The sequence below is a fragment of the Ursus americanus genome, chromosome 33, assembly GCF_024610735.1.
Source record: "Ursus americanus isolate L20-20 chromosome 33, mUrsAme1.1.p, whole genome shotgun sequence".
Classification (NCBI taxonomy): domain Eukaryota; kingdom Metazoa; phylum Chordata; class Mammalia; order Carnivora; family Ursidae; genus Ursus; species Ursus americanus.
This window is the reverse complement of record NC_142159.1, coordinates 730,628-799,638: the sequence shown is the minus strand read 5'-3', so window position 1 is coordinate 799,638 and position 69,011 is coordinate 730,628. Positions and strand designations below refer to the sequence as shown.

Below are 69,011 nucleotides of genomic sequence, written 5' to 3'. Positions count from 1 at the left end.
TCTGTGTTGACCTCATTCTTGAAATCCACATAAAGGCAAGGCATCGGCCAGCATCACTAGGCCAACACCCTCTCAGGTTGGAGTGCCACAGAAGAGAGCTTCTCTTCCCCAGTGCAGGCAGCCAGTATCCTGGGCTGATTCTCACTGGCCTGGTTTGGGATCCATGCTAAGCTCAGGACCAGTCACTGAAAACAAGGGATACAGTGCTCGGATTGGCCAGGGCTGAGTCACTTACCTACCCCTAGATAAGGTCAACGCCTCCCAAAGATTGTGTCCCCAGAGTAGGGAAGGTGGGGGCTCTTACCAAGGACAGAAGTTCCTAAATGATAAAAACACATACAAATTATACTATCAGGGTGCCCGCAGGAAACAGATGACCCTCAAAGAGATGACTGAAGATAGGTCAGTGAGGGAACTATTTGCACAGTTATGGGTAGGGGGTGAGAGAAATCTACAAGGTATTATGAAGCTGTGGGGCCAGCGCCAGTGGAGAGCCATTACCACCTCCAGGCCTCAAGGGGCCAGAGGACGGAGCAGAGCTGTTGTCGTAGGAGAGAGTCTTCCCGCGGGAGTTGTGGCCTTTGGTAAGGGAACACAGCACTGCCAACACACGGCCTGGTAGGGAGAGACTGAGGGTGGGTAGAATAAATACCTTGACTTCCTTCTACTCTCATGTCCCATAAGTCTCCTACTTATGTCTCCCATTGGCCAAACCCAACTGGAAGCCGAAGGGCAAAGAAGCCCCAACTGATGCAGTCCCCACAGCAAGCTCGTGGAGCGGCACACGGAGGGGAGAGCGTGGAGACGAGCAGAAGACAAACCTAACGGCACTAGAGAATGTCTGCATATGTATTTGTATATAAAAGATCTATATCTGTATCCAAGTGCATAGGCTTCCAAGTTAGACAGCCCTTGGACAAGGTTCTTAACCTCTCTGCAATTCAGTTTCCTAGTCTGTAAATGGGAATAATAAAAAGAATTGTGTGAGGATGCAATGAAGACAGAGCGCTTAGGGAAGTGCCTGACATTCACATAAACATGTAAACCGTGGTTGTGGCAGTGCCGCATTAGTTGAGGCAAAGGCGAAGCTGCTCTAACAAACAGACCCCAACCTACAAGAACTCAAATGCAATAGAAGGGTGTTGCTCGTCTACCTACGGTCCAGGGTCGCTGTCAGGTGGATGGGCGGCTCTCCTTACAGGGATTTGAGACCCAGGTTCCATCTCCAGTGTGGTCCCACCATTCCCTGGGGTCTCCAGCCCGTGGAAAGAGAAAGAGAGAGAGGGGAGAAGGCAGACAGTGGGGTGACCCAGATATTTCGAATTGGAGGAAGCCACTACCATGCCTAGGCTGAGGGAACAAAGGGGGATTGATACTAGCCGGAGCCCTGCTCACTGCATGGCGAAGTCGAGTGGAGCGGAACCACCACGGGCTGCCTGCAGGAAGCCAGGAGCTCACACTCTGGCTGGTGCTACCGTCTGCAAGTCTGAGGTCACTTGCTGCTGTTGCTGGACGCTGAAAGCACAGCAACCAATGTGTGGTTCCTCGTGCAGGGGAATAGCGGTTATGACCCACAGGAAGAGGCCTGCCCCAACTCACTCCGGGCAGTCACATGAGGACCTGTTTTTTCCTTTCTCCCTCCACCCGAAAACCCACACCAGAGAAGCAATCACAAGGAAGGGAGTGAGTGTCTAAGAGCTCCCCCCTCCCCTGCCTCCCGCTGCTGGAGCCTTAAGTCTGCCCTTCATAAGGCAGAGCTGGGAAAAAGCTTTGAGTCAAATGTGAAACGGAAACTTTAATTGAATTTCAAGAATCAAAAGTGATTGAGATGATGGACTCAGGGCTGGGGTAGGGATGAGTGGCCCGGTGAAAGGAATCAACTCCCTTGATTCAATGCTGACCTCCTTCTCCCGTCTGCCATCGCCAATGCCTGGCACAGCTCCTCCCTTACCCTGGCCCTGGGACACTCGGCCACTGAGCCCAGGGAATGCCTGGTGCTTTGGCCACCTATGTACACACATCCCAGCAAGCTCATCCAGCTCTTATGACTTCCAAGGTCCTGTGGGAACCCAGGAGCAGATCAAGGCCTTCAGGGGCCAGCCTGGCCATTAGAGGAGGAGGAATCACTGCGGTGGCCCCATAACCTCAGTCTGCCCTTGTGGAAAATGCCTGGCTCAAGTTGGGCCAGTCACATGTTGTTTCCTGGGAATTTGGAATTTTGAACGGAGAGGCACAGAAACTTCAGTGTCATTAGAGCCTAAGTACGTTGACGGCAGTGCTCTAGGGAGAAAGTCCTATGGTCCCCTATGGGGGGATGTGGGTGGGGCTCTAGGCCTGGCCTTCTGTGAATTGTCTTGGTCCTTCAACCTTGTCTTGGAATCTATGAGCTACTCCGTGCTTCTTCTAATGTTCATCCTCTGCTCTCCTCACTCACCCCCACACCTTTTTCCCCTTAAGTTAGCCAGAGCTGGTTTCTGTGACTTTCAGTCAAATGACTCAACTAATAAAGGCCATTTAAGGTCGGAGACAGGAGGTGCAGTGAGAGGCAAATGCCAGAAGAGGGCACTGTGGGCTCATTTTGAAGGGGCTTTTGAGTGGCCCCAAAGGTTCCAGAGGCCTTTGAAGGCAAGATGGGTGGAGGAGCCAGGCAGTGGGGAGAAGGCTTTTCCTTGCAATATTTTATCCTAGCAAGTGTAGGGAGGGCACACAAGGAGATGGTGAGATGGAAAGTTGGGACCTTTGTTGCAATTGGATCTGTATTATTTCACTCACTGTGTGACCTTTGGCAAGTCATGTCACTTCTTTGGTTTCCTCATTTGTAAAACTGGGATAAGGCTAGAATCTACTTCACGAGGCTGTTGTGAGGATTAAATCCAACAATGCCTCTTGAGTGCTTAGAACATTGTCTGGCAAGGGGCACCTGGGTGGCTCAGGCAGTTAAGCATCAGGCTCTTGGTTTCAGCACAGCTCATGATCTCAGGGTTGTGAGATTGAGCCCCAGGCTGGGCTCCACGCTGGGCGTACAGCCTGCTTAAGATTCTCTCTCTCCCTCTCCCTTCGCCCCCCCACCCCTGCTTGTGTGCACTCTCTCTCTCTCTCAAAAACAACAGCAAAAAAACAAAAAAGAAAAACAGAACAACAAAACATTTTCTGGCAAATACACCATTAATGCATTTCAGTTATTATTATTACTCTCACTTCACTGAGCACATAATCAAAGAGCCAGAGATAGAACCATAAAATAACAAGGAACAACAACAAAAAGGTCATTGGACAGTGGTCACAGACTTCAGATGTTTCCAAAGAATGCCGATGTTATCAGGAGACCCTTGGTGCAGAGGAGGAAGAGGAGAACAAATGGAAGGAAGATTTTGAGGGCAAAGGTTGGTGGAATGATCTGGAAAAGGGAAATGGGGGACACTTTCTCCTTTGGGGTGAGAGGAAAGGAAATGAGGCAAACACTGGAAAAATTGAGGACAGATATGGAGGTCAAGAGGTTTCCTCCCCTTAGGCAGGCTTCTAGTCTTTGTGAAGCACGCCATGTGCTTAGCGGGGCTGGTGGGGGTGGCTGGGGAGGCTCAGCTTTCTCCACTTTCACCACCCTAGACCTTCTTTACATATGAGTCCTATGTCTGTCTTCTTTTCGTTTTCACCATTCATCCGCTGGATACATATTTATTGGATGCTTATTAAGTATTAAGCTCTGGGGATATAAATATAAAAGAGTCTATATTAGTCTGGGTTCTCAAGAGAAACAGAACCAAAAGGAGAAGATAGATAGATGATAGATAGATAGATAGATAGATAGATAGATAGATAGACAGATAGATGATAGATGATAGATAGAAGATGGATAATAAGGAATGGCTTATGCACTTCTAGAGGCTGAGAAATTCCAAGATCTGCGATCAGCCAGCCGGGGACTCAGGAGAGTTGATGCTGTAAGTTCCAGCTTTCATCCATAAGAAGGCAGGCGACCAGTGTCCTAACTCAGAGAGCAAATTCTCCCTCACCTTCTGTTCTGTTTGGGCCTGAATGGGTTGGATGCTGCCCGCCCTCACTGGGGAGGGCAGTCTGCTTCACTGAGTCCACTGATCCAAATGTTAATCTCATCCAGGAACAGCCCCACAGACACACCCCAGAGTAATGTCTGGACACCCCACGGCCCAGTCAAGTTGACACGTGAAATTAACCATTACAAAGACCAATACGGCAACTCCTCTCCTGCAGTTTATGGTCCAACAGGAGGAACAGACACAAAAAGTAAAACAACGACTATGTAATCCCACATTGTCACGATATACCGTGAGAGAAATGAATAGGGTCTGTGATCAAATAAGGGAGAGCTGAACTGAAGGCAGATTGGATATTTAGGGGAGCATCGCCAAGAAGATGACATGTCAAGGACTGGCAGTGGCCAGCCAGGGAAAAGAAGAGGAAGAATGTTCTGGTGAGGAAGGGTGGCTCGTCGCATGAGCTCAGAGAAGACCTCTGTAGCTGAAAGAGAAGGGAGTTCGCTGAGAGAAGACTGTAGCCGGGAGTTGGGATTTTTCCTAAGTGCCATCAGACTGTTTTGTAGCTGGTGGTGGGTTATGCGAGCCACCCAAATCACATTGTTTAGGGTTATTCAGGGTTCTAGGGAGAGACTAGGTTGGAGGGGGCTGCAAGTGGAGGTGGCTGAGCCTGAGTGGTTGAAGGCTAGGTCCTGGGCTAGAGCGCCAGCAGCCTGATGGAGAGGGGTGACAGATACAACTTGGGACAAGGGTCTCTACACCTGCTCCCATGGCCTCCCACACCAATACCGTGGAAGGTGACTGGGAGCCTAACTACCCATTCTGGATATTGGAGACATCTGGGTGCTCGGTGGTAGGTGCCTGTGCTTCAGGGTGCCGGGGAAGGGGAACCCCAATAGTAGCCAACCCATGGAGAGGGAAACACTAAACTTACTCCCTGTTCCTGGTAGACGATGGCTAGCTAGACTGAATTCAGGAGTCAATTCCAGATCTGAGTTCTAGCTCCTGCTCTTGGGTGAGCATGTAGGAAGGGAAAGAGCAGGCCTCGGGACAAGTCTGATTCCATCCCAGCTCTGCCCTATACTCCCTGCTGGGACTTCCCCTTCACTGATTACGTGGTGTAAGCAGGATTAATACTGGTCCTGGGCTCACAGGATGTGTGATCAGCATTAAGTGAGGCAATGCATGAAAAAATACATAGCACGGTGTCAGGCACATGGCAGGGAGTCAACAAATGGAAGCTGCTTCCCCACGCCTAGAGAAAGCTCTAGTTTCTGGCTGAGAGTAGAGGGCCATCTGGGGCCAGGTCATATGATCTGGGCTGGCTCTGCAGCCTCACTTACCCCTTATTTGCAGACAGAGCCTGGTTACATGGGGCTGGAGAATCTCTCTCCAGATCTGGAAGGCGGGGAGGTAGCCAGAGGCAAGAAAGGGCTGAGCTCGAAGTGACCTGGAGAATATCATACCGTCTCAAAACTGGAAACTCTGGGGTGACTCCTGGGAATCTACATTCTCCGTACACTAAAGTTTGAGAACTACTGACTTGTCCATCGTATTTAATTTGGGTTCCGAAAGACTTGAGGCCAAAGGAGGAGAAGTAAAAGCAGGGTAGTGGGTGTGCTTGGCTGAGGACCGCTGGATGGGAAAGAAAGGAGCCCTGGAATAAGTTAGATGTGCAAAGGGCGAGCACACAGGCTTGGACTGCATTAGAGAGATGTTCTTCCCGTTTAAAAAAGAGCAAACAAAACAGTTCTGTAATGTGAATTCTGAAAGGAGAATTTGCAAATGGGGAGAGATTTCTAAGTAAATAACCCAGTTCTGCCCCACCCACACCCCCCACGGCGGCAGGCGCGGGGCTGAGCTGATGCTCAACGTTCGGACTGGGATGGTTGAGGAAATGTTGCCAAGTAACGTACTAGTTGGCAAAAGGTACACAGGGACCTCATTAAATTGTAAAGTTAATTATGTAAAAATATAAGTTATAGATTCATTAGTTCATTGGACACCCTCATGAACACTGATAAACGTCCTCCTTAAATAACCACGTCTGAGAGACCCCCTGGCCCTCTCGGCGGCTTCGCCCACGTCTCCGCACGCAGCACGCGCTGCCTTGCTGTCCTTTATAAAGCGCTCTGTGCTCTAGGGGAATCATCAGTTTATCTTTATCCTCAAATTACTCACGTGTTAGGGGCTCTAAATAGTTTACCCTTTCCATCGGCTTCGTTGCTGGTGCACGATACTTGTATAAGTAGTAGGGGGGCAGGGTTTTAAACGTTCTCTTGGAAGATCCAGAACTTACAGAAACAATTTAGAGATGAACGTCCAAGAGAAAGACAGTGGCGTTTGGTTAAATGTTTCTTTTAAAAATCAGAAAGAAAAATCTTCTAGATCTGAGGGAGGAATATTCAAAAATAAATGAATAATTGCTGGTAAGAGAAATGTTGGATCGAAACGTACCCCAGTTTTATTAATAGCTGAATGTGCTCGAGTTCTGTGACACTCGTGTCACTCAGAACAGCAAGTCTGTTTGGCCGAAGTTCATGGTTTGCATGAGTCAGGGTTAGAACAGATAAGCAGAAATGGTATGAACAATCTAGAAAAAGGCATTTATTAAGGGATTAGAGTTTATGCAGGCTGGTTTCCTTAAGGGCATAGTGGGCGGGGGTGGGTGGCTTCTCTCTGTTCCTCAGTGTCTGGGGCCTCAATGGGGAAAATCGGAGACTGAGGGCTAACGTCGCCTGGAGCCATCTTCACACGCACTTCGGGGGCTTGATGCTGTGTCCGTGGGGACCTCAGCCAGGGCTGTCGTGTCGACATGCGACTGAGCTCTGGCCCATGGAATATGAGTGGAAGTGACACTGTCGCTTCCAGGCCTGGCCCATACACACTTCCTGTATGATCCTTTCTCTTTTCCATCTCTCAGCTGAATGGACAGGACTTCAAAGACCTAGAGGAAGGGAAAACCCAAAGATGGAAGAAGTCTGGGTTTCTGAGGGAAAGTGTAAAGCCCTCACCGCCCAGCCCCAGACTGTGACATGAATGACAAATAACTTGCTGCTAAGCCCTCTACGGTTAGGGGCTGTGTGTTACAGCAGCTAACGCTCACTACCCTGACTAATAGCCATCCCTGCTCATTTATTGAAGCTCCAGGTGACCAGACGCTTTCCTCTGTGAGATCTGGTGAGCTGCACATGGCAGTTGTGCTCAGCTTCCCACTGTGACAAGAGCCCTCCGTACTGTCACTGTATCAAGGGCTGGTCTTGCAGCTCCTATCAGCTAACATGTGTTTGATGGAATTTTGATGATCTCATAGGCCTCTTTCTTTTTTTTTTTTTTAAGATTTTATTTCTTTATTCGACAGAGATAGAGACAGCCAGCGAGAGAGGGAACACAAGCAGGGGGAGTGGGAGAGGAAGAAGCAGGCTCCTAGCGGAGGAGCCTGATGTGGGGCTCGATCCCATAACGCCAGGATCACGCCCTGAGCCGAAGGCAGGCGCTTAACTGCTGTGCCACCCAGGTGCCCCTCATAGGCCTCTTTCTGACTAATGGTCACAACCCATGAGTTCGTTTTGTTGGCGTTTGGTTAAGGAAAAGGGCAAATTCCATTGTCTTTCTATGCCCAAGTTTATGAAAGAGTTCTTAACTGGATCCATCCTTCTGCCCCCATGAACTTGGAGGAGCGTTCATCTCCTACCGCAAGGCGGTCCAGGGTACAAATGTCTTCCCCCTTACCGAATCCAATAGTAATTCTGTTATTGTCCCTCTTAATCCCCTCAACAATGCAGTTGAACAAGCTCCTCCTTGAGACACTTTCTTCATTTGACTCCTATAGCACACCTTTCCTATAACTTGCTGACTTCACCATGGCCCCTTCTGCAGGCTCTTCAGCTGGAGAGCTAATAGACGTCTCAAATCAACAAGTCCCAATTAGAAACTCTTGATCAACCCCTCCAGAGGGAGGCCACCTGCATGCATCCACACATCAACCCATGGCACCTCTCTTCACCTACTGGCTCAGGCCCGTCCCCCAAGAATCATGCTTTTCACCTCCTTCTCACACCCCCAAACTCTAGTCAATCAACAAATCCTACCAAGTTGAGCTTCAGATTTGGATCAATCAACTTCTTGCCCTCTCTGCTTTTACTGTTCTAGTTCCAACCACCATCCTCTTGTCTGGATGATGGAATAGCCTGGAATTGGTTTACTTTGCTCCACACTTGTCCCTACATTGTTTATTCACCACAAAGAAACCAGAGTGATCTTTTAAAAGTAAAAACTGGCGGCGCCTGGGTGGCTCAGTAGGTTAAGCATCTGCCTTCTGCTCAGGTCATGATCCCAGGGTTCTGGGATCGAGCCCCGCATCAGGCTCCCTACAGAGGAGGGATTCGGATCCCTCCTGCTTCTCCCTCTCCCTCTGCCTGCCACTCCCCCTGCTTGTGCACTCGCTTTCTCTTCTCTCTCTCTGTCAAGTATATAAATAAAATCTTTTAAAAAATAAAAAATAAAAGTAAAAACTGTCATTTCAGTTCTCCGAACATACCAAACTCTTTCCTACCTCAAGGCCTTTGCACTTGTGGGTCTCTTTTCCTGGAACAGAGGCTATTTCTTATACTTCAGGTCCAAACGCACACCTCATATCCTCAGAGAGCACTTATCATCCTGTATGAATTAGGTTCTCCCTCTCTTCCTGTTCTCTGTCACAGCCCTCTGTTTATTTTTCAGTAGGACTCAAAATTATATTTTTGTTTACCTGTTTATACTGCTGAAACGTTGATCTTCATGAGCTGATAATCTCCGCAAGGGCGTGCACTATGGACAGAATTGTGTCCTCCCCGCCCGCACCAAAATTCATGTTACCCTAACCCCCAGTGTATTTGGAGGTAATTAAGATTAAATGAAGTCATGGCGCACCTGGGGGGGCTCAGTTGGTCAAGTGTTCCACTCTTGGTTTCAGCTCAGGTCATGATCTCAGGGTTGTTGAGTCTGAGCCCTGCATTGGCTCCAAGCTTCGTACTGGGTGTGGAACCCGCTTAGGATTCTCTCTTTTCCCTCTGCCCCTCCCCCCACCACATGGTTGAGTGCACCCTCCCTCTCTCTAAAAAAAAAAAAAAAAGATTAAATGAAGTCATAAGGATGGGGTGCAAATCTAATAGGACTGATGGCCTTAGAAGAGGAAGAGCTCTCCTTCCCTCCCTCCCTCTCTCTTAATCTTTCTCCCCCTTCCTCTACCCCAAGTGCACACACAGAGGAAAGGCCATGGAAGGACACAGGGAGAAGGTGGCTGTCTACAAGCCAAGAAGAGCACCCTCACTAGGAACTGGACTGGCTGGCACCTTAATCTTACATGTCCCAGCCGAACTGTGAGAAAATACGTTTCTGTTTAAGCCCCCCAGTCTGCGGGAGTTTGTCACCGCAGCTTTGCAGAGTCTGCTTGTCCCCACATTTTTATCCCTTGCACTTAGCACGGTCATTGGCACATAGTAGGCATGCAAAAATTACTTGCTGAATAAATGAATGGGCTCCACACAAGCTACTCGTATCACCGCTTCAGCCATCTATGCCACCCCCACGCCAGTCCTCAACTTCCCTAAATGTGGGATCCGTGTCACAGGAATTTAAAGAGCAGCTTTTCCTTTCTCCTGCCCTTTACTGATTACTGGAAACATGACTGATAGATGACTGCACCCTCCCCACTTGTTAGGACACTTTATTGGCACAAGAGCAGGAACCCGCGTGCCTTCCCGGGACCAACTGTAACCAGCTGGGCTGAGGAAACGAGGCCCGTCCACGCGGCCCTCGCTCAGGCCTGGGTTAATGGGTAACCGGGTTTGGGGTTTGTTCCTGTTTTCTGGGAACCCCTGACCCGCAGTGTGATGACCCCGCGCAGAGAACCGTGGGGAGGAGGTGTGGGGGTCCCCGGCCCCGCCTGGGCCCTGAGCCCGCGGCTTGGGTGGGGGGACCCCGGCGGGGCGGCGCAGGGGGCGCTGCAAGGGGCCGCAGGGGCTCCAGGCGCAGCCCCTGGTGAGCTGCGGACGGACGGGGACACGCAGGCCCGAGCCCCAGGCGGAGCGCCGCCCGCCCCCCTGTGTGGTCGGTGGTCTCGGGCCAGGAGGCTCCGAGCTGCCCGACGCACGTCGCCGCCCAAGCCCCGAAGCGCAGGTGTGGACACGCCGCGGCCGCGGCTCCGCGAGGCCTCGCAGCAGAGCACGTCCGGAACCAGACTCCTGACTCGCACCGCCGCCCTGACCGCGCCCCCCAGCGCCTCCCGGTCTCGGGAAATGACCGCGCTGTCCTTCTGGCGGCTCCGTCTCAAAGCCCCGAGGTTGTCCCTGACCCCTCTTGTCCTCACAGCCCGCACCGCTCCGTGCGCGAAGCCCGTCAGCGCAGCCCTGGCCTCACCCGCTTCTCTGTCCTCCGGTCCGGGCCAGCAGCGCGTGTCCGTCTGTCCCCGCGTCCCGGCGGTGGCCTCCTCGCGTCCCCCTGCTCCGCCCTCGCCCCGCGGTCCGTTCTCGCCGCGGCAGCCACGGCGGCTGAGCACGCAGGTCAGATGAGGCCGCCCTTCTGCTCAGCAGCGCCCGACGACTCCGCCGCCCGCGGAAAGGCCGCCGCCCTCCCGGGGGCAGCAAGGCCCCACACCGAGGGCTCCGCCCCGCGCCCCCGCTCGGGCCCGCGGCGCCCACCGTCTTCTGCGCCCCTGGCCCGCGCGGGGCGGACGATTTCCGAGAAACGGGGCCGAGAGGATGCAGACCGTGTATGCGGAGAGAGGTTTCTTTGCAGGACTTGGCTCCCACCGTGCGGGGCAGGCAAGTCTGGACTCCACAGGCCGGCCCAGGCTGGAGATTCGGGCAAGAGTCGCTGGGGTCTGGGGTCTGAAGGCTGCACACTCCAGCAGGAGTTCTGTGTTCCCGCGTGGAGGCAGCATTTCCTTCTCGCTCAGGAGGACTTCAGTGTTCGCTCTTAAGGCCTTCAGCGGGTTGCATGAGGCCCACCCACACGGCAGAGGTAACCCGCCTCGCTCCAAGTCTGCTGATGGCAACATCCATCCCATCCAGAAAGTGCCTTCACAGCAACAGCTAGTTTGACCAAAGCGCTGGGCACCACGGCCTGGCCACGAGGACACACAAAATTAACAGCACGCGGTCTCTTTTGCCGGTCCTTGAAGGCAGGCCTCGTCCTGTCTCAGGCCCTCACCCTCACTCTTCTCTCTGCCCGAATGTTCTGCTCCCGGATATCCACGTGGCTCCTGGATATCCAATGTTCCCTGCTCACTTCCTGTGGGTTTTGCTGGATGTCACTTTGTGACGTCTTCTTGGCGACGTCCCCCTCGGCTGGGCTTCCCTGTGAGGTGGTCTCAGGTGAGGCGTGTCTCGGTCTAACGTGGACAGTGGCTAGTGCTTTGGCTGTTATCTCTCTGCTGCAAACCCCACCCCCCTTCTATACTGGGCTTTGTGGGGGGGGGAGCTGGGACGCTGAAGCCCACACTCTGCTTTGCTAGCTGGCTCCCTGCTGGGCTCTGCCACTGCAGCTGCCACAGAATGTTCTAAGGGAAGCTGGGGTTCCCTTAGATCAGATATGGTGGGACATGCACACGCAGAAGTGACTGTCATGAAGGAGGATGCTTACTCACAGTCCCTGGAAACAGGAAGGCGGAGCTCACCTTGCAGGGCTGTGTGGGGAAGCACCAGGGTGGGCCCGGAGGGAGAGGGAGTAAGGGGAAAATGTGGGAAGAGTATTGACTGATTGATTGCAGCTTCTGCTGGAAGGAACAGGCAAGGCAGGGTAAGCAGGTCCAGAATTGGCTAGTTTGGATAATTTCAGTGGGCTCTGGGGTACAGGGGCTGTCCTTAGTTGTCTGGTACCCGGCCCTGGGGTGATTAGAGCAGGTGACCCTGAGTATGAGAGGCCCCTAGAGGAGGCGGTTGGTTTGCATATGGAAGGCATGCTCTAGGGAAAATTGTGTGCTATGTCTATTTTTTTAAGGTTTTGTTTACTTATTTGAGAGAGAGAGAGAGCAGGGGAAGGGGCAGAGGGAGAAGCAGAGAATCTCAAGCAGACTCGTTGCTGAGCACAGAGCTCGACAGGGGGCCCAACCTTACGACTGCGATCATGACCTGAGCCAAAATCAAGAGTCTGGACGCTCAACGGACTGAGCCGGGCAGGAGCCCCCTACCTCTAAAGGCGATGATGTAGGCTGCCCCCCCAGAGTCAGTAAGGCCCCAAGGTGCCAAAGCATCAAAACGAAGGCCATAAAAAGGCATAATGAGTATAGGCATACCTCGTTTTATCGCACTTCCCTTTATTGTGCGTTACAGATATTGTGTGTGTTTTACAAACGCGGCAACCCTGCATCAACCAGATCTAATGACACCATTTTTCCAACAGCATTTGCTCACTTCATGTGTCTGTGTCACATTTTGCTAATTCTCACAATATTTCAAACTTTTTCATTATATTTGTTACCATGATCTGTGATCCTAATTACGACTCACTGAAAGCGAAATGATGGTTAGCATTTTTTAGCCATGAAGCATATTTTAATTAAGGTATGTACATTTTTTTAGACTACAGTACAGTGTGAACTAACTTGTATTCGCACTGGGCAACCAAAAACTTCATTGGACTCGCTTTATTACAATATTTGCTATATTGCAGTGTTCTGGAGGGGAATCTGCACTATCTCTGAGGTGTGCCTGGACAGGGAGGGAGCACGCAAGGATGGGAGTGGAAGAAACTCCCCGGCGCTGTGCCCTGTGAACTTCCCGTGGGCTCTCGAGGTGGCTGACACTTTCTGTGTCACTCCAGCAATGCTTTGATTCCCTAGCGACAGCAGCGTCTTCCTGCAACAGCAGCTGAGTCCATGGTCCAACTCCCTACCACTTGCAAAACCAGCCCCATGGTGCCCATCTCAGAGATACCAGCACCAGCCAGACAGTGCCCTGTCCCCAAAAGGTCTAGGTCTCAGCCCCATGGAATCTTCTTCCAGATTCAGAGACACCAGCATCCTCCAAACAGTGCCCGTCCTTAGAGGCCTGTGTTCCAGCTCTGCTGTGCCGTCCTCCAAACTCACATGAGTTTGGATCACTCACCCCTCTTCTCTGAGCTCCTTCAGCTCAGAGTAACTTGAGTAATTTGGTAACTTGGTGGTTTTTATTTTTTTATTTTTTTAAAGATTTTATTTATTTATTCAACAGAGATAGAGACAGCCAGCGAGAGAGGGAACACAAGTAGGGGGAGTGGGAGAGGAAGAAGCAGCCTCATAGCAGAGCCTGATGTGGGACTCGATCCCGTAACGCCGGGATCACGCCCTGAGCCGAAGGCAGACGCTTAACCGCTGTGCCACCCAGGCGCCCCAACTTGGTGGTTTTTAAATCGCCCTTTTAGTGACTTCATTAACACCTTTATACCTCGTTGGCAGCTACTTATATTCAGTTCTCTCTGTTCAATCATTGGTGGGCTTGTCTCCTGATTGGACTCTGGCTGACACAGAAAACGTGCCAGGAGGGGATATTTTTGGCATTGCTTTGGTTGTGCTCTTGGAGTTGAGCTCAGTGCTGACCTCCTTGCCCGGGGACAATGGGGTGAAAGCAATTGTGGCATGCAAAGACTTCATAATTAATCAAACCATCACCCGTGGTCGATGGCGATGAAGTGCCTATGGAAAGTGCCAAGGGACAAAGTGGCTGTTTCCCCTGGTCATTACGGCGGTGATGGTGACTACAAGGACCATGGTGTGGGATGAATTCTTTTGAATGTCCCAGAGTGCTTGTGGAAAGAAGATGATGAGCTCACTTGAATATTCAGTTGGGATTATGACCGAATTTGAGGAGTAATTAACATATCTTAGAAATGGATGTACGAAAGTCTGAAAAATGGATACAACCATTATTGCAACTTTGCATCTTCTCATTTGGGGGGAAAGATTAGATGTCCCCATTTGTATGAAGGACAGTTTTATTTTGTTAGGTAGAAAGAGCTGTTTTTATTGTCTTATGGAAGTTCAAATATGTGAAGATGTGTGCGTAGGCCTGCTGAATAGCCAAAGGCAGGGCGGGTGCCATTCATTTAGCTGTTGTCTGTTAGCTCTAATCCACCCTTCCACACCCTGCCTTATGATGCTGGGGCAGGGAGCCTGCCAACCACATCTCTGCTTTGCCAAAAGTAGGTTCCCTATAGGCTCTGTCAACACGTGGTACAAGGGATGGCAAGATTGAAGGAGGTAGGAACTGGCTTCTTCCCCTGGGCTTCCCAAGCTTGTATCATCCAGCAACACTTCTTACACTTTTTTTTTTTTTAAGATTTTATTTATTTGTCAGAGACAGAGCACAGGCAGGGGGAGCAGCAGGCAGAGGGAGAAGCAGGCTTCCCACTGAGCAAGGAGCCTGATGTGGGACTCGATCACAGGGCGCTGGGAGATGAAGGCAGCCGCTTAACTGACTGAGCCACACAGGCGTCCCATCCAGCAACACTTCTTCACCAAGATCACAGCAGATCCTTCCTGGGGGGCTTGCTGAATCTGGTTTTGGGTTTCCCCGACACTGGGGACACCAGCCTTATTGTGCTTCGCTCAGAAACTCCAACCACAGCGGAACAGCACCCCTCCTCAGAGAGCTCAGCTTCAGCTCTGCATGGCCTCTCCGCTAAACTCGAGTTTTAAAAATTTAAAAACCTCTTCCCTTTGTTCTCCCAGCCCAGTTGCTTCCAGCAAATGCTGCCTCCAAGATATCTTACTGTTCTGTCCTTGCCTTGTCAGCTAACCCGCCAACAACTTGATACCTAGGTGACAATCGTTGAGATTAAATTCTCTCTGCTCAAATAGCGTGTTTTCTACCTCCTGATCGGACCCTTCCTATACATATCCCTTAGCATGTGACATCACAGTACTGAAGAAAATACGTGTGGAACTAATGGCAGTAACACTTACTGAGTCTTACCACCTCAGGCTTTGTTCTAAGTGCCCTACACGCATTTCCTCATTTCATTGTCAGAGTAATCTGATCAGAAAGGAACTGTTATCCCTAATAAAAGGAAAAATAAATACTGCTATGTAGTGAGTATTAGATTGAATGCATTGCCAGGTGAAGCAGGGAAACTTGATCCAGCACAGAAGCGAGGCCATGTGAGATTGCATCTTCAGATTAGGTGTTAGCAAACAACTCAGGATGCAGGAAAGGTTTCCTCCAAGGTAGGTAATGTACAAGGGCTCCACAGGCCCTGTGAAAATTGACTCCGTCCAAGGGCAAGGGTGAGCTTCTAAGGCAACAGCCCCAGTTTCAGCAGGAGGAGGGATGGGTTGGTTTAAACGAGCCTTTAGCTTGTCAGCCCAGGCTTGTTTGGTTTGTAATGGATCTGAGCCCCAATTCCATTTGTAACTTTTTGGAGCTTTATCGACCCCAAGAGTCATTAGGTTGAGCCCAAATAGTACAGCTGAGGCACAGATCGCAAGTATGACACGTTCATCACCAGGCTCTTCTTTTTGTTGATTCTGATTCTTTCTCCAAGAAGCAGTTGCTTTGAGCCCCGGCCAACGCTTTCTTGCATTTTCTTAGCAATATAAGCTAGTCGTGCGGTAGGTAAGCCTATCTGTAGACACTCCAGACTCAGCATACATTTCCTTATCATCTCATGTTTACCGTGAGGACCCGAGCCACAGAGCAGTTAAGAAGCCTCCCCTTGGTCCCACAGCGGGTCAGTGATAGAGCCAGACATTGGTAGGAGTAGTAGGTGGCTTACTTTTCATGGGAATCGGTTTCCTGAGGCCATGTTTCCCTACAGGTACTCGTATGGGCCAAGCCTTCCTGGTCAGGCAGGTTGACCTCAGAGCCGGTGTATTTTTTTTTAAAGACTTTATTTATTTATTTGAGAGAGAGAGAAAGAGAGACAGTGAGAAAGGGAACACAAGCAGGGGGAGGAGTGGGAGAGGGAGAAGCAGGCTTCCCCCCCCCCCCCCGAGCAGGGAGCCCAAGGCGGGGCTCAGTCCCGGGACCCTAGGATCATGACCTGAGCCGAAGCAGACACTTAACGACTGAGCCACCCAGGCGCCCCTCAGAGCTGGTATATTTAACCACTTTGTTACACTATCTAAGGGAAGGGAGGGGGGAGAGAGACCAAGAATATAGTATTATTAAGAGCATGGACTCTAGTGCTCAATAGATCTGGGCTAAAATCCCAGATTTACTTTATGCCACTTACAACTTCCATGAACTAATTAAGTTACTTAGCTATCCTAAGGCTCGGTTTCCTCATCTGTAAACTGGGAAAAACAATACACATATACCTAAAGGGGAATCAGTTTAATCTATTTGACATCATTTTTTCCAAGTGTACAAATTTGTGGTCCATGACTGTCCCCTAGAGGTAGGATTAAGATTTGCACTCTATATTTACGCAAAATATAATTCCGAAAAGCCCTTTTCTTCCCAAACTGTTCAACCAAAAAAACAGTAGTTTCTGCAAATCAAGTGGCCCAATAACCACTGGCCTGTAGTGTCTCTGATATCTTTGAATTGCAGGATCAGGCTTCTCCAAACGGAATCAGCAAGGCTCAGCCCAGCTGGGTACTTCAGGGCACCATGGCATCAGAGAAGGGATTCCCACGAAAATTTACCTACTATCAACAATAACAACAGCCCATGAAACCCAGACAGTTTTACAAATGAGTGTCCTCCACATCAAAGAAAGAGATTATCCCCTCTCTTATACAAATGACTTCCAATAACAACAGAAACAGAGAGAGAAAGAGAGAGAGAGAGAGAGAGAGAGAGAGAGAGAGTTGACCAGTTCATTTTATTAGGCTAAACTAAGTCTGCAATCTTTTATCTTAAATTCTTTGGGGTTTGGGAGTTTAGAAAGATAATGCAGTGTATAAATTGTTTGTAACACCGCCAGCAAAGTCTGGACCAGGTCCGACAATCAAATATGTTAATATCTTTGCAGCATAAAGTGGTATAAATAAAAACTCCAAATAGGCCCACATCAATTCAGATCAGGTGTTGCTACCAAATGAGGTTGCTGAAAAAGTACTCTCCCTAAAAAAAAAACACCTATTGTGAGTTCTCAGAACTTTTTGCAATTTATAATTGCAGATAAAGATTGTGGGCCTATTCATGGATGCCAAACAAATCTGGGATGCTAGTATGAGAAAAGAAAATTTAGCCCAAGCTTGTTAAAATATTTGCAAAACTCCTGAAGTAAAACCCAGCAGTGTATAAAACAAACAAACATATAGCATGACTCCTTTCTCTCCCATTCTTTGCCCTCTACTTTCAAAATATATTCAGAATTCCACCACTTTTCACCCCCCCCCCTGCTATTTTCCCTAGTCCACGTCACCATCTCCCAACTGAATTTTTGCCATAGCTTGTTGACTGACCTCACTCTTTCTCCACAGAAGCCAGAATGGTTCCACTAAAACACATCAGGTCTTGCCACTCCTCTGGGCAAACCTGGGGTGTCTTCCCACTGAATTCAGAATAAAAGTCAAAGTTCTTACAATCACCTGCAAGGCTTTACATGATCTGATCTCGCAGTGGTCTTTTTGGCCTCACCTCCTACTGCTCTCCCACGGCTCACTCCACTTGAGCCACAGTGGCCTTGAGGCTCCTTGAACTGGAGGGCAAGAAGGAAGACATGAGAGCAGCCCCAGGCAAAACACCACTGTTCTTCCGTGAAGTTCACCAGGTTTTCATGAATGAACACTTCTCAATCTGTGATGTGGCTGAGGTGCGGGAGCTCAGGAGCAGCTGTGCCAGGGACTAGAGACAAAGATCAAATATAGATTTTTTTCACTATGCCACGCCCACGTAAAGGATACCTGGTCAGATTCTTCTTGAGAGTGAGCTTGTTGGTCTGGAATTGTGCCAGGGACCCAGAGAGATGCCATAATCAGATCTCAGAGCCTTATTTCTATGAGCATCTCCTTGGTTTGGCCTGAAATTGGTGAGGTCAGCTACTGCTTGGCTCTGGGAACACAACAGGCACAGGCTTTGGTGTCAAAGTGGGACAGGCAGATGCACCTGACTATAGTTACAGGGTGTGTTTTTCAGTTGGCTTCCTGGTTTGCGGGCTGTGGCCTCTGTCTGCAGGGGCGGGGGTGAGTGAAGCTTAACTAAGACCTCTGACAAGGACTGGTGGGTAACTCCCGATGGCGGAAGTAGAGAACAGACGAGCAGAGGCAGGGATGAGGGAAAAGGCATGTGGTAAGGGCCGGAATTAATATGGAGGTTGGGGTTGACCTGACAGAGCCATGGCCCCTTGTCAAGGGCTCTAGGACTCTTGTTATCAGCATCCATCAGGGTTTAAGAAGGGAGCTCTGGAGAGTTTAGGTTTATTTTAAAGAAAGATCACCCTAGGAAAAAGCTGGAGGGTGGTCTGGAGAGAAAAAGCCACAACTCTTTCTTAGTCAACTGCATTAACCTGGTCTCCAGGATTCCACCCAATCCTTTCTGGCTACAATGGTCAGAGCACTATCTTAGAATATAAAATGTGACCACGAACTCCCCTTTATAACCTTCAGTGACCTCTCCAAGCTGCCAAATCCCTCACATGGCTTATGGGGCCCTGCTTGCTGTGGCCCCTGTCCACCTTTCCTGCCTGATCTCACGGTCCTCCCCTGCACCCTCTGGCCTTTCCATGCCTTGAGTGTGCAGAAGCGTCTGCCCTCAAATCTTCTCCCTGCTTCCTCCTCTCCCTGCTTCTTCTTCCTTTAGGCTTCAGCTTAGAGGAGACTTTATTTTATTTTGAGAGAGAGAGAGAGCGTGAGCGCACGCATGTTGGGGGGGGGGATGGCAGGGGGAGAGAGAGAATCTCAAGTAGGCTGTGCCCAGCTAGGAGCAGGAGGTGGAGAGCAGAACTCCAGCTGCCCACACTGAGATCATGACCTGAGCCTAAATCGAGAGTCCCCCACTTAACCGACTGAGCCACCCAGGTGCCCCTAGGCTTCAGCTTAAATGTGACCTCAAAGAAGTCTTAACCCACAGCTCTATGAAAAATAGGTGGCCCCATTATCTTCTACCACACATGGCAATCTGTGACTTATGTATTCGTCTATTCCAAGAGTCACAAACTTTTTTCCTAGAGTCAGGGGTAGATACTTCAGGTAGGTCTCCAGATCTCGTAGTGTGAAAGCAGCCACAGACAATACTAAAAGAGACGAGCATGACTGTGTTCACATAAAACTTTACAAACACTGAAAATTGGATTTCATAAATTTTCACTTGTGACAAGATACGCTTGTTTAAAAAATTCTTCCCATTTTTTTTAAAAGATTTTATTTATTTATTCGACAGAGATAGAGACAGCCAGCGAGAGAGGGAACACAAGCAGGGGGAGTGGGAGAGGAAGAAGCAGGCTCATAGCGGAGGAGCCTGATGTGGGGCTCGATCCCAGAACGCCGGGATCACGCCCTGAGCCGAAGGCAGACGCCTAACCGCTGTGCCACCTAGGCGCCCCCCTCCCCATCTATTTAAAAATGTAGAAACATGTATAGCTGCCAGGTTGTCCAAGGGCACGCGGGTGGGGGCAGGGTGGCCCGTAGTTTACGGAGGGTTACTATTCGCGGAGCCCGGCGCTTCGGCCCAGGCCGGTTTCCACAGCACCCGGCACCGACCGCGTGGGGGCGCTGCAGCGCACTCACTCATGGAACCGCACCTCCCACCGCCCCCGATGCTGACTGACAGCTGGGGGCGGGGTCTGCGAGCGCCCAGGCGCGGGGGCGGGGGCCGGAGGGGCGGGACCGTGGGGAAGGGGGCGGGCTGAACGCAGGCTTCCGGCGGGTGAGCGCGCGAGCAAGATGGCTACTACCAAGCGTGTGCTGTACGTGGGTGAGCAGGCGCGGAGCTAGGCGGAATCGGGGTTTACCCGCCCGGAGTGGGGCTCGGCGTGGGGCAGGAACGCGTCCACGGTCGCGGAGGGTGGCGAACCTTTGTCCAGGCCGGATCGCTGGCGGTATTGCTTTGCTTCGGGGAGTTAGCTCCAGACGTAGCTGTCTTTCCGGCCACCTTCCAAGCCGGCTGAGCTCTAACGGGAACCCCTTCACCTGCTGGTCCGGAAGAATTGGTAGAGGAATATTATGAGGCTCCAGATCCTCACTGCAGCGATGGCTCAGCCCTCGCCCCTGCCTGCCCTCCTTTAGGGAGTTCCCAGACTAACCCGGTAGAAGTGAAAATAACCTCCGTAGCGAAGTTTGATGAGCGCTTTGTAGCCAAAGTAGGGGCAGTTGTGTTTACTGAAGGGGAGCAGCAAGAGCAAAAACCCGAAGGTGTGAAATAGCCTTACACATGGAGCAAAGGGGTCATCTTCCGGGAAACCCAGAGAACTGAGGAAGCAAAGAAAAGAGGGTGAAGAGATTGGCAGGGCCCAGGTTATAAAGAGCCTTGTGTACGCTGCTAAGGAGTTTGTACTTTATCCTGAGGACAGTGGGAAATCTTTGAAGGCGTTTAAGCAGGGAAGTGATGGGTTAAAATATGCATGTTCCCAGGATCGCTCTAGTTGGCTGTGTGGAGGAGAGGGAGGCCAGTTAAGCGATTGCAGTAATCCTGGCGCTAGGACGAGCGTCTGCAAGAAGGGTGAAGAGGTGTGTTTCATAAGTACGGGTTAGGGAGCAAATGAGAAACGTGCTTATGTACCCAAAGGACTGGATGGAACAACTCCTCTCCTTAGCTATCACATGCTAACTGGGCTTCAAGGACTTCTCAAGAGAATGGAGGACAGTGGCTCAGAAGGCGCTTGGCATCTTTGCAGGGGGGCTGGCAGAGGAGGTGGATGACAAAGTTCTTCATGCTGCCTTTATCCCTTTTGGAGACATCACAGATATTCAGATTCCTCTGGATTATGAAACAGGTGAGTCCTTTTCATAGCATGTTCAGAATCCTAAGAGGAAGAGAACTTGAAAAAATTCTAAATATGCCTTCTAAATATGGTTGGTATGTAGGAAAGTTCAAGAGGGTTCTTCATTAGGGCAGCAGAACAGTAATCTTGATGCAGAAGGAATGTTCTGAGGCTTGTGGTTATAAGCTATGACATAACTTTGCAGAGGGTCCCATCTGTTGAATGTGAGATAACAAATTTTCAATAGCCCAGTAGGAAGATAGGTTTTGAGCTACATGGAAATCTGACTGTTGTTTCAAACCACCTGCTGGGTACCCCCCCCTCCTTTCTTAGCAGCTGTAATGTTAATCAGGGCAGCAGGGAAGCTCAGCCCCAGCCAAGGGGCTTTGGCCTCTGCTCTCCTGGAGGAGATTTCCTTCAATTGGTATCACAGATACAGTGCAGTTTTTCTGTCTTGCCTTTGTTGTCTTTTTTTTTTTTTTTTTTTTTTAAGATTTGTTTATTTTAGAGAAAGTGCTGAGTGGGGGGAGGGTCAGAGGGAGAGAATCTCAAGCAGCCTCCCTGCTGAGCAAGGAGCCCCACTCAGGGCCTGATCTCACAACCCATGGGATCAAGACCTGAGCCAAAATCATAAGTTGGGCTTTTAACTGACTGAGCCACCCAGATACCCCAGTTAGTTGTCATTTTTAAGATTGGAGTTTTAGGCCTAAATCTGTCATCAACCCTACCTGATTATTAGCAAGGGCCTGGGCTCTTTATCTGTAAAAAACAATACAGGCGTACTTTAGAGATATTGCAAGGTTTGGTTCCAGATCACCACAACCAAACCAGTGTCTCAATAAAACGAGGCAAATGAAATTTTTGGTTTCCCGGTGCAAATAAGTTATGGTAACTATATTGCAGTCTATTAGGTGTGCAATAGGATTATGTAAAAAAAAAATAATGTACCACTTTAATTTAAAAATGTTTTAGGGGCACCTGGGTGGCTCAGTCAGTTAAGCATCTGCCTTCGGCTCAGCAGGGAGTCTGCTTCTCCTTCTCCCTGTGCCCCTCCCCCGCTTGTACGCACACTCTCTCAAATAAGATCTTTTTAAAAATGCTTTATTACTAAAAAATGCTAACTATCATATGAGCTGTCAGCAAGTTGTAAACGCTAATCACAGATCACCATAACAAATATAATAGTAACGAAAAAGTTTGAAATACTGTGAGAATTACCAAAATGTGACAGAAGACATAAAGTGAGTCAGTCTGGTGCCAGCTGAATTGCCCGATGCAGGGGTCCCTTCACTTTGTAAAAAACTGTGAGATCTATGAGGTGCAACAAAGCAAAGTGCAGTAAAACGAGGCACGCCTGTAAGGTTACGTTGGCTCTCTAAAGGTAGTTGGTTTCATTAAATTAACACTGTTGTGCTTGGCCTTTCTAGTTAGATCAGCATTTTTCTGAGGATAAGGAGTGAGCATCCTAATCCAGGTTTTAGGATTCATGCTTTATGCACAGTTGATGCTCAAAATGTGGGCTCAATAATTGAGAAGTTAAATAACTTCATGTTTCTACTTGCCCTGTATGCAGAGGTTAAGGTTTTGATTTGGCTATGGTAGAACTGACTGCCTGAAGGGTTAAAAGTATAGTTCATCATTTAGCCATGTTTTCTAAAAGACAAAAGTTCAGTATTGCCTGAAACGTTGTTTAAACTGGGAAGACTCGAAGTAGGAGATTCCTTCTTCCAGAATAGTGATTGGGTAGAATTTCTAGTGTCAGGATACAGCACGTGATTGATTTTCCTTGTGAGCATGTTTATTCCCATTGCACCCCCATGGTAATTACTTGGTTTTGTTTTCCCTTTTTTCAGAAAAGCACCGAGGATTTGCTTTTGTTGAATTTGAGTTGGCAGAGGTGAGAAAATTCTGTGTTACCTGTCTTTGGCTTATTTTAGTTGTTGTTACTGGTTACAAAGGCAGCTGGTCTCCCGTTTGGTTAGGTTTCTAGGCCTCTTGCTGATGCTTCCATAGAGACAGGAAGTGCTCCTTGATGGAAAGCTTCCCACAGTTCATCAGATTGTAGACTGTTAACAGCACAGCCGTGCCCCTCTTGCTCCGCGAGCTCCTGCAGCTCTGCTCCCCTTCTGGCGCGTTCTGGCCCGGCCGCGTTGGTGGGTATTTCTTAGGCCTTCCCCTAGATGGCAGACTGCTGCACCGCCAGCTCCAAACTCAGCCAGGAAGCGCGCTTTGTTAGACACACATGCAACCTAGGCTGGAGGTATAGATGTGACTTTCCCGTTTTGTTTTACTTTGTTTTTCTGTTGCTGAGTGTGTGTTCAGACGCCACGGAAGCTAAACCTGACCTTGTCTTTTCTCGGCAGGATGCCGCAGCAGCTATTGACAACATGGTATGGCCGAGAATCTTCACGCTGGCTGAAGTTGCTTTTGGGTGGCACAGAGGGTCCTTGTGCATCTGTCGGTTTGCCGAACTGCCAGAGTGACAGGGTTGCACGGGGAAGCAACAGCCGTCATCGTGTGAAAAGATTCACTGTGAATTGATCACTTATACGATTGGTCCTTACTCAAGCGTCCTCCCCCGGTTCACAGTGATATACATTCGAGTCCTTGTTATTGGCCAGTCTCTCACCGGCTGCCCCATGTCTAGGATAAACAGTTGCAAACACTGTGTTGCACCGTGAAATCGCCTATTTTGCAGAAGAGGCAGAATTTCATGAAGCTTCAGACCAATTACAAGTGAGGAGAGATTCCAGTAAGGATCATGGCAGGGTGTGCTACTGACGCCAGTGCTCTGAATATCCCGGAGAGTCTTTGGGAGTAATGAGGAAACGCGGGGCGTTTGTGCCCTCTTTGAGGTCTTTGTGATTTTCACATCGGATAGGAAGTGCAATGGTGTCCTGCCATAGTGTTGATAGAATTTCGTTGGAAAAAACACTGCAAATTAACCGGCACCCGTTACATCTGTGCTCTACAAATTAGTACGTAGTTAAATCTGAATGTATACCAAATTAATTTCCCTTCTTTTTAGTTTCATCACAATGAAGTCCCAGTCCTTTTTATTTTTTCCTTCACATTTTACTGTGAAATTTTCTTCACTGCTCTGCGTGGATTTCTGTGAAGTGACTATTCCTGGTACCAGTTATCTTTGGATGATAAAATTCTTTATTCCTGTTCTGTTACCCATTCACCAAACATATTCCTCAGTCCTCAGACATCGTTTCTCACCATTTCAAAGCGGATCTTGCCTTTTGAAGGTGAACTCAAGTACTTGGAAGCTACTTGTATCCGTGTAAGCCCAGGGCACTCTGGACCTGGAGTCCCTTTCAGGAGCACAGGTCTTTGCTAGTATGAAAGAAAGGAGGTGTGTGGTGGGGGAATTGCCTGCGACCCCGGGGCTGCTGTGCGGCGGGCACAGAGCGTCTGTTAGGGGCTCACGGATTAAGGGAGAATAAATCATGAGCGTGTCTCGGGTGTATCAGAACAAATGCAAAACTGTCTGACTCCCTTAACCTGACAGATTGAAAGCAGCTAGGTTTTCAATCTTTTCAGAATGAATCTGAGCTCTTTGGACGGACAATTCGTGTGAATTTGGCAAAACCAATGAGGATTAAGGAGGGCTCGTCCAGACCAGGTGAGTGGGGGCAACCACGGATTCCCCGTCACGCCCTCCAGTGTGGCCTTAGTTGCATTTTTATCCCTATTTACTTGGAAGCAGGTGCTGAGCGCCGCTCTGGGTGCCTGGGAGTAGGGGATGGCTCGTGTTGGCAGAGGGCATGAGCCACCTTTGTGAGAAATAAGAAAGTTTGAGCTTCTCAGAGTAATTGTTTGCATTATGAGAGAGACCCTGCCTGATCTCTTCTCTTTCCCAGTTTCCTCAGCACTTCGTTCCCGAGATGTTCCCATCAGGGGCTGGAACTGGCAAGGCTACTCCTTCCATCTTGGCAGAACTTAGCCTTGTGAAGAGCGGGACTTCAGGGCTGACATTCCCAGTGGAAACTTTATACTTGGGAGTTCCCTCAGACGAAGCCTCTGGCTGAGAGGGCCACTGAGTATGCTCCACTTCGCTGACCAAAGCAGCTAGTGAGCAGTTGGCCGACAGCTTGAATTTCTTAACATGTGTTCCATTCTTTTCCTTTCAGTGTGGTCAGATGATGACTGGTTGAAGAAGTTTTCTGGGAAGACTCTTGAAGAGAATAAGGAGGAAGAAGGGTCGGAGCCCCCCAAAGTAGAAACCCAGGAGGTGAGATCGAAGGCATGTCCTTCCCCGGGCGGGGCTGGCACTTTCCACAGGAGACTGGGTTTTATTTAAGTTTTTGTGGAAACTTGCAAATATGTATACAAAAGCAGAAAGAATGAAAAACGAAGTCTTAGTTTTGTGGTAAAGGTGGTATTGAGTGAGTGAAAGAGAGAAGCTCTAGGTCTCTCACCTGTGTGCTCTGTGTAACGAGCGGCTCCGTTCCTGCCCAGTCCTGCCCAGTCCCGCCCAGTCCCGGGTTGGGGTTGCCTGAGGTGAGGAAGGCCAGTGAGTGTTCCTGTTCACCCCTCCTGCCCAGCACCTCCTTCACTGAAGCACTTTGCACAGGCTCACGGTCTCCTTGTCCCTGCCCCGATGCAGGGGACGCAGGCCGGGGTGCTGGCACCTTCCCTCAGTCTACACGCAGGTTCGAGGCTCTCCCTCCCCAGAGCAGCCTGCCGGCACTCTCTCCTGACTCTGGGCATCCTTCTCTGGCTGGCTCCTTGGGCTTCTGTGAGCATTGTTCTCTGGATTTCTTTCTTGGCTCAGGGCATCACTTTCCCTTCTCCTCGTGGCCGAAACAGTAGCAGTCATGGATTCTTGGCAGCCTCTCCTGTGCTGTCGCCTTTCCTGGCCTCTGTTCCTAGTGTCAGGCTGCAGACTTTTCGGGCTCACGTGTCCCAGGCAGCTTCGAGTTGCCCAGCATGGGTGCCCTCCTCTCTTTCAGCTTGTTCTCCATCTAGTTGATTTGCCACCACCCATCCGCACCCCCCGACCCACGCCAGAAGTTCGGTCGCAAAGCAGAGCACACACATGGCCTTCACAGTTAGACAGCCCCTCTTTAACACGGAGCCGCCACGTCTCGGATGCTGCTAAGTTTTCCTCTCACACCTTCCTGAGTCCCCCTCCCCCGTTTGTCTCACTGCCCCCAGCAGCCTCTCCTCCTGCACATACTTGCCGAGCCCGCAAACTGGTCTCCAGTGCAGTGCTCTCTAGTCCCTTCATCAGGACTGCGGGATGATCTGTTTGCAGACTGATCCTGACTCCTGCTAACCTTTCAGTGGCTCCCGTCGCCCATCCGAGGGATACGTTAAGGGATGCTCCCTAGCTCCTGTCCCCCCAGCTTGCCATCTCATTCCACCCTCTGGAAACCCAGTCTGTTTCCCTGCACGTCCTTGCTTGTGTGCAGACTGCGTAAGTGTTTATTACCTGTTCCCTTTCTGGGCAGGGGTTCTGTGAGGTTAGGGGCCTTGTATTCGGCATCTTATTAATTAAAAAGTGAGGTGGAGGAATGCAGTTAGGAGCATGGGCTTGGGGCTGGGGTGGGATGATTTAGGCTTGAATTCCAGCTTCACCACTTACCGCCCTCTTGGTTTGGACAAGTGACTGCACTTCACTGTACCTCCGTTTCCCCACCTATAAGATGGGGATAAACAGCGGTACGGCTTGATCGTCAGGGTGGTTGTAAAGAGTTGATGAGCTAACACAGGTGAAGATTGAGAATAGCCCCCTGCCCGCGGCAAGTGCCCCGTGCGTGTTTGCTGCTGCCGTTGCTGGCGGTAGACAATAGCAAGCCTGCCCTCGGCACCGGACCTCAGCACACGTCGGATAAACTGAACCCCAAACCAGTTATGAACATTTGACTTTTCTCTTTGGAACGCGTGATACCTGCAAATGTCTCCTTATCCTCTTCTTAGCCTTCTCTCCTTGGGGTAGAAAGCAGGGTCCCTCCCTCCCCCACTGTCTTCTGAGCGCACCAGAGGGCTGCCCTCCTGGCTTCCATTGTCGCCAGCCTGGGGGTCCGCGGGGCCGAGCGTAGAAGGAGGAGGTGCTGTCTGACTGGAGTGAGATGGGTTTGTGGGTGTGGAGAGCCGCGCACTGCGGGCAGGGAGGTGTGGGTCTGTGACCGCGGGCCAGGGTGCAGCGAGCTGGCGCGTCTGAGGGTGAGTGGGACGAGGTCCCGAGCCTGCGGGGCGGGGCTGAGGTAGCCGGTGCTCGGGGGTCCCGTCCCTGGGGGTCCGGCTGGCCCCTGCGTTCTGCCGCCCCTTCCGTGGCCCAGGGCCTTCCCAGGCAGCCCCTTGCTGCAGCTCCCGCACATGGGCTCCCGGTGTGTGTGCAGAATACTCACTCTCTGCTTGGGGAGCCGGAGTGCTCGCCGACCTCACGATCTCTCCCGCGCCAGGGCGAGCCCGCGGCAAAGAAGGCCCGGTCCAATCCTCAGGTGTACATGGACATCAAGATCGGCAACAAGCCGGCCGGCCGCATCCAGATGCTGCTGCGTTCCGACGTTGTTCCCATGACAGCAGGTGAGCGGGACGCCGGGCCGGACGCCGGGGGCTGAGCAGTGGGCCTTCCCAAGGTGCTCACTGCCTCCGTCCTTGTGCCCTTGACACTGTTGCTGACCTCAGTTGACTTGAGGTATCTCAGATCCTGGGGTCTAGTAACAGATGAATGCAACCAGGCACTTTTGAAGCTCTACAGGTGCCGCTTTACTATTTTTTTTTTTAAATACAAGGAAACATGTATTCATGGCAAAACAAAACAGAACAAAAAACCGTACGCACATATTCGAACCATACTGAAGGCAGTCAGTAGAAAAGGTCCAGCTTTTCCCTCCTTTGCACGTCCAGGTCTACTCTCCAGAAGTAACTGCTGTTCACGAACAGTTTCTTGAGTCTTTCTAGTGCACATACTGACTTCTATTCATTCTTTTTTTTTTAACTAAATTTTATTCTGTAGACATACAGCTTAAAAAGTTCATTTCACAAAGCTTGTTTTGAAAAACAGCAGTCCCCTGGCCCCCGGTCCTGGCCCCGGACCTCAGCGCCCCACCAGCACCATCTACTCTTCACAGGCAGCCCATTTCAACACCGAGCTGGTTCTTTGGGTTTTTACCTCCGTTTTGGTAGAGAAGAGATTTATGTTGCTACTTCTGGGTTTTTTTGTTCTAAACATCTGTTGGCTTCCCATTTGAGATAAGGAATCGGCTTTTTCAATCCTTTCACTGCCCCTTCATCTCCCTCACGTAGTTACCATAAGCTTGGTTAGGCCCTAGGGTATTGTGACTACGTAAGCATCGTACTTAGTAACCGCCTTTCATGCACAGCATTTTGCTTTCCTGGGATTCGTAATTGTCTTGTTTCCACACAGGCTTTGTCTTCTGTGGCCGTATTCCCGATGCTCCCCCTAATTCTGCTGCCTGTGTAAATCTCTCATCACGTTCTCACACACCAGATACTCTGTCAGTTTCCCTCTCCTGTGGAAGTTCCTCCTTGGAGCCTCCTGACTCTCCCCGGCCTGGACCGTGGCTTTCCAGGCTCGCTGCACCAGCGAGTGTCGTGGGGTCTCCTGTGTTCGCCTCTTAGGTTGCACTCTGGTTGTCGTCTTTCTTGGTGTAGTGCCTCATTTTAGTAGAAGACATCCTTCCGTATGTGTACCTTCCCGCTTGATGGATAGTTAGGGTCTAGAATTCTAGAGAAGTCTAATGTCATTCTGATTCTTGATGCTTTATGTAAAACTTCTGTTTTGTCTAGTCCTGAGCTGTCCAGTATAGTAGCTACTAGCCATATGTGACTATTTACATTTAAATTAAATAAAATTAAAATTCATTTACTTGGTTACGCTAGCCAAGTGCTTAAGAGCTGTTCGATTGCCCTGTCTAGAGGCTTGTAGGGTGTCTGTCCTGTGTTCTGAAACCATATGCTTTTGGATGGATCTTACACGGATCTGGATATTCAGTGGGCCCCACTGTATTAGTTTCCTCTTGCTGTTGTCACAGATTACCACACACTTAGTGGTTATGACCACACAAATTTACTGTCTCCCATTCTGTAGGCCAGACATCCTGTGGGCTAACATGAAGGTGGTGGCCGGGTCCCTGCCTTCTCGACCGGAAGCCCCAGGGGAGGAGGTTTCCAGATATTCAGGTTTTCGGCAGAATTCAGTTCCCTGCATCTGTAGGACCGAGCTACCCCATTTCCTTGCTGCTGTCAGCTGAGGGCTATTCCCAGCTTCTGGAGGCTCGCGGCCCCCATTCCTCCATCTTCAGAGCCAACAATGATGGATCCAGTCCTTCCCACATTTTGAATCTCTCTAACCTCAGCTGGGAAAAGCTCTGTCACAGGCTCATGATTATCTTAGGCTCATCTGGATAATTGGGCTGCTTTCCCCATCTCGAGGTCCATCCATAACCCTAATCACATCTGCAAAGGCTCTTTTGCCATAACACATTCTCAGCTTCCAGGGACTGGCATGGATGTCTTTAGGGGGCCATTACTCTATGTACCACACCCACAGGACAGTGTTTTATCCTGTGGTTGGGAAAATTTCTTTGTTATTTCTTCGCTTTTGTCCCCTCTGATTTCTGTCTTCTTTCTGGAACCTTCGTAAGTGTTCTTTTTCTGTAGCACTCTGTTTATTTCCCAGAGGTAATATCATTTCCTCTTTCTGGGGACATTACTAAAGTTTTTTCTTCCTGTAGTTTATGTCTCAAGTCACTTTTTCCTGAGTTACTATGTTTTGCTTTGTGTTTGGTCTGTTTGTTTTGGTCTTTGCTTTTCACATGACATACCTTCCTTATATGTAAGAATGGGGCCCTAACAATGTGCTTGGAAACCTCCTAGGCATTGCTACAGCTTGCTGGCTGCAGCTTCCACTGTGGGGTGATTCAGTTGGGGTCTCTCTCTGTCAGAGCCTGCATGTCCATTCCCCGACTTATATTCTCTCGGACAGCTTGGAGTCGCCTGAGAAGAGTCTCGTCTCCTGCTACTAGCCATCATGGTGGCGGGAGATGGGGGCAGTATATACGCTTTCATTCAATCTGTCTTTGTCGTTACGGTACCTCAGCCCCTGGCCACGTCTAGTATATCCCAGTCCAGAGACCTCTGTGTTAACCTGCCAGAGAGCAGACCTCCGGCCGGCTGCCCGCGGAGGTGGAGGGAGGATCTGGGGCTTGGCTATTTTCTTAAATGGCCTTTCAGCCAACTCTGCTGTTTTGAGAACTACCTTTGCCCTTGTACCTGAGCTTTCGGCATTTCTGCAACATAAAGCGAGTTGCTTCTCAGCTCTACCAGCTTAAGATTCAGCTTTCTTTTTCTTTTCTTTTCTTTTTTTTTTTTTAATGTTTCAAGTTTTTATTTAAATTCTAGTTAGTTAACATATAGTATAATAATAGTTTTGGGAGTAGAATTCAGTGATTTCTCACTAGTGGTTTGCCTCCCTCTCTTTTTTTTTCTTTCCCTTATGGTCATCTGTTTTGTTCCTTTTTGTTGTTGCTTTTAAAGATTTTTATTTATTTATTTGACAGAGAGAGAGCACAATTGGGGAGAGGGAGAAGCAGTCTCCCTGCTGAGCAGGGAGCCCAGTGCGGGGCTCGATCCCAGGACCCTGGGACCATGACCCGAGCTGAAGGCGGCCGCTCGACGATTAGGTCAGCCAGGCACCCCGTTCTATTTCTTAAATTCCACATATGAGTGAAATCATGTGATATTTGTCTTTGACAAACTTATCCCGCTCAGCATAATACAGTCTAGTTCCATCCACATCGTTGCAAGTGCAAGATTCCATTCCGTTCTGTGGCTGAGTAATACTCCATGTGTACACACACTACGTCTTCTTTATCCATTCACCAGTCGGTGGACATCGGGCCCCTTCCGTAGTCTGGCTGTTGTCGACGCTGCTGCTCTAAGCCTCGGGGCGCAGGGACCGAGATTCAGCTTCCTGAAGTCTCCTACGTCGGGTGTGCTTCATCCGTTTGTTTTCTGGCTTTCAAAACTTTAGTGTTGCCGTTGTCTCCCCTCTTTGTCTCTCTCTCTCTCTTTTTTTTTTTTTTTGGCCTTTTTAACCATTTTTAAGTGTACGGTTCAGTGGCATTGATTGCATTCACAGTGTTGTGCCACCATCACCGCTGTCTTCAAAATACCGAACTGCTGAACGCATTAACCCGCTCCTCGTTCTCTCAGTCCCTCCCTCCCGCCCCTGGTGGCCTTAATCTACTCTCCGTCTCTGGATTTGCCTGGTCTGGACATGTCCTGTAAATAGAATCACACGTATGTGGTCCTTTCCTTTGTAACTGGCTTTTTTACTTGGCATGTTTTCGGGGTTCATCATGTTACAGTATGTGTTGGGGTTCCATCCCTTTCTGTGGCTGAATAATATCCCATTGTCTGGATATGCGACATGCTATTCATTTGTTGATGGATACAAGCATTGTTTCCACGTTCTCGCGGTCGTGAATAATGCTGCCGTGGACGTTCGTGGACAAGTATGTTCTAATGCCCGTTGTCAGCTCTTTTGTGTCTGTACCTCGGGGTGGAAGTGCACTCGCGTGGCAATTCCGTGTTTACCTTTTTGAGAAATGGCCAAACTCTTTTCTGCAGTGGCTGCACCACGTTACATTCCCACCTCCAAGGTATGAGGGTCCCGTTTCTCTGTGTTCCTGCTGGCACTCATCACTTTCTGTTGATTTCGCCGTCCTAGTGGGTGCGAAGCGGCCCCCCATCTGGTTGGGATTTGCGTTTCCCTGGTGGCTCACGGTGCGGAGCTTACGGGTCATTTATAGATCTTTGGAGAAATGCCTTTTACCCGTTTGTCAACTGGGTTGTTTGTCTTTCTGTTATGAGTTGTTATAACTCTGTTAGGAGTTTATTATGTATTCAGGGTGTTGAACTCTCACCAGATGAGATTTGCAAATACTTCCTCCCGTTCTGTGGGTCGCCTTTTCAGTCTGTTGAGGGTCCTCGTTTGCACAAAGGTTTTTAGTTTGGATGAGGTCATTTATGTTTTCTCTTTTGTTATCTGTGCTTTGGGTATCGTATTTAAGAAACTGTTGCCACATCCAGGTTCTTGAGGATTTGCTCCTGTGTTTTCTTCCAAGATCCTGTTTGGTTTTTGTTTAAAAAAAAAAAAAAAATCAGTAGCCCTCCACGTAGAGTGGGGCAGAACTGGACCGCAGGTGTTCTGTTTTCCTTCTTCACCAGCGTCCCTCTAGACCTTCACAGCGTGAGGGTCACAAAGGTTTGGAATACATGGCATATTTTACAAACACCAAACAAATACAGTTTATCAGAATCCAGCTACAGAGGTTTTGTTTTTCGGGGGGAGGGGCGTTTTTGCTTTGTTGTTTCCTCAAAGGCCTGTGTTATTAGAGTACATGGGCTAGGAGCGGTGGGAAGGGGTCGCTGTCGTGGGCAGCCACTGCCCTGACTAGTGTCGGATGCCCATCCCGATGGCTACGAGTGTGCCAGAGGTGCTCGCCACGCTGCACCACCTGTGGTTTTCCTGATGCCGCCCCCCCCCCCCCGCTGCCAACCCCGGTCCCACGCCCACCGCGCGGCCCATCCCAGAGCCCATCTTCACATGGTCGAAGCAGTTCAGCTGGGACTGCCCGTGCGGCCCCACGGCCCCTGGCATCTCGCTAGCGGCTTTGCTGGCTCCCTTGCACGTCTCCCGTGGAACACGAGGCAGGGCTCACCCACGGCCCGAGGAACGGGTTTTGTTTTCTGACCTCCGCACCTCTTCCTTTCTCCCCGCCAGAGAACTTCCGATGCCTGTGCACCCACGAGAAGGGCTTTGGCTTTAAGGGGAGTAGCTTCCACCGCATCATCCCCCAGTTCATGTGCCAGGGCGGCGATTTCACGAACCACAACGGCACGGGGGGCAAGTCCATCTACGGGAAGAAGTTCGACGATGAGAACTTTATCCTCAAACACACGGGACCAGGTGGGAGCCGATGGGGCGCGGTGGTGGGCGCAGTGGGCGCGGGGCTTTCGGGTCTGCAGGCGAGCCGGCCGGTGACCCAGAGCCAGCGAGCGGCCTGGCCGGAGTCGGGGAAGCGGCGTCCATCCATCCACTCCCACCCCCGCCCTGTGCACACCCACTGTGTTCTGGCCGGTTCTGGGGCCCGCCGTGGTGAGCTGAGTGCCTCAGCCCCGCTGCCCCGTCTCTGTCAGATGTATCTCTGTGAGTGGTCGGTTCCCCAGCAACTAGAGAAAGACAGCGACTGTGCTGAGTGGTCATCTTGAAATCTAGGACTACACTTCTTCAGGGGCCTGGGCGGCGTTGCTAGGGTCCCTCAGTTAATCATGCTTCATCCCTGTCAGACACGCCGGTTGCTCCCTCCCTTCGCTCCCAAAGCCTCCACGTTGCCCTCCGAGCTGATGCGTGGCCCCCTGCATCCCCCCCCACGCCCGCGCTGCCTTCCCTCCAAGGACAGGGCCTGAGCTGTCTCCCTGCGGCCGGCCGCTCTGCTCGTGGCCTGGACCCCATGCCCTCTCTCCTCCCTGGAAGCATGGCTGCCGTAGCTGCCCCCTGCTGCCTGTGTCCACGGCCTCTGCCCTGCTAGATCAGTCCAGCAGCGGAACAGCGAGTGGTATCGATCTTTAAAAAAAACCATCCCTGACTTGTGTGAGCTGTCATCCGTGCCTCTGAGCCCCTTGTAGGGAAAACTTGTTGGAAAGTTGCGTAGACTCCCGCCTTTTGTTCTGTCTGTCCCCTGCAGCCAGACTTCGAGCCCCACCTCTCACTGAAGCCACTTTCACCACAGATGCCAACAGCATCCGTCTTGCCAGTGCCGGTTCTGCACCCTGGGCCTGCATCCTGGGCCGTCTTCGGCAGCATTTCCACTGCTCCCTCTCCTGCACAGACGGCCCTCTGAGGGCCAAGGGCCGGCGGCAGGGGCTGACGTGCGCCTTCTCTCCCACAGGCCTGCTCTCCATGGCCAACTCCGGCCCCAACACCAACGGCTCCCAGTTCTTCCTGACGTGCGACAAGACCGATTGGCTGGATGGCAAGCACGTGGTGTTTGGGGAGGTCACAGAAGGCCTGGATGTCCTGCGGCAGATTGAGGTGGGGGGCTGCCCGGCCCTGGGTGCACAGCCCCGCGGGAGAGCTGGAGCAGGCGCTGTGTGGCCTGGAGAGAGGGGCCGAGGCTGCTTGCACGGGGGAGCACCTGGGGAGGGTGTCCCTGAGCTGCTCCTTACTCTCCACCCTCCCTGCTTTCTCCTCTTCCTCTGTCCCCACAAAGGCCCAGGGCAGCAAGGACGGGAAGCCAAAGCAGAAGGTGATCATCGCCGACTGCGGGGAGTACGTGTGAGTCCGTGCACGCTGTCTCTGCACCGCCCCTGCGTATCCGGGAGCCGTCCGCCTGGGAACCAGCACGTGAGGGTGTCCCCCTTGGTGGCGCAGGGGTGTGTGTCATGACCCTTCTTGGGGTCAGCTTGGAGCAGCTCTTCCACAGACATGGCCTGGGCTCCCTCTGGCTCGTTCCGAGGTGTGGCCGTGGGCCCGGGAGCTCGCAGAGGCGCCGCCTTCCCCACTGTGGATGGGCTGCACGTGGCCTTTTCCAGGCCTTTGCTGCCACGGCTTCTCCTGGGCCCACCAGTGGGGCTCCTGGTAAAATAAATTCTAGTTCTTGTACCGCCGAGTCCAGCTAGTTCCTGGGACTTGTCAGAGATTGCGTCTGTGGCTAAGCTGTCCTGCTGAACTAGGCCTGCAGAGGGACAGGGCATAGCTTTTATTTCCTCCCTTGGGTGGGATTCCCCGAGATGCCAGGTGGTGTGTCTTCAAGCCGGGTACCCTTGTCAGACCACTGGCAGGACAATGGAAATCAGAAATCCTGAAGAAGTGCCCGTCTTCTGCTGCCTCTACTCCTGACCTCCTGCCGCTGGTCTCTGGGGCAGCAGGTGTGCTTCATCACTCCCAGTGATTCGTTTCTTCATATTCGTTCTACAGAATTTTTTTTTAAGTAAGCTCTACGCCTGGGGTGGGGCTTGAACTCCTGACCCTGAGATCGAGAGTGGCACGCTCTACTGACTGCGCCAGCCGGGCGCCCCCATTCTGCAGAGTTCGTAAATGCTGTTGTACATCAGAGTGCCTTCTCTGTGCCAGGGACTGTGCTTGCTTGTCTGGAGGCGGGAGGTCACCCGGCTCCGTGGGCCTGGTGAGCCTGCCGCTTCTTTGTGAATAAAGTTCCCGGAACACAGCCACATCCATCCGTTTACATATTACGTGTGGCTGCCTCCCTACTGCTGGGACAGACCCTGTGTGGTCCCTATGTCAGCGCTCTCCAGAGAAACAGAACCAGTAGGACGGGTGTAGATACGTATATGGAGAGAGAGATTTATGTTAAGGACTCGGCTCTGTGGTTGTCGGGGCCGGCAGGCTGGAGACCCAGGGAAGAGTTGATGTTGCAGTTCGAGTCCGAGGGCTGTCTGGAGGCAGAATTCCTCCTCCATCGTGCAGTCTCTGTCTTCTCTCTCTTAAAGGCCTTCCACTGATTGGATGAGGCCCACCCACATTATGGAGGGTAATCTGTGCTACTTCTAGTCTTCTGCCTTAGACATTAATCACATCTGAAAAGTACCTTCTCAGCAACATCTAGACTGGTGTTTGAGCAACAACTGGCTATCACGGCCTAGCCAAGTTGACACATAAAATGAACCAACACAGCCTCAAAGCCTAAAATACTGACTTTGCAGGAAGAGTTTGCTGATGGCTGAAACACATGGTCCCACCCCATGCTGAGCTCTGGTCCTCCTAATGCAGCCGCTGCTTGGAGCTCAAGTCAGGCTGGCTTCTCTCGCCAGTCCCTCTCCACATACTGCTCAGACAGGTGGCCTTCATGAATCCCTCACTTGCTGAAAGCCCCGAGCAGGGACTGAGGCCCATGGCCACTAGACACCTGTCTGTGGTTGGGTTACTGGGACCGTTCAGAATCCACTGGGCTGGGCTTTTTCATCTTGAGATCTGGACAAGCCAGGTGCCGGAGAAGCCTGGTGCCTCCTGCCCTGGTGAGCCCAGGAGCGCTCCTGTGAGGGATGATGGCATTCTGGCCCTGCTTCTGGCTTCTGTGTACCCGACAGACTGCCAGCCCTTGGCTGAGCTCCTGTTTGGGCCTTCTGTCTCCTTGTGGCTAGGGTGTACCACGTGGTTACCCTTGACCCTGTGGAGCTCCCAAAAGAGACCTTCCCTCAAAGCACAGGCCTCCACTCTGAGGGCAAACTCCGGCCATCACAGGTCAGTCACCAGGAAGGGATATCTATAAAGGGCATAGCATGGCCACCTCCCAAAAGGGGATTGACTTCTGTGACGATGACCTTGTTGCTTTCTGTTCTTCCCCGGTAGCACCCACTGGACACCAGCGCCTCTCCCAGTGCTCTCCAGAGTGTCCACAGGTGTTATCACTATATCCACAGTGGAACCCGATACAGAGGGAACCAAGGCCCGGATGACATGCTGTAAAGGTCACCCGGTCACCCAGAATATGGCAGAGTTGGGATAGGAAGCTCGGCCTGCCTCCCCCTAGTTTAATGGGGTCCTGGGAGATTTACTGGGCTCTAGCCTCAGTCTATGGTAGGGGGCCCAAGGCCTTGGGGGAAGACACAGCCATGGTCCCTATAATTAGCCTGGATCCTTTGGGGTGACCCAAGGAAACTGGGCTCTTCTCTGCCAGGCAGGAGGGGCCCCAGAGCCTGGGGAACAGTGGCCCAGCTGCCTGGTTTGGCTGTCCCAGCACCCCAGACCTCTGTTGCGTGGGAAGGCTCTGCCCCATCGGAAGTGGATTCAAGGGTGCCATGTGGCCTTTGCTGTGGCCCAAAGGACAGAGTGCCTTCCTCGGTCTGCCTGGCTCCCGTCCAAGGTGGCCTCCTGGTCTGTGTGCTCGTTACTCCGTTGCGGCAAACACAGCTGTGTTTTGCTGGTGTGCGGACTCCTTCGGGCTGTGGCACCGAGGTCAGGGCCGTGGCTGCTGAAGGCCCCTCCCTGGCAGCACGTGTGCCTTCAGACACTGCGGGATCTCGGCCCAGTCACAGCAGCCAGCAGCAACCCTCCCAGGAAGGCAGTAGGGACCTACTTTTTAGTTGCGAACACGGAGTCTCGTAGGCTTCTGGGGTTAAAAACCTAGAGAGCCATGTTTTCAAAAAGTATTTATTAACAGGAAAATTTTTACTGCATAATAAAGTGGGAAAAGCACATTTCAAAGCAATTTATATAAGGCAGTATGATCCCAGTTTTGTAAAAATATCTATAATATGTAAACAGCTATATGTGTATATCCTAAGAAAAAAGCCTAGAAATGAATTCACCAAAATATTAGTGTTTATCTGAGTTATACAACTGTGATGGTTTTAGTTGTGGCTTTTTTCCCCCAATTTTTCCTCCAAAACAGAATTATTTTTATAATAAATGAAAAACCCATTTTTCAAAAGGTGTGTCAAGCTTTGTACCTTCAGCAGGCTGGTGGGATCCCCTTGCCTCTGGGAACACAGGGAAAGATTCACACTCCTGGCCATAACCAGGCTTTCCTTAGGCCTTGAAAGCAGTGAGAACACAACGTCCTCCCTCCACGATTGCAGGGTGTAGATTTCTCAGGAAAAAGCACAGCTCTGAAGTAAATACTCCATCACCTACAGAACACTTTCTGGGAGGAGGTTTAGTGGACAAGCGCAGAATAGACTAAGCAGATCAGGAAATTCTTTTGTAGTAATGCCAACAGGTACCTGTTGCTATGTGTTTATATGGCAGACACTGTCCTAAATGTGAATGTCCACACCTGATCTTTATAATAGTTGGAAGAACCAATATCCTGCTCCACAGTAGAAAAACCAAGATTCAAACCCATTTGACTCCAAAATTCTGTCCTCTTGCCATGCTGCCTCTTTTCCTATTTCTTAGGGATTTTTCCAGAACGGGTGAAAACCGTGAACCATGGTTAGAAAACCATGCACAAATGTGCTGACTTGCACGGCCCAAACCAAGACTGACCGCCGTGCATTTCTCCTCAGCCTTTTCCCGCATGCCCTCCCTTCCTGGCAACAGTCACGGACTCCTCATCGCTGTCGGTGGGTCTGACCACCCGCCCATATTTATCCTTCCATCCCATGCAACCAGATAAACAAGCCGTGCCCTTAGCGAGAGAAAGGGAAATGGTGGCATCTGGAAATGCGTGTCTGCCGGCCGGGGCCGCTCCCTGCAGCTGCCGTGCTTGGCTCAGCAAACTGATAGCTGGGAATACAAGGCATGCAGTAAACGCATGTAATATCATGCAATAAACAGGATAAAATGCACGGGCCTTATAGCCATTCACAACTGTTTCACTGCTCAGGGCTTTTTCCATTTGATCTCACCCAGTGACTGCGTGGATAGCAAAGGTTGCTGGAAGTCTGACCCAGGTAGGCAGGCAACGGCTTTTTCAGGTGTTGGGCATGCAAAAGGAGGGTTACAACCTCCAGGCATTCGTGCCGTGCTCAGCCTGACAGATGAGCTGCACTCCCTGTCTACAAACCTTTGAGTGAATTGACAGACATTCCTGATGCACCCCTAATTGTGACAGGCTGTTGGCTGGGCATTGAGGGTACCAGGTGAAGTAAAGAGTTGTTAAAATAATTGCCTAATTTCAAATTTATATTTGCGTAAAAGACAGTCCTTGATGTTAGAAAGATAAGTGTCAGGGAAGGACTAGAATGGCAAACAGGTTCCCTATTACTACCAACTCATCTGTGACTGCCACCTGAGCCCTGAGTTTGGGGTCACAAGGCTGTATCTGGGCACAGTGCGAGAGGGCTGGAGACAGATTCCTGGCAGGAGGCCCTTTGGAGACCCGAAAAGCCCATTGCCTTCAGGTACAGGTGGAAAATGAGGCCCAAAGGGGGAAGCCGCCTACAAGTCCAGTCTCCTAACATCTAGGCCAGAGTTAAGGATTCCTGCACTGATGGGGAACTCACCACCTTGGAGACGGTCTGGGCCCACCCTCTGTGTACCCGGGGAGGGTCTCTTCCTCTGGGCTCATTCCAGAGTCCCTTCCCGGTCCCTGTGGAGGGGCCGCTGTCCTGCAGCAGGGCCCCAGCATCCACACCCGCTGTCACACCTGCTGTCCCGGGGCCCCTCCTCGGGGTGCGGAGTGACTGCTGAGAGGCGCATCCTTGGGCACACGAGAGGCGGCTGGGCTGTGCCTGTGGGGTGGGGTGGGCCCACGGGCTGCTCTTAATGACAGTATTTCAGGGGTCGGGCAGCTGGACTCTGTCTGCACCAGCAGGTAAATTACAGGCTTAGCAAGTCAGAAATCTAGTAAACACTCCAGCTGCCGTGGCGGCTGCTCCAAGGAACACTGGTTTCCGGGAACCTTCACTCGGGCCAGCCTAATTACTGCCTGTCACTCCCCTGGACAGGGACCTGTTCTCTGGCTCACAGGCCCTAAGAAAGAGGACAGCACTCCTGGGTACACAGTGTGATGCAGGTTACAGTGACAGCCTGTTTCTGACAACTTTTGCACATAAACAGGTGCTGGGAGGCCCTCGGCCCGGCCACAGGCTGCCCAGGGTCACAGAGGCACTGCTGTGGGTAAAGTGGATTGCTCCTTAGCACGGCAGAAGATGGCAAACCATTTTCACTCCAAGTTTTTTATTTCTACAAAGGCCAAATGTCCATGCCCTGCACCTCTTCCCCAGACGATCAAGACAGGAAGATGAGGGGAGACAGATGCCGCTGGCCTCTGCCCTACATCATGTGGCTCATTCAGCTCGTCCTTGAGGTGACCCACATGCCTACCCGCAGGTCGATAATTCAGATTCACGACGACGCAACAATGAGGGCAAGTCCACATTCTAACAAAGGTGCCCAGAAAATGCCTGGGAGGGGCAGGCAACCGGAGGTGGGCCAGACCCTGTCTACACATACCCACGCGCTGAAATGGATGGCGAAGAATCCAAGGTAGCCATCTTGGGCCCTAGGTGCCTCTCAGTTCACCCAATATTACCCCAAGCCTGGGCCAGCAAGGGACATGGACAGGTCCTCAGACGGGACTTTCGTTCCAATCCCTAAAATGTTGGTCAGCACGTGCTTCTAGAGGCAGAGGCTGGGAGAGAACCTGCTTGAGGACCCAGGCCACCAGGCCTGGAGGGCAAAAACTGTCACGAACCTCAGGCAGGGAAGGGGGCGGAGGGGCCCGGAGAAGATCCAGCCCTGGCAGGAAGGAGAGAGGAGCAGAGACGTTGATCTCTGAGGGCCAACCTGTCTGAGGTCAGGCTGGGTTTGAGGGTCTCCCGCCTCTGGCGAGGGCCTGCGCCAGACGGGAGCAGCACGGCGGCAGGCGCAGGGCCTCAGTGGCAGCCGCAGGCCCTGACCACCATGTTGCGGTGCTTGCGCAGGATGACGTTGTTGCTGCTGTCGTAGTAGAGCACGGAGGTGGCGCTCAGCTTGGTGGGGGCGCAGCACGCCTTGGGGACCGCGTCTGGCTTCATCAGGTGCACCTGGCCAGAGCGGGGAGCGGGCACAGGCGTGAACGCGGGGGCCTGCCCCGGAACCCCCGACCCTAGCTGCCGCTGGCCCGAGCTCCAGCTGCTCGCCCTCCCCCGCTCCATCCTCCACCTGCAGCCCAGGCAGCTGCTCACACGGAGACGTGCCCCACCCCGTCCCCCTGCACCCCTGCCCCGCCCCACCGCCCTCGGGGCACACGCGCCCCCCTCAGACGGGACACCCCAGCACGTGGTGTGCCCAGGAGCCCTCTGGGGTCCCCTCCGCTCCTCTCCGTGCTTCTGCGATGTCTCTGATCACCTCTTGTCCCCGTTCGCTGTTTGCGGTCTGTCTCCCCTCCCGAACGCGGGCCAGTGAACGCTCACAGAACCGGACAAAGCCTAGAATCCTAGGTCCACCCCTGGGGTGTCCAACGCGGTTATTCCTCGGAGCACTTCCCGCCCCTGGTAACGACCCAGCTCCTGCTCTGGGCAGATGGAGACCCAGAGACCGAGGGCACGGAGGCCGAGGTGGTGCCGAGTCCCGTGCTCTGCGCGGGGTGGAGGGATGGGGACCGGGTGCAGGACCTGCGACCCTCCTAACAGCCTGACTGCCAGCAAGGAGCCTGCTTGAGGGAGCGGCCTGTTCTCAGCCTCCTAAAATCGGTTTTCCTGAGCCTCGGCGGGCCGGCTACACTACCGGTGACTCCAGGTCCGGGTCCGGGCCCCCCACCTGGAGGCGGCCGAGGTGGGGGGAGGCAGGAGAGGAGAGGAAGCCTACCGCAGCCCAGGGCTGCCGGCCCTCTCGGAGGCTGCCCAGCGGGACCCAGACGAAGCTGGCGGGTGGGGGAACCTGTCTGGCAGCCTGGCCCCCGCCCCTCAGGGCCCACCTTGTCCCTGTCGCCCCAGCTCTGAGCCGGCCTGCTGGAAGGACACTGGCTGGCTGGGGCCCCGGCTGCCTCTCAGAGGCCCAGTGGGAGGCCAAGGCCTCCGTGGGGAAGTCCAGCCAGGTGGGGCGTGGGTGCTGTTGCCCCCAGCTTCCCCGGCTCCACGTGCGGGGGCTGGGGGGGAGTGCTTGGTGTTCGCAGCCCACGTGAACAAAACTGGGGGACACCGCCCGCCTGCACCGGCCGTGGGGCTCCACGTAGCCGGAAACCAGGGAGGGCCTTTCCTGAACTGGGGCGCTGGGGAGAAGCTGGGCACCGCAGGGGTGCGGCCTGAGACTCCCCCCAGAAGAGAGCTTTGTCAGCTGAGTGACAGAAGGAAGGCCTTTTACCCCATCTGGCACCAAACAGAATGATCCGTGGAGGCCAACGTGCCCTTGCGTTCAGCTTGGTTTTGAGCCCCTGGGAAACCAAAGCGGAGGGTCACTTGCTGCATCTTTGGTACAAATCACACATCTGTGGGCCTCACCTTCCCTTCTGCCCGACGGGTATACCGGTACTTGTCCCGTTTCCAGCACAAACGCATCTAGGACACGTGCCTTGTGCCAGCCCTGCCAGGACGGGGCACAGAAACGTCCCAGACACGGTCGCTGCTCTCAGACTCAGTGGGGAGGGAAGGGGAGACAGGGAACATTCCAGCAGACAAACAGGACCCATGGGAGTGGCACAGCAAACAGGCCCTCAGCACTGCGAGCGTGAGATGGTGACTGCCCCTGGCAGGGAAGGGCCACAGACGTGAGGCGGGCAGGTGAGCAGGTGGTGGCTGGGCCCAGGGTGGGGGAGGAGGCCCTGCGGGTGGAGGGGACAGCAAGTGCAAAGGCAGAAAGGTGGGACATTCAGCTCATCCTGGCACGGAGCCTGTGCAGGGAGACAAGGGCACTGGGGCATGTGGGGATGCTGGCGAGGTTGGCAGGGCGGCTCATGAGGGGCCGGCCCTGTGTTCCAGGCCAAGGGCTCAGCCTTCCTCCGGAGAATGATGGGAGGTGAGGCAAAGTTTCTCAGCTGAGAACAAAGTGCTCAATTGTGCTTTAGTGGGACCCCTGGCTGCTGTGTGGAGAAGGGCTGGGAGGGTGAGCCCAGAGGGAAATGCTTCCTTCTCTTGGCCCCCAGGACACCCCAAGACCCTCATCACTGCCCTGGCCTCCCCAGAGGAGGCCAGTCCTAGCCACCACTCCGGGGTCTGAAGTTTCCCCAGAGAAGCTCATCCGTTCTCCATGCCCCTCTCACAGAGCTCCAGCCTGGCCGCGCCTCTGACCCTGCTTGAGATCTAACCGCACCTCAACCTTACAGAGCAGCTGGCGCAGAACTGCTGTTCCCACTTCCACCTCGTCCCCGGCAACGACTCTGCCCCCAGACAAGGCTCCCCATCCCCGACCTCACAGGGCCCTCACCTGCAGGCTCCTGGGTTCCTTCCACCCCGCACCGACTCCCGAGAGCTGCCCCGACCCCTTGTCCGGTCACCACAGCACCCCCTCACTCGGCTCCCTGCCTGCCCCGCCCTCAACCCCGTCCAACTGCGCACTGCACACAGACGCTTCCAGAGTAAGTCAGATCGTTGACCCTGTGTTGTTAAAACCCTGCACCGGCTTCTCAGTTTACTTGGAAATCAATCCACCCACCTGGCACCTTAGGCGGGACCCTAAGGCTCTGTGAGCCAGCCCCTCCCAACCCCAATGTCACCTTCCTGGCCCCCCCACTCTGCCCTGTAGCCCGAGCCCACCCAGCTGTCCTGACGGGAGCTGCAGGTGCAACCAGCAGCTGACACGCCTTTGCGGGTCTGAGGAAGCACAGGCATCTCATGGCTCCTGAGCTTCTGCCAGTCCAGGGGCTCCTGGGGGCAGCCAATCCCACTTGATCTGAGACGGACAGTGTCACCACCGGGTCAAACTGCTGTTGATGATAGGTTTACTCTCGCTCAGAGGTATCACTTAACCTGCTTCTACACTATCGTAGGGATGGGGAAGCCAGGAAGGAAGATTCTACCTAAACGTTCTAGAAAGAAATCTCAACTCTAGAATCACCAAATATTTAAAACACTTAGCAACAAACAGCGACAACAATGCTCCTCCTAGCAGTGATTTTGCAGCCTGCGGAGGAACCCCGGCCACAGCACGGGAAGCCGACCGGCTGTGGAAAGCGCAAGGGCCGCGGAGCCAGGGAAGAGCGCCAGCGGGGAGGTGAACAGAAGGGGAGGCCGAAGCCCAGCAGCTCCGCAGGGCACACCTGTGACCCTCCCTGCACACACACGCGGCGGGCGGCTGAACGCAGTGCGCGTCACTCACCCCACGTACATCGCGTCCCGGGAGCTGAGCACGCCGCGCGCACGGTGATGTGTGTGTTCAGAGCACACGGGTCCCCAGGAGGGACGCACGTCCGTTACGTGTGTGCCGTGTGTCTGCCCGTGAGCAAGCATGTCTTGTAAATCTGGGTGCCCACATCCTGTCTGTGAAGGCCTTACACGTGCGTGTGCAGTGCACAGAGGTGGGTGTGCGCCAGCAGGCAGGGTAAGGTGGGTGGATGCGGGTTTGGGCGCATAGGAGTCCACACATCCAGCACGGCCATACAGTGACTGCTTTCCGGACAGGCGCGGCTGTCACCGCTCGTGCATGCAGGGAAGGTTCTGGGCAGAGAGAGCCCCCCGACCCCCCGGCAGGGGCTTCCATCCACCCGGTTGTGCTAGAGCCCCTCTCCCCGTGGGTCCGGCCCGGCCGGCCGACGCAGTACTGACCAGGGACTGCAGGATGGCGTGGTTGGTGGCGTTCATGCACGAGTCCAGCGGGAACGAGCACTCCCCCTCACAGTAATAGGCTGAGTAGCCTTGGGGGGCGATGACCCAGTCCTGGGGGGTAATGGGAGAAGGTGAGTCCCATCCAGATGCCCCCTCCTGAGCCCCTGAATCTAGCACCTGGCACAGGATGGCACAGGGCTGCACCTGACCCTCCCCCAGCCCCAGGCCAGTCCGCCAGCCCTAGGGTCCCTCCAGGCAGGCTCCCCCCAGAGGCCGGGCACCACCGGGAGACTCTCAGCAGGCGGGGCCGGGCACAGCTCTGCCCCCTCACGTGCAGTCGGCACGGGGCATCGTCCTCCCCGCCTGCGCCCACCACCCACGACCCCTAGAGCTGCAGGCTCAGCACACGTGCACGCACGGCCCGGCCCGGCCTCCGTTTCCCTGTTGCAGATCTGACGCGTTAGGGCTGAGGATTCGGACTATCCCTGTTTTCATGGCTTTTACCAAAAAGCACCTTTTCACAATAAAAGTAAGACATTCTCCCTTCAGAAAACACAGAAGCTAATGCAGGAGAAAATTAGAATCACCCGTAACTCTGCCTCCTCCTGGAGCTACCCTTCGGATCTCCGGGTGGGGACTGTCATTTAAGGAGGGGGAGGACACTCAGAAATTACCAGCCAGCCGAGGTCCTGGAAGCTGACGTAGAGCTCATGCCGCCGGCAAACCTGCCGGCCGTCGGCGCCGTGCACGTCATCTGCGGGGACAGAGAGGGTCTTTTCTGGGGTTCCTGCTCCGGGCGGCTACCACAGGGAGCTCCAGGGCGGGGACACCCCCCTGCGCACATTTGTTGAACAAATGAATGAAGTAAAACTTGTGCATTTGGTGTCACAAAGCCCATCCTGCAGTTCTGCTGGTGCCGCGACCCAGCTCGATCGAGAATCTTCCGTGGCTCCAGGTGGCTCCCGATAGCAAGAGTAACCCTGCACTCAGCCCAGCCTCCCCTGACTTCCAACCTGTGACCCCCGATGCTCCGATACACAGCCCAGGGGACCCTGAGCCATCAGGTGGCTCCTCTTTTTCTGCAGACACCTCCTGACCTCACCCCAGCGCCCCTGCCACACCCACTCCACGGAGGCCAAAGGGCTGACTCCCCATGGAGGAAAGGAGGGCAGGAGGGCAGGGCAGGCCCATCCCTGATCCTGAGGGGCTCAGTGTGGTGGGGAGACGTTCACATGAACAACTGCGGATCCTCGGGGTTCCCAGGGAGACCTGAGAGCCACCAGTGCCTGGAGGAAGGGGCACCTGGTGCTGACAGAGACTTCTAGATAAAGCCCTGGTGAGCCAGGGGAGGGCTGAGTAGGCGCTTCTGGGTGGCAGGGATGGAGAGGGCAGTGGCTGGTCCTCAGGACACAGGGGGCAAAAGAGGGTGTCAGCAAAGTGCTGGGGGTGACCACAGGCTTGGTCCTACAGAGGGCCCGGAGGGTTCTGTCCCCCGAGCTGTCCTTGGGCCCAGTCCCGGGCCCGCCCCGGACCTCACCAAAGATCCCTGGAAGTCTGTTCGCGTGCGGCAGCTCGTTGGTTTTCTTCGGCGGCCTCCTCTTCAGGGGCCTGGCTGCCCGAGGGGCTCGGACAGGACTGGGGCTCGCCCTGAAAAAAGTGACCAGGAAAGGCTGCTTGGAGCGCGGCGCCCGTTGCCCCAGCAGACCGGCCAGGCCAGGATCCACGCTGTGCCCTGGGACGGAGAGAGGAGAGAGGGTGGTCACTCGCGGGCAGGGACTGAGCACGGGGCACAGAGGGGACACTTTTGCCAGAGCCTGCATGGGCCCTGGCGCACAGAGGCGGTGGGCCTCAGTTTCCCCATCTGGAGACCTGAGGGAGACAGGGGAGGGGGCCTTGCCAACACAGGGTCGTCATTCGTGACAATGAAGACTGCCATCTGTGTGGCCCTTCACAGGTTCGAGCGACTCCCACTCATGACCTCGTGCATCTCCACAGTAAACCTGGACAGCATGCTTCTTGGGAAAACTTTGGAGCCACACTGCCAGCGGCGCACAGAACCATGGTTCCCACCTCCGTCTGAGGGCTCTGAGGCCCGAGTTCTCCTGCCCACCCCATATTTTCAGGGGACTCGATGGATTCGTGCCCCAGTGGATGGGAGCAGCTGCCAGGGCATAGCGAGGGCTTGTTCTGCCCGGCACTGCCAAGAGCAGGATTTCCTTCCCGGGTCAGGCTGCCACCTGCTGTGTGGGTCTGAGGTTTGGTGACACACTGAAGGGGCTGCCTGTGCTCTTTTTGACGTCGTCCACCGTCAGGCCATGCCAGAGCTCCATCAGCGTCAGGCCCTTCTTCTCATGCACGTCGAACACGGCCTTCTCGGGGTGATTCGGTCCGCACAGCACTTCCCGGGCAGCAGCAGGCTGCATCTCTCCAGGATTTTGGGTTCCTTGTCCTTGGCGCGGTGCTACACGGTGACCAGCACTCTTGTCTTGACGCTGGACACCAAGTCCATGGCTCCCCCCATGCCTTTCACCTGCTTTCCAGGGACCATCCGGTTAGCCAGGTCACCGTGCTGGGAATCCTGCATGGCTCGAGCATGGCGGGTGCAGGTGTCCCCCTCGAATTATGGCAGACGAGTCATCGCTGGAGAAAGAACAGCCCCGGGAAGATGGTGACCGTCTGCTCGCCCGCGCTGCTGAGATCTGCATCCGCCTCCTCTTGTAATGGAAACGGACGCAAGCCCAGGAGCCCCCTCTCACTGCCCGGATGTAGCTGTGGGGCTGCTGGCCGGGAGGGGGTTCCTGTGCCCAAACTGGCGCACGTGCCGTCCTCGAATTCAGGAGCCACCGTGTGAGGATGCGGGCCTTGAGGTCACCCACAGACCTGGCTTTTCACCTTCCTCCGTCCGCACCGTTAGACGCTCAATTCTTTTCTCATATTTTCCCCCTGGATTACGCAGTCCACACAAATGTTAGGAACGTGGACGTCTTCGGGGACAAACATCCCCACGTCCACAGTTTCTTCCACGCCCAGCGCTGAGGATTCTGCGGCTTTGTACGTGGGCCCATTGAAATTCCTGGGGCTTCCTCTGAAAATGACGTTCCTGTGCGGTGGGCCTTCCACACTTTCACCAAAGCAAAACCAGCCGTGACCGGCTGCTCCAGAAGACAGCGGTCCCGTGAAACTCCCTCCTCTCGGGGCTGGCTCATGATAGCCATGTGGCCGCCGGGCACGTGCCTGATGGGGCACCTCCCTCCTGCACCAGGGTCCCCTAGGCCGTGGGCGGGTAGAACACGGGCACCCCGGTGCCCCCACAGCAACAGGGTGCCCTGGGGCGGCAGCTCCAGCTCGCCCAACAGGAACTGGTGCTCGCACAGCGCGTTCGTTCTCCCCCACGTAGGGGCCGACGATGCGGGGGGACCTGCCTGGTCTCCAGGAAAAGGCCCAGCCCAAAGTCGTCCGCCCCCACGGTGCTGCTGCCCACGGTCAAGTCCTTGCTGTGCGCCCTGGGCAGCGCCTTCACCAGGTTCTCTGGAATTCCAGAGCCCAAAGCCGCCGACCGTGATCTTGGCCCTGTCGGAGAGGTCTTTCGCGCCCTCCACGGGACCCGTGTAGACTCCGGAGCAGGCACGAGCGCTGGTGGCCAGGCCACGCACACAGCCCTCGGCCTCGGCCAGCACGGGCTCTGAGTGGCTAGTGGGGACGCAGCGCCCTAGGGCCACCGTGAGCTGCCAGAGGGTCGCCTGAGTGCACTCCGCCTCCGGGCTCTGGCCCCCCTGCCCCGTCACAGAGCAGGGAGGGCATGCGGGGCAGGGACACGGGGACCACGTGGCCCCCCACGCCCTGGCCCCTCCACGCTCTGAGGGGCTCTGGAAGCGCCGCACCTCCCGGCCCAGGCGACCCAACCCTGCGGGCCGACAGGGAAGGAGCGGTGCCCACAGAGGCCCCACGGCGGCGTCTCTGAGGGGAAGACCGACCCTGGGCGCTCAGGTTGGCGGGAAGGCCGCCCGTCTCCAGTCCAAAACCCCAGCGGGCGGGAGAGATCCTTGCATAGTCCCTTCTGGGCAGCCCTCTCCATGTGGGAGGCCCCAGGGTTCTAGGCCATCCCCTTCCTTCTCCATCGACACCCCCTTCCTGGGTGACCTGCTCCGGTCCCATGGTTCTCAGTCCACTTAGAAGTCAGTGCTTCCCACACCTGTGACTCCAGCACCCACCTGTCCCAACTGACACTCCAGCTGGACGTCAACCAGGACTCTCAATAACACTGCGGCCAAAAAGGACTCTTGGTTTGCTCCCTCAAGCCGGCCCCTCCTCGACTTTTACTCAGGCAGGAAAAAAAGATTCTATTAAAAATGGCCACTGGCTCAATGCATGTTTTCCATGATTCCTCCTCTCTCCATTTTCTCCATTTCCACGGCTACCAGCAAGCACCTGTCTGCTCCCCCTGCAGGCTTGTCTCCTGCGCCTGACTTTGCTCTTGTCCCCCCAGACTACTGTCCCCGCTGATGTCGGGGTGGGCCTATGTTGGATCCATATGGTGAGTTTTTATTTTATGATAGTTGACGTCTACAGAAAAACCGCAAGGACAGTGCAGAGAGTTCCCGGACACCCAGGGCCCATTTCCCCAAGAAATGCTAACGTTGAAGTTAGCGCCGTGCACTTGTCACAACTAATGAACCAACACTGGCGTCTGACGACAAGCTAAACACGATGTATTCGGATCTCACTGTCCTTTTTCCCCTCCAGGGCCCCATCCTGGCCCCACGTGGCATTCCGTTGTCGCAGCTGCTTAGGCGCCTCTGGGCTGCTGTCAGACTTTGTCTTGGACGACCTGGACGATGTCGAGAAGTACTTGTCGGGCGGTCTGTAGCACGTCCTTCCATTTGGGTTTGTCTCATGTTTCTCTCACGGTTGACGGGGTTCGGGGTTTTGGGGGGAAGACCACGAGATGAAGGGCCCTTCCCATCCATCACGTCAAGGGGATACTACGTACAGGACGTCCCTGTGAGACCTGATCGCCTGCTGCGGTGGGGCAGGCAGCTTTCTCCTCTGTGAGCTCACGTCCCCCACCCTGTCCCCACTGCACTTTCGAGAAGCCTAAGTCACTAAGCGTAGTCACACCGAGGGTGAGTGATGCCCTCCTCGAGGGGCTGTCTCAGAGGGCTCTTCTCTAAAAACCTGACTCAGATCCTGTCGTCCTCCACTGCTGCGTAGTACAGGGAGCTGCCCTCGACACTCCGACACCGGGCCCGGGTTCGCCCACGCTCAGAATGTGCCCTGCAGCTCTCAGTCTCCTCTCCCACCTGGCCCGGCCCGTCCAGCCCCGGCCACAGGGCCGCTGCTGTAGCTCAGATCCGCCCATCCTGTGCCCACCCTCGGCCTCTCCCTTCCCGCTCCACTGCCTGCAACACCGGAGGCTCTCCCCCAGCTACCTGGGACAAGAATGAAGGTGTGAACCCTCATTCGACAGAGGAGGACACTGAGGCTTGGAAGGTAAGTACCCTGCCAAGGTCACCGGGTTAGAGCACTGCAGAGCTGGGATTCAAACCCGGGCCTCTCTGATCTGAGTCTGAGGGTATAACCACCTTCCCTCGGCCCTGCCCAGTGCGGAAACGCCCCACGTACACAGCTGCTCTTGGGAAGGGACAGCATGGACTCCCTCTTAGCGACTGAAATGTTGGTTCTGCAAAAGGAGAGGAGGGAGACTGTCATGGTAGGGGAACTCCTGCTGTGGGAACTTCACCCTCTGTGCCCTGCTGAGTCCCCAAAGTGGGCAGGGGATTATCACCCCAGCCACTGGGCTGAGAGAGGCCAGGCCTCCAGGGCCAAATGAGGTGGCTGCAGCTGGCTCTGTGCCAGCAGCGTCAGAGGAACCCCCAGGAGAAGGACTGCTGCCCAACCCTGAGCCTTACCGTCTTCCGTTTCCACAAAGAGGCGGAGCCCCAGGTCCTTGTTCCGGCTCAAGAACCAGCGGTCACTGGCTGCTGTCACGTCTAGCACCAGCCAGCCCTCGTCCCCAGCTCGGAGCGTCTGAAGATCCAAAAAGAACAAGTCAGACTCCCTGTGGACACGAAAAAACAATTAACTGAGGGCCGCCACAGCCGCCTTTGAGTTTCCAGTGCCTGCCTAGGGGACCACTCGGGGGCACCTACCCCGCCTGGCTCGGGCTGGCGCCCCGCATGCCTTCTCTCTGTATCTATGTATGAAGGTGTTACTGGGCCCAGTGCGGATGTGGAAACTGAGGCTCGGGAGCTCAGTGACCCGCCCAAGGTCCCACAGCAGGGCAGGGACTTGCAGCAGGACCGACGCTGGGCCTCTCCCCACAGTGACACGAGGCCTCGGCCAAGTATCCTTCTGCCTCTGAGGGTGTGCTCCCCAGGGAGCTCCCCTTCTGTCCTCTGGCAAGTGTCCCCTCCCCGGCCAGGCTTCCTCGGGAGGCGGGTGCGGGGTAGGCACCTGTTGGACTGCTCCCTGACCACCTGGAACACGCTGACGTGCAGGGTCCTGTTGAGCAGGTGGGCGCTGGCCAGCTTGTAAATCCGGAACTCGGCGGCTGTGACCGCCTCGCCCTCTGGGATCTGGGTCAGGTCGAAGCGGAACTCCTTCCAGTGGGGCTCCTGGTGGCCCAGGGTGCGGTCACGCTCCACTGCAAGACACAGCGGGGCCCCCGGTCACTTGTGCTCTGGGCAGAGCCAGGGGAGCTGGGGGCCCGGACAGCCTGGGTGGGGATGGCTCCCTCCTCTGCAAAGGGGCTTGCTCCCAGGCTCTGCCTCCTGGGTGCTGAGAGGGCGCGACAGGGCTTGTGTTGAGGTGTCCAGCACAGGACCCGGCACGCCGTGGTGCCAGCAAGAGCAGCCTCCGCTTCTGGCCCCCAAACCCCAAACCCAGCCTGCCCCGCCCACCCCTGCTGGCTCTGGGACCCAAGCATGAGACAGAGGGCAGGTCCCTCCTCTGGGAAGACTGACATCAGACCCAAGGCAGAAAAGGGCTACGGGGGCAGGCAGTTCTGAGGCCGGGGCTGTCCAGAGTCTGCCGATGTGCGATGTGCGTGCAGGGGAGTCTGGGGGAGAGGGAGGGTTTGCAGCTGACACTGGGGCTGGGCCTGCAGGGGTGAGCGTGGTTGTGCCACCACATCAAGGGAGGGCACTGCAGAGGAAGGGGCCAGCCTGAACCAAGGCCTAGGGGTGAGGAACAGACGGCACAGGCAGGGGAACAACACCCATAAACACAGCAAAGGACAAAAGGATGGCCGGTCCTGTTTGGGGACAAGGTGAAGGAGGAAGGAGGGTCAGAGGGAGACATGGAAAGGAACAAGAAGGAGCAAGGTAGCAGTGACAGCTCCTGGTGACACCTGGTCAGGTCCTGGAGAAGCTGGACGGTCCCACGATGGGGTGGGATCTGAGCTGGCTTCCCAGGGGAGGCACCACCTGAACTGGCCTTGAAGGATGGGACGGAGTCCTGTTGGGTGGAGAAGGTGGCAGGGAAGCCATTCTAGGCAGAGGGGACCTCGGAGGCACAGGTGTGCAGTGCGGGGCGTCCACAGGTCAGCGCTGTGGGGGACTGGCCATGAGTCTGCCTGTGGTCTGACTCTGGAGGGCTGGAATTCCGGTCTAGGAGCCCGGGCTATGCCTCTGGCCAGTGGGGTTCAGGGTTCTGGGCAGCAGGGGCACGATGTGGTTTTGGGGGGGTGGAAGATACGCAGGGAGGGGAAGGTGATGCACAGGCTGGAGGGGGAGCCCAGGCGGGTCGGTGGCGGGGCTGGTCTGTCTGGGCAGGAGGCTGGGGTGGCGAGTCAATCCCACATCTCCCCCGCTGCCCGGAAATGCCCAGGACAGTATATTTAGTACCGTCTCACTTTAGCCTCTTGCCACTTTCAAATGCCGCAAATCTGTGTTTCCGGAAAGCAGGGGCGGGAGCCGCCCAGCACCTTCCCCAAAACCCAACACTGAGATTTTAATGACATGTCTGTGAGTCTTTTTAAAAACTCTCTCTCTGGCTACTGGGCTCAGTGACCACAAGTCACCAGGCTGTGGCGGAGGCGGATGTGGGGAGCGCTTCCTGTCCTCGCGGTGGGGACCGTGTCCAGCGAGGGACAGGCCAACAGCTGGGCTGGGCGGGTGCGGTGGACACACATGTTGACAGGAGGAGATGGGCTTTTCCTCCCCAGACCACGGAGGAGAAGGAATAAGATGTCCACCCTCCGACAAGGTGCAGGACACGCAGTGCAGGCACGGCCGGGAGCCAGGAGCCGCAGAGGCCGCGACGCCGGGTGGCAGCCGTGTCCTGACACGCGGAAAGCGTGGAGGGCAGGGCTCTGGACCCGCACCGGGGATGCGTGCCATGAACACTGACACACGCGTCCCCTCCTCCCTACAGACACACACACACGCACAGCTTTGGTGGCAATTTCTGTGGACTCAGGGACTGCACGGACCACCTCTGTTCCGTAGCCATGTAAGAATCCCGGACGTGCAGGACGCCACGGGTCTAGGCCGCTGGCTGTGACAGAGTGTGGCCCAGAGAGTGAAGGAGGGTGGCTCAGTCACGCCCTTCACCCGACTCTTCTCGGAGCATCCGATCGGATCCACAAACACGGATCTGCTCCCAGGGCTGTGGGGCTGACCAGCGGGTTGTGGGGCGGCGGGCAATCTCAGGCCGCAGCCCTGCCGCTGATTCCCTGTCGGATCTGGGGGCCGAGGAACAACCCACGAACCCGCCAGCTCCACGGGAGGACCACGTTCTGCGGCCTCCCTCCCTTGCTGACCTGGGTGCGGGGTCAGGAGACCCCTGTGCACCTGAACTGACCCCGGTTCCAAGCTTCCACCCAGTAGCTCAGCACAGGCAACTGCCCACCCTGGCTGTCCCAGGCAAGCTCTAGAACGTGGGACATTTTAGGAAAGGGAGGCTTTTCATCAGAAATTAGTGGTATTTCCTGCAACGTGGAACTGGGTCAAGAAAGCTCCTTCATCTGACGGTCAGCTAGAAGGATGAGAAGAAGTAACCTAAAGATTTGCCCCCTTTTCAGTGGCTGTTGCTCTGAGTTAGGAGAAAGATTTTCTAAAAGTTGATGTTCTGGGAAAGCATTTTCTGGCACCTCTATCTCCCCCTTGTTAACCCAGTGCAGGCCAAGCCTCCTTTTTTTTAAAAAATATTTTATTTATTTGTCAGAGAGAGAGAGAAATAGAGAGGCAGCACAAGCAGGGGGAGTGGCAGGCAGAGAGAGGAGCAGTCACCCTGCTGAGCAAGGAGCCGGATGCGGGACTCGACCCCAGGACCCTGAGATCATGACCTGAGCTGAAGGCAGACGCTTAACCAACTGAGCCACCCAGGTGTCCCCAGGCCAAGCCTACTTTAACCCAAGAAGCAGCTTAGGGCTGCACTGGGAGCTGTGGCAGTGGTCAGGCCAGACCCTGCACCAACCCGGTCCGTACTTACTCCCGGCCTCATCTCCTCTGTGAATGGCGAGTAAGGGCACGGTCCAGCTTTCCTCACAGGGCCATGGATGGGCTTTGTAAACAGCCAGGCAATGGGCTGGGAGCAGTAGCCATTCGACAGGAGTTCTGGAGGAGCCTGACTTGCAACCTCCCTACTTTGTGCCAAGATGTGATTCCCTCAGGAGGCCACGTCAGAAATTTCAAAGCCATGAGGAGGAGAGGAAGGAGAGATTTGGAATGATCTTTTTCTAAATAAATGTATTAATTTGTTCATTTAATTTTCATTAGTTTATCAAGTTCAATTTAGAAACAAATGTATTAAGTTCTTACTATATATGAGACTGTTCTGAACACTGGGAATACAGTAAGTCAGGTCTCCGTTCCGATGGAGCTTATGGTCTAATGCGGGAGACACAATATGAACACCACCAACAAAACAAGTAAGACAGGGGATGCCATTTACATTGTGAGTGGAATATGGAGGGTTATGGGCTCAAAAGTAATGGGGAAGGGGAGAGGGTACTCTACAGGGTGCTCAGTATGGCCTTTGAGAAATAGGTGAGAGCAGATAAGAACGTTCTCCTACAAGGCTGGTAGGAAAGCGCTGGAGAGGAATCTGGCAATATCCTTTTGCAGCACCCTGACAAAACTACAAATGAATTTGCTCTTTAACACAACAATCCCAAAGATACACTGGCAAAATATGAAGGGCCCCGTACAAAGTATTCACTGGGCATAGGGAACAGACTACACCTGGCTTAACAGGCACTTCAAAATGTTTATTTTCTACATAATTATAAAAGCTGCCATGGGCGCCTGGGTGGCTCAGTCGTTAGGCGTCTACCTTTGGCTCAGCGCGTGATCCCGGAGTCCTGGGATCGAGCCCCACATCAGGCTCCTCTGCTGGGAGCCTGCTTCTTCCTCTCCCACTCCCCCCGCCTGTGTTCCTTCTCTCACTGGCTGTGTCTCTGTCTGTCAAATAAATAAATAAACAAACAAATAAATAAATAAAATCTAAAAAAAAAAAAAAAGCTGCCAAAAACAATCAAACACTGAACCAGCCTCTGTCTGGGGAAGGAGCAAATGAATTTACTTTCTGAATCAGCATAATGTGGCTTCCAGAACAAGAAACGATCATGAACCACCAACGGTGCTAATAGGACTCTCGGCCTTCTCCTCCAGTCTCTGATAACCCAACCTCCAGATCCCACGTTTGGGAGAGGCCCGTTGTGGGGAGGTGGTGGCCTCCACCCTCCGTGACCACCATCCACATTCTGCCTTTCCGAGTCTGAGGCCCTGCACCGCTCACGGGCTAGATCTCCAGATGCCACACCCTGAGCCCAGCAGCCCAACACCAACAAAAGCTTTGGCTGTTTTTGTGTCCTGGACAAAACTTAGAATCACTCAGAAGACCTAAATCTGTCTTGTTTCTGACCAAAAGTAAGCCACCCAGAGTGGCTGTTAAGAGAATAGACTCTCCCGACCTGTCTGCCCTCAAACCCTTCCCAGCCCCACGGGGCCCCCAGGAGGAGCCCAAGCTCTGGTTCCAGGCCCCCCTGAGCTGGGCCAGCCCAACCTCACGGCCTCCTGGGCCTTCTGGCTGCAAACGCCTCTTCCCTCCCCCGGAGGCCCTCCCCAAAGCGCCCTCTCCTGAGTCGCCCTCATCCTGCCGTGTCTAATGGCTACTTTCCTCTCAGTCCAGCTCTCCAGGCCCCTTGTCCTCCTCTGACCCCGCACAGATCAGCCTGCTGGCCTCTCCCTTTCCCCTGCCCCCGGGGTCCTATCTCTGGTTCGTGTGCCCCTCTGGACGGTGAGCAATTGCGGGCAGGACCGCACCCTGTGGGGCGGAAACGGGAGGCTCTCAGTGGACTCCCCTTGAGCTCCTTTTGTCCTGGGGGCCCAGAGAGGGACGTGTCTGCAGGTTCCTCCCGAGCTCCCCGGGACAGTGGGGCAGCCTGCTGGGCTGGGAACGGCTTCCAGAGCACAGCGGGTCTCCACCAGAAGCCCTCACGTTTTCACTTGGCTGTGGGACTGGCCCTGTCTCATGGCCAGGCTGCTGAGGTGGACGGCAGGCTCCCCAGGGTCCCAGAGGCAGACGCGCTGGCCCCGTCCGCTGAGTCCTGCTAGTGACAAGGCTCAGGGGCCCCCTTCAGACCTAAAGCAAGACCCAGGTCTCCGTGGCCGGTGAGAGGCCGGGGGGAGCTGCAGAACTGATCACCTACCAATTCTGCATCTGAAGGGCTTCTTCCTCCCACCCAGAAATCTCGGTGCTGCCCAGAGGAGGCCAAGGCTTCATTTCTAAGGTATTTTTAGTCAGTCTTCATTACTGACTCTTTTTGAGAGCTGCTTCCATAAATGGCTCTGCACTCATGATCGCCGGTCCAGGCCTCAGACGGCTTTAGACCCCAAATTAAAAGGGAACACCCGCACACTCCGCCACATCAAGTCGGTCAAGGCCAAAAATAGATCCAAGGAGACTGAGCAAGGATACGATTCCCCAGTGCAAATCCGGGGAAAGAACTGAACGGTGGGAGTTTTCCAGGAAGATGTGGTCACAGTGACACATCCCTCTCCCCTGTGGGGAATGGGTTCCCATGAGGAGGTGGACCGGGTGTACCTCCCTGCCCTGGGCCTCAGCGCCGGAGGAGCCCCCATCAGTGGGCAGGGGTGGGCACATTCTTTCAGACTTAAAGACCATGTGAAATGAGTGGCCCTAGATTCCCTCGAGGTGGCGATACTGGGAAGGGGCGTCACCTGTCAGTGAGGTCCCCCACCCCCCAGAATGCGTGCTGAAGCCGCCTTCCTCCAGGCAGGGCCCTGGGAGGACTGGAGGTCCCAGGGAAGCGTCCAGGGAGATGCCGCATCCATGGTCGGCTCCAGAAAGACAGGGAGGGCGGGCTGTGCTCTGCCCCAGCCGACCAGGCCCGGGCTCCTGCCCCGCGCTCAGCCCCGGCCTCCCACTGGGTTCCTCCTCCCTTCACCTTGCAGGCCTGCCCCCAACACCTGCCACACGGGGGCTGGGGGGATGTCAGATCCGGCCCCTGTTCTCAGGTTGTTCATGGTTTCTCAGGGAGCAGGAGAAAGAGGGGCAAGACGTGGCCCTGAATGAGGCGGGCAGAAAGTGACTCAAATGCTAAGAGAAATACACACGACGGGGGATGAAGGCTCTAATCATGGCGGGTGCCATGGGGAGAAAGGGTCAGAGAACACTTTTCTAGAAAACATATTTGAGAGTGGTGGGAGAATTCTGACAAGCAGAAATGGAAGAGAGCATTCGAAGCAAAGGCACAGGGGTGAGAACTAATGTGGCAGCTCCCATATTTTAAGCACTGAACTGTGTCAGGCATCACAGCGGGCATGTTACACACGCTATTTCTGACGTGCCTACCTAACCGTGTAGTCATCTGCTGCTGTGTAACACAGTAACCCAAACGGAGCAGCTTAGAGCAAGAGAGATTCATGATCTCACGTATTTCTGAGGGTCACGAAACTAGGCACTTCGCTGGTGGGTCTGGCTCAGGGTCCCTCATGAGGTGAGAGTCAAGTTGCTGGCTGGGGCTGCAGTCTGTGAAGAACTGACTGGGACGAACGAATCTACTTCTAAGCTCACCCATGTGGCTGCTGGCGGCAGGCTTCTGTCCCTCACTACGTCGGCCTCTCCGTGGGGTTGCTCAGGGCATTCAGAGCATGACCTCCCCCAGAACCAGCAATCTGGCAGGGGTGCGGGGAGTGGCGGGGTGTAGGACCCAAGATGAAAGCTGCAGTCTTTTATAACCTAATCTCAGAAGTGACATATCATCACTATTGTCATGTTCTACTGGTCACACAGACCAGCACTGGCACAATGTGGAAGGGACCTACACAAGGGCATGAATACCAGGAGGCAGGATCCCTGAGAACCAGGCTGGAGGACACAACACAGCCCACTCTATAGATGAGAAGACTGACAATCAGGGGAGGTACGTGGTCTGCATGAATTCACAGGAGCACCCGAGGTGGGATGAGAGTCTAGGTGTTCCTGACTCCAAAACCCGCATCTCCCCCTCCCATTCACAGCCTCACCACGTTGGGGGCATGTCAAGGGAACACCGTGTGGTTCAGCTGGACTAGAACCCTGGACACGGAGTATGAGACTCGAGGAGCTCGAATGCAGGCGTGAAGGGGCACACAGAAAGAATCTGAGCAGGCAAAGTGTCTTGAATAGGTTTTCACTTGAGGAACAGGAGTTCCAGAACATGCTGAGAACTTTTCACCTCCATGCCGCCCCTCTGCCTGAACACCTTCTCCTCCAACTCCCTTCTGACTAAATTCTACCCTTCTTCAAGGTCCAGCACGAATGTTACCTCCTGCCAAGACTTCTCCGTCCTCCAGCCAAGAGACCCTTCCTCCTCTTCTTCTGGCCTAGTTTGTCTCCCACAAAATGAGAGGAAGACCTTGTCTGTCTTCTGCTGTGCTGAACCGTCACGCTCCTGTTTGTCGAGTGGCTGAAGGGCCATTCCTCCCATTTTGCCACCATCTATACTGAGTTCTCTGAGCTGGGCCTATCTTTCCCACTATAACGAGCCGACCTTGGGCTGGGGCTGTACTTTGGAATAGGCCCCGAGATAACCAGGAAGGGGAACGGCACGCAGTGGGCTCCTAGCAGTGTTCATTAAGGAATGGCCACAGACCGAACGATCTAACTTTCTCCATACCCAGGTCTTGCAGCCTTCAGCTTCCCCAGAACCCTTACTGTATTCAGAGCCCTTGGCTGCTCAGGGTAAATGGCTGCTGCTCAGGGCACAGAGCCAGCAGCTAAAGGGCATAACTGGGTTTTACTTCTGGTCTCGCTGCTAACTAGCTAGCCTTGGGCTAAAAACAGACAAAGCTAACATTTACTGAGTCTTTAGCAGGCACTGTTTCAGCACTTTACACAGATTACCTCATTTAATACAGCAATCCTATGAGATAGGAACTATCACCTCTCCCACTTTACAGATGAGGAAACCGAGGCACAGAGCATTAAATAATTTATGCAAAAATCATATAAACAGTATCTTAGGTCAGGCTTCCTGGGCAAAAGTCTCTGAGTCAGGGGTTTGGTGGAGAGTACTCTCTGTAGGGAATGGAGGGAGCAGGACTGAGCGCAGCTGAACAGAGATGCGACCCCACAAAGGCCTCAGCCCCTTCCACCTGCACAGGGAGCTCTGGGACTGGGGACCATTCGGAGCTGCCCTCCTTGAGATGAGGGGGCTGGGCATTTATACCCCCATCAACCAGTCATTAAATGTGGGGTGCTGCCAAGGAGGGCGGCTAACCTTGGGTAAGCAGCTCCTGTGCGCCTAGCTGACCGGTGCCTGGAGAAGGACCCGCAGTCAGCAGCCCACCCTCCAGGAGCTTGCTCCTGAAGAGAAGACATGGGAAACACCACAGCAGCCGCTGCTACCAAGGGCAAGTGGCAGAACGGGGACCTGAACCCAGGCAGCCTGGTCCTGAACCGGTGCTCCTTCCCACTCAGCCGCAGGCCCCTAAGTCGATGGTATGGTTGGGCTGCGGAGGGGGGCGGGTGTGGATAAACACGGCGGGCCCTTCCCTCCGGGCTCGCCGCCCTTACTGAGCACTGCCAGGCACCTGCTAAGTGTTTAAATGCCTTAAGCTATTTAAGTGTTGCACTGTGATACGGGTCCGTATCCCGAAGTTAAAGGTGAGGAAACTGAGATACGGAGACTTAGTAACCTGTTCAACATCTCCCAGCTCTCAAGTGGCAGACCTAGGGCTGAAACCCGGTGTGCCCTCCTCCAAAGTAACCCACCGCCCTGGCCTCCCGGCTGCAGGGCTGAGCCTCCTCACTGCTGTGATCCACTTTTCGCATCTGTCCCTGTGCATCTGGGTACCCAGGAACTGGGCCCGTCACTTATACTCCTTGAGACTCCATTTCCTCCCCTGTCAATTGGGGGCGGTAGTAGTTAGTCATTTACCCCAGAAGGGTAAGAAAACACTGAGGAGATGGAGGGGGGGGAGAAGGCAGTTACCGGGATACACAGGGGACACCGTCCTGGTGGACTGACATGGTTTTAGAGAAAAGGGAACCACCTTTAACTCTTGGAAAGAGAAACCTTTAGAAACCAACAAAATGCAAAAGTGACCTGTGAAATGAAAGACAATATTTGCAAACTACATATCTGATAAGGAGCTAATATCCAAAAGAGATAAGGAACTCACACAACTCAATAGCAAAAAAAATAATCCTATTTAAAAATGGACAGAGAGGGGTGCCTGGGTGGCTCAGTCAGTTAAGCATCTGACTTTGGCTCAGGGCCCTGGGACTGAGCCCCACATGGGGCTCCCTGCTCGGCAGGGAGCCTGCTTCTCCCTCTCCCTCTGCCTACCTCTCCCCCTGCTCACGCGCACGCTCTCTCTCTCTCTGTCAAATAAATAAATTTTTAAAAAATCTTTAAAAATGGGCAGAGGAACTGAGTAGACATTCTTCCACAAAAGACATACAAATGACCAACACATGAAAAGGTGCTCAACATCACTTATCATCAGAGAAATGCAAATCAAAACCACAGAAGCTATACCCCACACCTGTTAGAATAGCTATCATCAAGAAGACAAGAGATAACAAGTGTTGGGGAGGATGTGGAGAGAAGGGAACCCTTGCTCACTGTTGGTAAGAATGTAAATTGGTGCAGCCATTGTGGAAATCATTATGGAGGTTCCTTGAAAAACTACAGATATGATCCAGCAAACATACTTCTGAGAATATATCCAAAGGAAGTGAAAACAGGATCCTGAAGAGATCTCTGCACTCCCATGTTCACTGCACATTACGCACAACAGCCACGATATGGAAACAACCTAATGACCATCAACAGATAAATGGACCAAAAAATGTGCTATGTACATATGATGGAATATTATTCAGTCATGAAAAAAAGGTAATCCTGTCATTTGTGACAACATGGGCTAGACTTTGAGGGCATTGTGCAAAGTGAAATAAGCCAGACAGAGAACAACAAATACTGCATGGTGAAAAAATGCTATGCTAAGTGAAACTTTTTTAAAAAAGTCAGAACCATAGAGATAGAGAGTAGAAAAGTAGTTCCCAGAGGCTGGGGGGTGGGGGATATTGGAAGAGATTGGTAAAAGGGTACAAACTTTCAGCTATACGTTGAGTAAGGTCTGAGGACCTAATTTAAAATACAAGAACTAGAGTTGATAACACAGTATTGAGTAACTGAAATCTGTGAGGTGACGGTGTGGTAATTAGCTAGCTGGGGGAATCCCGTAACAACACCTATGTACGTCGTCACCACACAGGACACTTTAGATATCTTATAATATTATATGTCAATTACACATCAATGAAGCTAAATTAATTTATCTTAATTAAATTAAATTAATTAATTTTTAATAAGAGATGTCACCTTTGGGCATACGGTCACATTAGTAGCTTTTAAGATGGACAAAGGATTTACTGTTAAAGATGGAGTAGCAAGACAGTAGGCATTTATGTCCCATTTTGTAAAAAAATAAAATAAAATAAAATATCAGTATCTATATTGATAAAATGTCAGGGCTTGTTGGAAAGACTACACCAAAGGATTAAAATGCTGGTTTTCTCTGAAGTGGAGAGAGGATTAGAAGCAGCTTCCATATCATATGTTTTTGAAAGTATGGTCTGATTTTCTATGATGCAATTCTACAATGAATCTATATGGTATGAATTTTTTACAATGAACATTCATTAGTTCTATAAAATCCTCAAGATATTTTTAAAATGAGATTCTCAGTTCACAACATACATTCAAGACAGTCCAATTCAGCAACACTTAACACACCTAATGATGGGCCAGGCCCCCACCCGGGCGGAGAGGTGGCTTCTCTATAGAAGAGCACAGGAGACAGGGAGCAGACCTGCTGGGTGACCTTGGGAAAATCACCTAACTTCTCTGAGCTACACTCTTTTCCAAAACATAGATGTGACCGTAATTGTGATGCGAATGAAGGCACAGACCTGCAGGTTCTGGGCACGTGGTCCTCACCAGGCATCATCTCACACAGTCCCCGAACAGCCCCGCAGCGTGGGTACCACGAGTGCCTCCATTTGACGGAGGAAGAAACTGAGGCTCCCAGAGGTGGACTGGAAGGCCCAGATCACACAGCAGGTGGTTGCATCAGGATGCAGACTCGGTCTGAGTCCCAGGTCAGAACTCCCCACCCAGGTCCAGTCTGCCTTCCCACTGTCCGTCCGCTCCTGGTTTCCAGATGGGGGTGTCACTGTCTGGACCACTTGACAACCCTCTCCGTGGTTATGCATTTATTATTTGCTCCCCGTAGATGGCCGGCTCCATGAGGGCAGGGACTTGGTTAGGTTCACTGTCACACCCCAGTAACCAGAACTGTGCCTGGCACGACTATTTGTCGAGAGAATTCACGAACAATGAAAGAATTCCCTAGTAAAGAACCAAAGAGGGACGCCTGGGTGGCTCAGTCTGTCGAGCGTCTGGCCTTCAGCTCAGGTCACAATCCCAGGGTCCTGGGATCCCGAGTCCCACATCAGGCTCCTCGCTCAGCGGGGAGCCCGCTTCTCCCTCTGCCTTCTCTGCCTGCCACTCCCCCTGCTTGTGCTTATGCTCTCTGACAAGCAAATAAATAAAATCTTTAAAAAAAATCTTTTTTGGGGGGCGCCTGGGTGGCTCAGTTGTTGAGCGTCTGCCTTCGGCTCAGGGCATGATCCCAGAGTCCTGGGATCGAGCCCCACATCAGGCTCCTTTGCTGGAAGCCTGCTTCTTCCTCTCCCACTCCCCTGCTGTGTTCCCTCTCTCGCTGGCTGTCTGTCAAATAAATAAATAAAATCTTTAAAAAAAAATTAAGAAAATTAAAAAAAATTTTTTTTTAAATAGAGAAAAAAAAGAACCAAGGAAAGTGACTGTGGGCTCATGGAGACCAAGGTCACAGGGCTGAGGAGGACGCGGGCCAGGTCCCTCATTTCCACTCAGTCCTGCCGCTCCCAAGCCCAACACCTCAGGTCAACACCCCCGTCCTCGGCTGCCCGAGGCACGGGAATAAGTCTGGTCAGAGAAGGGCCGGGACAACAGTGAAGACGGTTCCATGCATTTCTGGCTAGACCTCTGCCTGCAGGGCTGTTTGTGCCTCAGTTTCTCAACCCGGAACATGGCACCTGCTGCTCCTCTGACTCCAGGTGGAGAAGGCCAAGAGGAACATGCAGAGTTGGTCCTTCCGGCCTCACTCCCCCCTTATCAGGGGCAGGGCTGGCCCGAGGTGCCCGAGGTAGAGCCAGTCAGACCCACGCTCCGGCCCAGGGGACGGGGTGGTGCTGTGACGAGCTGTCTCCAACACAGAGCCAGGGGGTCAGGGCTGGGAGGCCCCTTGTTTTCTGACACCATGGCTGTGGACTGGACGAGAAAACAGAGGCCCAGGGAGGGAAGAGAGGTTCTCGGGACAGGAAGGAGTCAGTGGCGGGTCCAGGCGGTATAAGAAGGGGAGGTTGCCTCCCAGCTCAGGGCTCTCCTCTCCCTGAGCACAGGGGACACCGAGGACAGACCCTGTCAGCTCCACGTGGCTATCGGCCCCCACTACCGTGTCCTGACCAAGGGGAGCCGAGAGTGTAGAGTCTGAGACTGACTGACAGGCCGGGCAGGGGCCCCAGCTCTGACCCCAGCCCTGGCCTCCCTACAGACACAGTCAGCCATGACACGGGCTTCCTAAAGCATCTGCCTGGGCACAGAGGCCCGACCTGTGGGCCGGAGGCCTGGGACAGGCCCGTGCTCTCTGGGTCCCACAGGCTGCCGTGGACGGTCAGGGGCCTGGCAGGTACCGGCTCTGGCTTCTCAGGAGCCAGATGAGGCCAAGAGGAGAGGTGGAGCTGGAGGCACAGGGACAGGAGCCCGGGCGTGGGCGCTGGTACCGCGGCGACTCTGCCATTAGACTCCATGGAGGTTCAAGGGCCTGGGGCCTGGGCCTTCAACAAGCAAAGAATCCTGCTAGGTGTCTAACCCCCCGCCCTGCCCCTACAGCCTAGGTAATTACCAGTTAAAACCACTCAAACCGAAAGAGTTCTAGTGCAATTAGTACATCAGAATAAAGAAGGCCCTTCTGACAGCGGCTGGGCCCGCCCACAGGCCGGGCTTCCACCGAACAAAGATCTGCTTGTTAATCCCACAGCATCAGAGGCCTTCGATCTTAATGCAACACGCACAGACAGCGTGGGAAGAAGGCGGCATCTGGAATCCACAGGCCCTGGATGATGTCATGGATGGGCTGTGTGGCCCTGGGCTGGCCATTTAACCTCTCTGAGCCCATGGAAAAACAGTTTACATGTTACTACATGGAGGAAACAAGGACCCTTAGGCTATAGAACTTCAAGGGCTAGTTTTTATTCTAAAAATAGGTATAGACGCCTTTTGATTGGCTTTTAAAATCTGTGTCTGGGTTGCACGTAAGAAGTGTGGGACATTCCCAACACACCCATCCAAGGCTGGGCAGCAGCTGGGTCAGCAGGGACCAGCCCAGGCGCACCTACAAGAGGGCTGATTTTCTGCTCCTCCCATCTATCAACCAATCACACAATAACCTTGACGATGCCTTGATCTCTAGGAGCCCCACTGAACAAGGAGGAATCTGTGGCTCCAAGAGGGCAAGAAACTTGCCTAAGGTCACACAGCAGAGGCAGGAGAGGAATCAGATTTGTCTGAGCTAAGGGCGCTGCTTGATTCACAGTAACAGCTCCCACCAAGGCTGTGCACGCCTTCACCCAGGGGATGCTGGGGAAGCAGGACATTGGCTGGGCAGTGACTCACTCTAATGGATGTTGCCCTAAGGGTCATTCTCAGGATGACTGTGTCCACAACCCCTCTTGGTTCTGAGCCCAGGTCAGCTTGTCCTGAGGACAGGGCTCCGGCCTCAGTTTCACACATGGTCTCTTTTGTCCCGAGTCCCCGACCTTGCCCTTAACCAAGAAGGTGGCATTCAGAGCGCACTGACCAAGTCCTATGCCTGGCACCTGGCTCTCAGCAGAGGTTAACAGCCACTTCCTGCTGCTCACTCCTCACCTCAGCCACCCACCAGCTCTGGGGTGTGGGGGACAGAGGTCTCCTTGGCTGTCCACTCTGCCTGCCCTAGTACAGGAAGCAAATGGCTGAAAACCCCACAAAACCTGCTGCTGCCCCATCCCCTGGGTTTCTCTGCCTAAACCCCTCTGGAAGCTCTCTCCACCCTGAAAGCCTACCCTCCTGACAGAAATATCACCTCCTTGAGGCCTGGATGTAGGGCCAAACAACCTGGGCCTGTCTTGACTGGGCCATGGAGAGGCTGTGCTATCCTGGGCATGACACCGACTCTTGGAGCCTCACTGTCCTCATCTGGGAGATGGGGATGAATATCATGTCTGTTCCCAGGGTTGTGGGGAGGGGAAGGGTGATGCTGTAGGTGAAGGGATGCTGGTGACCTTGGCAAGGGTCCTGTCCCCACCTCAGTCTGAGTTGCAGTCCCTGAATCCCCAGATCCAGTGGGGTGTCTGCTCCAGCCCGGACCCCTGACCCTCACTGGCCACAGACAGGAAGCAAAGCGGATAGAGGACATTCACGACTGTAGATTAAAGAGCATTTAGTAATGGGAAAGACAACTTCAAGTACTCTAACCACAAATGGCTCCAAGACTTGGAGAAAAATTTCTGCAGAAAAGAAAGGCTGGGCTTTGTGTGGGAGAATGACGAGGGTCCAAGGGGCCTGCTGGTCCTTTCACAGGCCTGGACACTCACTGCACGCCAGCCATGTCCCAGGTGCTAGGCCCAGGGTGACGAGACGACCGACTGGCCCACTGAGCTCAGAGTCTACTCCTTCCCCACCCGCTGCCCTGACAGCCACACCCTCACCTACAGGAGCTGGGGCTCTGGCCAGGGAACAGGCAGCTGTGCACTCACGACATCTGGGTTCTCGGCTCAGGTCACTTTGATGATGTGACCGGGGCTTTCCACACTGAACTTTGGCCTTCTCTCCAGTACCGCCCTTATCACTGTGACAGCATCCCGGCCTGTTTACTCATCTGTCTCCCCAGGACCAGACTGTCTTCCTGGCACTGCCCGGTCCACCAGACAGGAGATGATTCCTACCCCTGGGTGTGTTCGGGGGCGAGACATCCTTGGGACTCACATTCACGCCTCTGCCCCTGCGGGTCCCACAGCCCACGAGGCCCACAGCCCTTGGACTTGGCGGCCCTGAGCTCCACACTTCCCACCCCTCTGTGGGGGCGTGGCCACGAACAGGGGGCACCTGTTCGCGGCAGGGGCGCGCACTGGTCAAGGCGGGGCGCGCACTGGCCAAGGCGGTGCACGCACCCCTGCCGCCCGCGCCAGGTCTCTCCACCCAACGGCCGCACCGTCACCGGGGCCCCGGACGCCCACCCGGCGGCCGCACTCACCCATGTTGACGAAGCTCATGACCAGGTCGGCGCGGCCCTGGGGCCGCTCCGGGGGGCCGCCGTCCTCGTCGTCGTCGTCGGCCATGGCGTGGTACAGGTCCAGCATGAAGAGCGGCGCAGACGCGGGCAGCCGGGCGGCGGCGGGCGGCGCGCGGGGCCGGGGCCGTCCGGGCAGCCCCAACACCGCCAGGATCTCGCGCTGCATGTCGCGGCGCTCCCGCGGGCCCAGGCGGCGGGCCGGGCAGCCGGCCGGGGGGCGCGGGCCGGGGCCGCCGCCGCTCAGCGCGCACAGCGCCAGGCCCACGAGCCACAGCGGCCCGGGGCGCGCGGCCATGGCGAGCCGGGCGGGCGCTCAGCGGGCGCGCATCCGCTCCGCGGCCCAGCGGGGGCCGGGGCCGCCCCGACGGCGAGTGGCCGGCAAGGCTCGGGCTCGGCGGCTCGGGGCGGGTTTGCCGGCGGCCGCGACGCTGTCTCCCCTCGCCTCCCGCGCCGCACCTGCTGGGCTCTGGGCGGCGTGGACGAGGCCTCCGCCGCCTCACGGCAGGAGCTCCTCCGGGGCCCGGGGTCCGGCGGCCAACGTGTCTGTGGCCGCCGTGCCGTCAGACGGCTGCTGCCGAGGCCGGCTCAGAGGCAGGGGCGGCGGGCGAGCTCCCGTAGGCGCTGCGGGCGGCGCAAACCCGCGGACGCCTCTTCGGTGGGACCGGCCGTCTGAGCCGCGCGCCCCGCCTCCGCCGCCCGTGGGGCCCGCGCCCCGCCGTCGGGCCCCGCCCCCTCCGGCTCCGACCAATGGGGGCGCGGGGCGGGGCCAAGGCCGCGGAACCAACGCCCGGGGAAGGGGCTGTGGATCTCGGTTGGTTTCGAGGGTGCCGGCGACCCCGAGGTGTGAGCCGCTGTTGGGTGCTGGACTGGTCGGGTGAGGGGTCCCCTGTCCGGACGTCGGGACTTCGGGGCCGTGCTGGGCTCCTCTCCCAGCCGCTGGTGGCGCCGTCGGCGAGCGCGGGGCCTCGGCCTGGGGACGTCAGGGTAGCGGCGCTGTCGGGGGAAATCGGGGACCTGCCGTCTCGCGGGCCGTGTCCTCGAGCGCTCTCGCCGGGCGGGGATCCAGAGTCTCCGTCCCGCCAGCGAGTGACCCGGCCGCTCCGCCTGGTGCGCGGAGTGTCTCTCCGGGACCTGAAAGGCCTCAGTAGGATCTAGAGGGAGAGGGGCCTCTCAGGTGCCAGTCGCGCCGGGTAAGTGGGACGCATTCCTCTGCCAGCAGCCTCCGCAGTTCCTCGCTGGCCACCCGGCGCCTTCCCCGCTGTTCCCCTGCACGCGCTGTTGGGGGCTTCTCCTACCCCGACACCTGCTCCGTCTCTGCTCCCGGGCGCCTAGCCACCTGGCTCCCGCGTGCTCCAGGCCCGCGTCCCAGGCGGGCTCCCCACACTCCCCGATGTTCCCGCGATGGCGCTGTCACTTCCAGCTCTCGCTGTGCGCCCTGCGGCCTCTGGTGCCGATCTAGCCTCGCACAGGAGGCGCGCACCAGCCTCCAGCTGGGCCAGGGAGCTCTGAGGCCCTTCCGGAGCGCCCGGAAAACTTATGCACACCTTTATTGTCAGGGCCCCCAAGGGCTTGCAAGAGAAGGCTCTACACAGAAACCCCTCCATTGACTTAGCCCCCCTCTGCACACTCTGCTCTTCCTGGCGCTCTCTCGCTGCATTTATTCATTTATGGCTAAGGCGCTGCGCTGGGAGTCAGTGACACCTAGACTGAGCTCGGAAGGCTGGAAGAATGGGCCTGGGATGACAGGAAGGGTCAGTGGGAGAAGAGTGTACCAGGCCGAGGAAACTGCTGATGTCGTGAGACTCTGGGGAGCGTAATGCAGGTACCACTCTGCACTTACCATGTGCCATGCGTGCTCTGAATCACTGCTTTAATGCGCGCACATATAGGGTAGACGCCATTTCGACCCCCTCTTTGAACAGATGGGGAAACTGAGGCACGGAGAGGTTAAGGGACTTCCCCTTCACACAACAGTGGAGCTGGGCATGGACAGGTGAGCTGTTCAGTGGAACCTGGAGAGCCTGGGGGCAGATGGCCCTGGGTGAGGCTGAGGGGCTGACAAAGGATGGACCCAAGGGGCCTTTCAGGGAGACTAGATGAGAGCCCTGGACAACAGATGGTTATGGGGCCCCAGTGTGGATTCAATATTAAACTTCAAAATAAATTAAGAAGTCCACCAAAATGAAGAATTTCCCATGATCACTTCACACTTTTAAAAAGTATCAAAACGGGGCACTTAGCTGGCTCAGTTGGTAGAGTGTGGGACTCTTTGATCTCGGGCTGTGAGTTCAAGCCCCATGTTGGGTGTAGAGATTAGTTCAAAAAAATCTTTTAAAAATATCAGAACTTTGGGCCACCTGGGTGGCTCAGTTGGTTAAGCGTCTGCTGTCAGCTCAGGTCATGATCCTGGGGTCCTGTGATCAAGCCTGGAGTCAGGCTCCCTGCTCAGCAGGAGGGTCTGCTTCTCCCCTTCCCTCTGCCTCTAACCCCTGCTCATGCTCTCTCTCGCTCACTCACTCTTTCTTTCAAGTAAATAAATCTTTAAAACAAATTAAAAATATCAGAACTTTTACATCACATTTTAAATCTGAGCGGTCATTTGCTGGGGCACCTGGCTGGCTCAGTCGGTAGAGCGTGCGCCCCTTAATCCTAGGGTCCTGAGCCAAGTCCCACATTGGGTGTGGAGCCTACTGTACATAAATTAATAAACAAAGAGTCATTTGTTGGTGCCTTAAGCCCATGCTTAGTCTGCTTTTATCCAACGGGTAAATTTCCACACTGCTTATACGCCCCTTATGGGTGTTGCAGCTTAGCCACCGAAAGTGCCCAAGACAGAGTCTGCCGCAGGGGTGCATATGGATCGGAGGGCGAAGATTAGAGTCAAGGCCCACAGTTGGAGGCAGGTACGGTAATGAGGGCGGGGGGACAATGACCATGATCCTTTTCCAGGACAGGGGGGAGGGCGGAGGAGAAAGCCATTGAGGAGGCTGCATCCCCAGGGCTCGGTGACTGCGTAACAGAGGCAGGGGCAGTCAAGGGGGCATCCCCATGTCAGACTTGTTCAGGGACTCTGAATCTCCCGTCTTCCTCACTGTCCTCTGGGCATCCTTCTGTACTCCCCTTGGAGTCCACACCACATCCTCTGGAGTCT

At 54.2% G+C, this 69,011-nt stretch overlaps 3 protein-coding genes across 5 annotated transcripts; 1 reads left to right on the top strand and 2 right to left on the bottom strand.

Annotated features, from left to right (window-relative positions):
• The first annotated feature begins 19,760 nt into the window (after positions 1-19,760).
• On the top strand, positions 19,761-34,485 carry PPIE (peptidylprolyl isomerase E). 3 transcript variants are annotated; one of them, XM_045771914.2, is made up of 10 exons: positions 19,761-19,831; positions 20,751-20,849; positions 22,691-22,734; positions 23,201-23,227; positions 24,387-24,468; positions 24,977-25,077; positions 27,254-27,377; positions 32,605-32,790; positions 33,773-33,915; positions 34,094-34,485. In XM_045771914.2, exons 1-10 carry the CDS (start codon positions 19,801-19,803, stop codon positions 34,160-34,162), a joined length of 906 nt encoding a protein of 301 aa, XP_045627870.1. In that variant the 5' UTR covers positions 19,761-19,800; the 3' UTR covers positions 34,163-34,485. The 3 variants fall into 3 exon arrangements, with proteins under 3 accessions (XP_045627870.1, XP_087714760.1, XP_087714759.1); XM_087858634.1 differs by lacking the exons at positions 19,761-19,831; positions 20,751-20,849; positions 22,691-22,734; positions 23,201-23,227 and adding an exon at positions 23,234-23,573; XM_087858633.1 differs by lacking the exons at positions 19,761-19,831; positions 20,751-20,849; positions 22,691-22,734; positions 23,201-23,227 and adding an exon at positions 23,234-23,589.
• A 2,547-nt stretch (positions 34,486-37,032) lies between these two features.
• BMP8B (bone morphogenetic protein 8b) lies at positions 37,033-66,155 on the bottom strand. The gene is made up of 7 exons (XM_045771913.2): positions 65,822-66,155; positions 50,421-50,610; positions 49,877-50,025; positions 45,505-45,699; positions 44,642-44,721; positions 43,968-44,078; positions 37,033-40,313 (listed from the first exon to the last, which is right to left on the bottom strand). Exons 1-7 carry the CDS (start codon positions 66,153-66,155, stop codon positions 40,164-40,166), a joined length of 1,209 nt encoding a protein of 402 aa, XP_045627869.2. The 3' UTR covers positions 37,033-40,163.
• OXCT2 (3-oxoacid CoA-transferase 2) lies at positions 46,193-49,326 on the bottom strand. Its single transcript, XM_087858707.1, is given in 15 exon segments — positions 46,193-46,347; positions 46,350-46,428; positions 46,498-46,570; positions 46,572-46,622; positions 46,624-46,817; positions 46,819-46,907; positions 46,910-47,068; positions 47,071-47,211; positions 47,214-47,281; positions 47,283-47,350; positions 47,352-47,381; positions 47,383-47,506; positions 47,508-47,871; positions 48,692-48,795; positions 49,268-49,326. Coding segments are annotated over 15 exon segments (1,758 nt in total).
• Positions 66,156-69,011: the final 2,856 nt, after the last annotated feature.

Coding starts and splice junctions, on each gene's coding strand:
- PPIE (XM_045771914.2), top strand. CDS start 19,801: ATGGCTACTACCAAGCGTGTGCTGTACGTGG. Junction 20,850..22,690: donor TCCTCTGGATTATGAAACAG/GTGAGTCCTTTT, acceptor CCCTTTTTTCAG/AAAAGCACCGAGGATTTGCT. Junction 22,735..23,200: donor TTGAATTTGAGTTGGCAGAG/GTGAGAAAATTC, acceptor TTTTCTCGGCAG/GATGCCGCAGCAGCTATTGA.
- BMP8B (XM_045771913.2), bottom strand. CDS start 66,155: ATGGCCGCGCGCCCCGGGCCGCTGTGGCTCGTGGGCCTGGCGCTGTGC. Junction 50,611..65,821: donor CATGAGCTTCGTCAACATGG/GTGAGTGCGGCC, acceptor TGTGTCTTGCAG/TGGAGCGTGACCGCACCCTG. Junction 40,314..43,967: donor ACGCCATCCTGCAGTCCCTG/GTCAGTACTGCG, acceptor CGCTCTGGCCAG/GTGCACCTGATGAAGCCAGA.